This window comes from Miscanthus floridulus, chromosome 1, assembly GCF_019320115.1.
Source record: "Miscanthus floridulus cultivar M001 chromosome 1, ASM1932011v1, whole genome shotgun sequence".
Taxonomy (NCBI): domain Eukaryota; kingdom Viridiplantae; phylum Streptophyta; class Magnoliopsida; order Poales; family Poaceae; genus Miscanthus; species Miscanthus floridulus.
Genome location: NC_089580.1, coordinates 11,782,275 through 11,854,363, shown reverse-complemented (window position 1 = coordinate 11,854,363; position 72,089 = coordinate 11,782,275). Strand labels below are relative to the sequence as shown.

Below are 72,089 nucleotides of genomic sequence, written 5' to 3'. Positions count from 1 at the left end.
CATGTGACACTTAAATAAAGTTTGAAATATGAACTTTGTAGATGACAGTGAAATACTTGTTGTCAAAAAATAATATTACTGGCTAATATTTCCAATAGCTTAGAAATCGCAAATTGAAATCAAATTCAGCTCAAAACTTAGAAAATTTCTAAGCTTGTCAACAGCTAGACATTGCTAAGTTTAGCAATTTATTTAGAGAGATTGGGTTAGAGGGTGATGCGGTGTTTTAGCTCAGCTGAGCAGCCTCATGTATCAGTTTTATCGTGGTGAACTCGGTTTCAGTTTAGAGGCAATGGTTTAGTGGTAGTCATTGCTTTAAAATCCGTGCACAACACGTTCTCGGGCTAGCCCTCTAGGCTGGGCGCGGTCACCAGGCCGCGGGGGCGCGCTCTGCGTGCGCATGCGCGCCGCTGCACTTGGCTGGCCTGGTCGCCCTGACCCGACCGCGATGAGCCGCCGTTGATGTGGCTTGTCTGGCTGAGCGGCGTTGCGCCTACCCCGCGCGCTGCCGCGTCGTCGACCCACCTCGCGCCGCGACGTAGCCGTTGCCGCTGCTGTCGTATCACATCGCACTGCGTCGCCTGTCGCTGCACCGCGCTACGCCGCTGGCCCGCTTTGATGCCACGGGCACGAGTCCGGACCGCCATCGCCATGCAATTTATGGCAGTGCGGCGCGCGGGCCACGCTGGTCACAAGCATGCACGCCTATCGGTTAGCGTTTGGCCGCGGGCCACGCTGGTCGCATCAACCGCGTCCCGCCAAGGCTCGCCTCAGCGAGTCACCGGCAGCAACCCGTCCCTCTCTCTCTTTCCTTCTCTCTGTCGTCGAGCCACGCCAACGCGCCTGCCTGCGAGGGGTCATCTCCCATCAATTCCATTCACCCACAGTTCCGTGCTCACAGCCTCTCATCAACCGCCCCACCCGCCTTGATTACGGCTAGGCCAAGCTCCAATTTTAGAGCTTTGCTCCCGCCACCACGTCATTAAGGCCTAGCCCGTCTCACCGTGGCCACCTCCAACCTCGCCATCTCGCGTCAAATTGACCGCACCACTAGCCCCACCTAGAACCCCTCTTCATCGTGTGCATCCAAGTCATAGCCCTATAGCCGCCTCCACGCCACGAACACGACCATGCCGCTGCGGTTCGCTGTCGAGCTCGCCGTGCATGAAAGGTCCTAATGGCTAGAGGGGGGGGGGGGTGAATAGCCTAATAAAAATTTCTACAACAACACTTAACCAAATGGTTAGACAATTATGAGGCGAAGCGAGTGTTGCACTAGCCTACTTAAAATGCAAGCCACCTACCTCAATTCTAGTTTAGATAGTGTCTATTCACACAATAGCAAAGACACTATCCTATGTTAGTGTGCTCTCAAAGACTAACTAAAGAGCCACACCAACCAAGCAAGCAAGCTCTCACAACTAGCTACACTAAAGAGCTTGTCAACTAGTTTGCGGTAAAGTAAAGAGAGTGGTTAGGATAGTTATACCGCCGTGTAGATGAAGAACCAATCAGTCACAAAGATGAATAACAATGAAGACCAATCACCTCGGAATCAATAATGAAGACAATGATTTTTTACCGAGGTTCACTTGCTTGCTGGCAAGCTAGTCCTCGTTGTGGCGATTCACTCACTTGGAGGTTCACGCGCTAATTGGCTTCACACGCCAAACCCTCAATAGGGTGCCGCACAACCAACACAAGATGAGGATCACATAAGCCACGAGCAATCCACTAGAGTACCTTTTGGCGCTCCGCCGGGAAAAGGTCAAGAACCCCTCACAATCATCTCGATCGGAGCCGGAGACAATCACCACCTCCGCTCGACGATCCTCGCTGCTCCAAGCCATCTAGGTGGCGGCAACCACCAAGAGTAACAAGCGAAATCCGCAGCGAAACACGATCACTAAGTGCCTCTAGATGCAATCACTCAAGCGATGCACTTGGATCACTCCCAATCTCACTATGATGATGAATCAATGAAGTAGATGAGTGGGAGGGCTTTGGCTTAGCTCACAAGGTTGCTATGTCAATGAAAATGGCCAAAGATATGAGCCACAGCCAGCCATGGGGCTATAAATAGAGCCTCAATCAAATAGAGCCGTTATACTCCTTCACTAAGCAAAACGCGCTCTGACCGGACGCTCCGGTCAAACTGACCGGACGCTGGCCCTCAGCGTCCGGTCGCCCAATGGACGCCACGTGTCATCTCCTTCAAACGCTGTTCGTCAGATTCCAACGGCTACGAAGCTGACCGGACGCTCCGGTCAAAACTGACCGGACGCTGAAGCCCCAGCGTCCGGTCGTTTCCAGTAAGCTCCCCGAGACATGTTTTTTCGACCGGACGCGTCCGGTCCACCTTGACCGGAGCAGACCAGCGTCCGGTGCTCAACCCTACCTACTGTGCCGTCTGACAGCTCGACCGGACGCAGCCTTTCAGCGTCCGGTCGCTGAGTGACCCAGTGTCCGGTCAGTAGACCGACGCCAGCATCATTTCGACCAACTCCATTTCAACTCTAACTTCTTCACCCTTGCTCCAATGTGCCAACCACCAAGAATTTTGCATCCGGCGCAATAGAAAATAGACATTTCATTTTTTGGAAGTACAGGACATATTTTTTGGAAGTAAGATATAAATGATACAGTAGTACAACAAAAGGAACAATTCATGCCCTAGAACATATTGTCTTAAAAAATCAGATCCCATAAATAATTAAATACGGAGAGAGAGAGAAAATGCAAGTTGTGTCAATACGGCACAGCACAAGCAATCGGCTAATAAAATTTTAGTTCAATTATTATTAGCATTAACAATGCCTGAGTAGATAAGTCTTGAACGCAAGATCAGCTGTTGGATTTGATCGACCAGAGATATTGATGAATTCGAAACATTGGCTTGAAGGACGCGGCGGCGACGTTGCGGATGCCAGCCTCAGCGCCGCGTGGAGTCTGTGCCACAAGCCTTGCATGATAGTAGTTGGTTTGGCGTGGGACATCATCAACAACGCTGGTGCAAGCGGTGATGATGGCTTTTTGATTTGTTGTCTTTTGTTATCCGATGATCGCGACATAGTGTGGCAACCGACTGGTTGTGGTTTGGGGCTTGTAGAGTGGGACATCATCAACAATGCCATGGAAGGATTAGCCGGTTAGCTGCTAACAAAATTTAAGTTACTCTACTAATTTTTAGCTTTTTATGACTGTCCTTACTCTCCTTTTCTTTTGAAGATAAAGCACTTGGTACCACTATATTCTAATATTAAATTGAATGTATATGACTACACTCGATTGCAAATCTAATTTGTTTGTGGTGCAAGTATTAAGGAGGAAGATATAATAAACTCGGTGTTTTCATTTATTGCAAAACTTTAGTAAATTTTCTAATAAATATGCTTGTTATAAGAGAGATTGGGACAAGGTTACAAAATCAGAGAGATGACAGTGGAGAGTAATTGAGAGAGAGCAAATGAATCAATGGCTAGGTCTCCCTCCACCTTCCCCTTTGTAGGGGAGGTGGGAGGGAAAATTTTCACAATTTCTCCTAATGTGGATTCTATTTACAAAAGAGCATCTAGGGGCTACAAATGGGTCCTAATCATTATCTCATAAGTCTCTTGGCTATGTAATTGGGCCCTGAACACACTAATGGATTCCTAACTATCATACCCGATTTTAAGGACAAAATCGAATCTGCAACCTGTGTTACTGCAACCATTACTTGTTTTAGAGCAACCTTGGAAAGTGGTTTGTATGGATTTTGTTGAAGGCCTTCCCAGGTCAACTAGATATGATACTATCATGGTGGTCATTGATACGTTCACTAAAGTATGGGCATTTTATTGCTTTGGCCCATCCCTTCACAGCCTTGCAAGTAGCTCAAGCTTACATGGAAAATATGCATAAGTTGCATGGCCTTCTTGATAGTATCATTTCTGATAGAGATAAGATATTTACAAGTGTTGTGTGGGGGATTTGTTCAATCTCACTAATACTCTGCTGATTATGAGCTCTTCTTACCACCCTCAGACAGATGCCAGATTGAGCGGTTTGACTCAGTGTTTGGAAGGTTTCCTATGTTGTGTTCACTCCTGTCCTAAGAAGTGGGTGAAATGGTCGACCCTAGCTGAGTTTTGGTACATACAAGTTATCATTCAGCTTTGGGAAGAACTCCTTTTGAAGTTTTATATGGCCACTCTCCAAGACACTTTGGCATTACCAATGACGTGCAATCTCATGCTTCAGACTTGTGAAAGGTCCTAATGGCTAGAGGGGGGGGGGGTGAATAGCCTAATAAAAATTTCTACAACAACACTTAACCAAATGGTTAGACAATTATGAGGCGAAGCGAGTGTTGCACTAGCCTACTTAAAATGCAAGCCACCTACCACAATTCTATTTTAGATAGTGTCTATTCACACAATAGCAAAGACACTATCCTATGTTAGTGTGCTCTCAAAGACTAACTAAAGAGCCACACCAACCAACCAAGCAAGCTCTCACAACTAGCTACACTAAAGAGCTTGTCAACTAGTTTGCGGTAAAGTAAAGAGAGTGGTTAGGATAGTTATACCGCCATGTAGATGAAGAACCAATCAATCACAAAGATGAATAACAATGAAGACCAATCACCTCGGAATCAATGATGAAGACAACGATTTTTTACCGAGGTTCACTTGCTTGCCGGCAAGCTAGTCCTCGTTGTGGCGATTCACTCACTTAGAGGTTCACGCGCTAATTGGCTTCACACGCCAAACCCTCAATAGGGTGCCACACAACCAACACAAGATGAGGATCACACAAGCCACGAGCAATTCACTAAAGTACCTTTTGGCTCTCCGCCGGGGACAAGGTCAAGAACCCCTCACAATCACCACGATCGGAGCCGGAGACAATCACCTCCTCCGCTCGACGATCCTCGCTGCTCCAAGCCGTCTAGGTGGCGGCAACCACCAAGAGTAACAAGCGAAATCCACAGCGAAACACGATCACTAAGTGCCTCTAGATGCAATCACTCAAGCAATGCACTTGGATCACTCCCAATCTCACTATGATGATGAATCAATGATGTAGATGAGTGGGAGGGCTTTGGCTTAGCTCACAAGGTTGCTATGTCAATGAAAAATGGCCAAAGAAATAAGCCACAGCCGGCCATGGGGCTATAAATAGAGCCCCCATCAAATAGAGCCGTTATACCCCTTCACTGGGCAAAACGCGCTCTGACCGGACGCTCCGGTCAAACTGACCGGACGCTGGCCCTCAGCGTCCGGTCGTCCGATGGACGCCACATGTCATCCCCTTCAAACGCTGTTCGTCAGATTCCAATGGCTACGAAGCTGACCGGACGCTCCGGTATAACTGACCGGACGCTGAAGCCCCAGCGTCCGGTCGTTTCCAGTAAGCTCCCCAAGGCATGTTTTTCTGACCGGACGCAGCCAGCGTCCGGTGCTCAACCCTAGCCTACTATGCCGTCTGACAGCTCGACCGGACGCAGCCTTTCAGTGTCCGGTCGCTGAGTGACCCAGCGTCCGGTCAGTAGACCGACGCCAGCATCATTTCGACCAACTCCATTTCAACTCTAACTTCTTCACCCTTGCTCCAATGTGCCAACCACCAAGAATTTTGCATCCGGCGCAATAGAAAATAGACATTTCATTTTTCCCAAACCCATCTCAACCCTACAAACACCTTGTGCACATGTGTTAGCATATTTTCACAAATATTTTCAAGGGTGTTAGCACTCCACTAGATCCTAAATGCATATGCAATGAGTTAGAGCATCTAGTGGCACTTTGATAACCGCATTCCGATATGAGTTTCACCCCTCTTAATAGTACGGCTATCAAACCTAAATGTGATCATACTCTCTAAGTGTCTTGATCACCAAAACAAAATAGCTCCTATGGTTTATACCTTTGCCTTGAGCTTTTTGTTTTTCTCTTTCTTCTCTTCAAGTTTAAGCCCTTGATCATCTCCATGCTATCACCATTGTCATGTTATGATCTTCATTTGCTTCTCTACTTGAAGTGTGCTACCTATCTCATGATCACTTGATGAACTAGGTTAGCACTTAGGGTTTCATCAATTCACCAAAACTAAACTAGAGCTTTCAATCTCCCCCTTTTTGGTAATTGATGACAACCCTTATACAAAGATATGAATTGAAATTCAATTGAATTCATGTTGCTTGCCCAAGCATATTTACCATGTGTAAAAGGATATGGACAAGTTTCATGAACCCTAAGTGGTAGCAATTGCTCCCCCTACATATGTGCTAAGAGTTTGGATTGAAGCGTGCACATATGCTTAGATAGGAAATGTAGGAGTCAATGTCTACCATATGATGCTAAGGTATAAAAGATGGACCTTTGAAGCGTGATACCAATCGGAGTGCACCAATATACCATCCTTAACATCATGGTTAGCTCAATACCACTTAGAAATATTTGGAAGTGAAATCACTAGATATCCTATACATGCTAGTTTGCATTTCATCATTCAAATAGCATGGATATTATAAATATGGAACTTATGCCATTCAAGCAAACATATGAAATGCACATTCAAATGCACCATACAAGTTCATGAGCTTGCTCCCCCTACTTGTGTGCTCAAAATTTTAGTTGATCCCTTTCCTTTGTTTCTCTCCCCCTTTTCCCCTTTATCTTTGTTTCTCTCCCCCTTTGTCATCAATGACCACAAAGGTTCTAAATAGACTTACTTGTAGGGTCAAGATTATCAATGTCAATCAATGGGGTGAGGGTCATTTTCCCAAATTTGGTTCAATTCTAGATTATTTCCCAAAGATATTTAACTCGGTTTGATCCAAGGACAAGCTTCTTCACACCTCCAAATAAGGGTTATCTTGTACCATGTTGAGTTAAACACTTATAGTTCATTTTCTAGATTAAACACTAGGTTTACAAGCCCATAAACATGTCATATGCCATCACTAGATCAAATCAAGCATAGAAGCAATAGTGATACCATATAGACATCAAAATTCATTTGATTTTCATGAATGAGCCTAATAAGATAGAACCACTTGCAAGGTCCTAATGAGATTGAAAATATGACTAAATGCACTAAACATGTCCTTAGCAAGGATGTATGTCATACCAATCAACTTTTACCTTAGATTGCTCAAAGGAGAGGCATGTCATATGAGTGGGGGTGCATCAACACATATTTGAGAAATCCAATATGTTCAACTCATTCCTTAGCTTGCAAAACATTTTCTCATCCAATGGCTTGGTGAATATATCGGCAAGTTGATCTTCGGTGCCTATACTCTCAATGCAAATGTCCCCTTTTTGTTGGTGATCTCTTATGAAATGATGGCGGACATCAATATGCTTTGTTCTTGCATGTTGCACCGGATTGTTTGTCAACTTGATTGCACTCTCATTGTCACATAGCAATGGCACCTTTTTGAACTTGATTCCAAAATCACTCAAAGTGGCCTTCATCCAAAGTATTTGTGCACAACAACTACCGGCGGATATGTATTCGGCTTCGGCGGTTGATAATGCAACACTATTTTGCTTCTTTGATGACCATGAAACAAGTGATCTTCCCAATAATTGACATGTGCCTGATGTGCTCTTCCTTTCAACCTTGCATCCCGCATAATCCGAGTCGGAGTAACCAACTAGCTCAAACTTTGCTCCTTTGGGATACCACAAACCAACATTTTGTGTATGCTTCAAGTACCTCAATATCCTCTTTGTAGCCTTCAAATGACTTTCTCTTGGTGAGACTTGAAATCTTGCACACATGCATACACTAAACATGACATCCGGCCTTGATGCGGTCACATAGAGTAGGCTTCCAATCATAGACCGATACAACTTTTGATCCACCATGTTTCCACTTGCATCACTATCCAAGTTACCATTGGTTCCCATTGGTGTGCTAATGACTTTGCTATCAATCATTCTAAACTTCTTGATCATGTCCTTGATGTACTTGCCTTGACTCACAAATGTACCATTCTTCAATTGCTTGATTTGAAGACCAAGGAAGTAACTCAACTCTCCAATCATGGACATCTCAAACTCATTAGCCATCATCTTTCCAAACTCATCACAAAATTCTTGATTGGTTGATCCAAATATGATATCATCAACATATATTTGCAACACAAATAGATCTTTTCCAATCTTCTTGATAAAAAGAGTGGTGTCAACCTTGCCCATGGTGAACCCTTTAGAGAGTAGGAAATCTCTTAATATCTCATACCATGCTCTAGGTGCTTGCTTCAAACCATACAATGCTTTCTTCAACTTGTACACATGGTTGGGCTTCTTATCATCTTCAAAACCGGGAGGTTGCTCAACATATACTTCTTCATTGATGTAGCCATTGAGAAATGCACTCTTAACATCTATTTGATAGAGCTTTATGTTGTGAGCACAAGCATAGGCTAGCAAGATTCTAATTGCTTCCAATCTAGCAACCGGGGCATAAGTTTCTCCAAAGTCAAGACCTTCAACTTGTGTATAGCCTTGTGCTACCAATCTTGCTTTGTTCCTTACAACTATCCCATCTTGATCTTGCTTGTTTCTAAAGACCCATTTGGTTCTAATCACATTGTGTCCCTTTGGTCTTTCTACCAATTCCCATACTTGATTTCTTGTGAAGTTATTCAATTCTTCATGCATAGCATTCACCCAATCAACATCCTTCAAAGCTTCATCTATCTTCTTTGGTTCAATGGATGACACAAAAGAGAAGTGTTCACAAAATGATGCTAATCTTGATCTTGTTTGTACACCTCTTGAAATATCATCAATGATTGTATCCAAAGGATGATCTCTTGCAATACTTGTTGGTTGAAGTAATGGAACTTGATTACTTGCACTTGCTAGATCATTGGGTTGAGATGATGTACTAGCCATTTGATCTTGATCAATATCATGAGAGTCACTTGCACTAGCTTGATTTGTATCATCTTGCACATTAGAGTAGGAGAGCACTTGCACTTGATCATCTTCATCATCATTCACTTGCCTAGGCCTCAATTCACCAATATCCATGTTCTTCATGGCATTTGAAAGTTGAATGCCTCTAACATCTTCTAAGTTCTTATTCTCTTCTTGTGAACCCTTGGTTTCATCAAATTCAACATCATGAACTTCCTCAAGAGTACCACTATCCAAATTCTAAACTCTATATGCTTTGCTTGTGGTGGAATAACCAAGTAGGAATCCTTCATCACATTTCTTATCAAACTTGCCCAATCTTGTGCCTTTCTTCAAGATATAGCATTTGCAACCAAAGACCCGAAAATATGCAATGTTGGGTTTTCTACCATTTAAGAGCTCATATGGTGTCTTTTCTTTCAATCGGTGACAATAGAGGCGGTTGCTACAATAGCATGCCGTGTTGATAGCTTTGGCCCAAAAGGATTGACTCACATTGTACTCACTAAGCATAGACCTTGCCATATCAATGAGTGTTCTATTCTTTCTCTCAACAAGGCCATTTGATTGAGGTGTGTACTTGGCCGAGAATTGATGTCTAATTCCAAATTCATCACATAACTCATCAATTCTAGTGTTCTTAAACTCACTACCATTGTCACTTCTAACTCTCTTGATGGTTGTTTCAAACTCATTGTGAATGCCCTTGACAAATGATTTGAATGTTGCAAACACATCACTTTTGTCCACTAGAAAGAATACCCATGTGTATCTAGTGTAGTCATCCACTATCACAAATCCATATTTGTTACCACCAATGCTAGTGTATTGTGTTGGCCCAAACAAATCCATGTGCAATAACTCAAATGCTTTACTAGTGCTCATCATGCTTTTCTTAGGATGGGTGTTTTCAACTTGTTTGCCGGCTTGACAAGAACTACAAAGCTTATCCTTTTCAAACACAACATCTTTCAAGCCTTTAACTAAGTCATGCTTAATCAATCTATTCAATTGTTTCATTCAGCTTCACTAGCATTGAAATCAACCAAGTATAGATTCTCATATCTAAAGCCTTTGAAGATCAAGTTAGAGCCATCTACACTTATGATCTCTACATCATCTATTCCAAATATGCATTTGAATCCAAGATCATACAATTGAGCCACGGATAGCAAATTGAAGTTCAAGCTCTCTACTAGCAACACATTGGATATGCTCAAGTCATTGGATATAGCAATCTTACCAAGCCCTTTGACCTTTCCTTTGCCATTATCACCAAATGTGATACTATCATAACCATCATTGCCATTGGTGTTGATTGAGTTGAACATTCTTGCATCACCGGTCATGTGTTGAGTGCACCCACTATCAAGAACCCAATGCCTTCCTCCAGCTTTGTAATTGACCTACAAAAGAAGATCAATTCCTTTTAGGTACCCAAACTTGCTTAGGTCCTTGAAGGTTAGTAACCAAGCTCTTTGGCACCCAAATGGCTTTCTTCTTTGAGCCCATCCATGGTTTGCCAATGAACTTAGCCTTCATACTATTTGTACCCTTAACAAGCATATAGGAAGAATTAAGCTTAATGGAGGATACATTAGCATTTTTACTTTTGTTGGTGCATTCATGCTCTCTATGACCAACTTGCTTGCAACTAGTGCAAAACCGACCATTGTTCTTCACAAAACTTGTCTTGTGAGGAGCAAAGGCCGCCTTGCCTTTCTTGGGGGTATAGCCCAATCCCTCTTTGTAGAGAGAAGCTCTTTGGCTACCCAAGGCCATAAGCAAGCGGTCCTCACCACCATAAGCCTTAGCCAAGGTGTGAGTGAGCTTAGTTACCTCCTTCTTGAGGTTCTCATTCTCAACCACTAGTGAGGTATCACAAGTGTGACCATCACTACTAGATGAGGTAGAAGTGGAAGTGCTACAAGAAGGGTTAGTTGGAGGAACAATGATAGGCATAGATAGTGATGTATCAATTAAATCACAAGTTACACCTACATCACAAGTTTCAACATGCTTCTTTTTATCTTGTTCATTAAGCAAAGTGGAATGAGCTTTTTCAAGCTTTTTGTGAGCCTTGCCAAGCTTCTCATGGGCATCCTCTTGCCTCTCATGAGATGCACTAAGCTCATCAAATGCTTGCTTAAGGGCTTTTAGTTCCTTACGCAAGCTTTTGCATTCCTTTCTTGAGATGTCAAAGTGTTCTCTAGCATCTTCTAGCATGTCAATTAATTCATCTTTTGTAGGTTCATCATCATCATTATCACTATCACTATCATGTTCACTATCACTTCCATCATCACAAGTTTGTACCTTGGTGGTCTTAGCCATGAAGCATGATGGAGAGTCGAAGAGAGAAGGCTTCTCATTGATTGCTATACTTGCAAGAACCTTCTTCTTGGTGGTCTTGTGATCATCACTATCATCATCATCATCACTTGAGGAAGCATCACTATCCCAAGTGACCACATATGATCCACCCCTCTTCTTCTTGAAGAGTGTCTTGTCCTTCTTCTCCTTCTTTTCTTTCTTGTCCTTCTTCTTGTTCTTCTTGTCATCATCATTGTCGCTATTATATGGGCATTGAGCAACAAGATGATCTTTGCTTCCACACTTGAAGCATCTTCTTGACTCATCTTTGTTCTTAGATGAAGACTTCTTTCTTCTTGCACGGTAGCCTTTCTTTACCATGAACTTGCCAAACCTCTTGACAAAGAGAGCCATCTTCTCATCATCACTATCATCCCATGAATCATCATCCTCACTTGATGTTTCTTGCTTTGCTTTTCCCTTGGATGATGTGGCCTTGAATGCCACGCTCTTCTTCTTGTCATCCTTCTTCTCATCTTTCTTCTCCCTCTTTTCTTCCTTCTCATCATCATCTCTATAAGCATCATCGGTCATGATATCTCCCAAGATTTGATTTGGTGTCATTGTGTTCAAACCACTCCTCACTAGCAAGGTGACCAACATTTTAAATCTCCCGGGCAAACATCTCAAGAACTTGTTTGAGAAGTCCTTGTCCTCTATGTTCTCACCAAGTGCTTTGAGATCATTTACAATCACCTCCATTCGGTGGAACATGTCCGGCACACTCTCATCCTCCTTCATCTTGAAGCTTGCAAACTTTTCTTTGAGGATGTATGCCTTTGCACCCTTCACGGCTTGAGTACCTTCAAATGATTCTTCCAACTTCTTCCAAGCCTCATGTGCCATCTCAATATTTTTGATTTGCTCAAATGTTCTTGCATCAATTGCATCATGAATGGCACTTAGAGCAATATCATTGTTTTGGAGAAGCACTTCTTCGGCGGTGGTGGAATTTTTTGGATCACCAATCTCAATTTTGGTTTCTACCACCTTCCACACCTTTCTATTGATTGATTTGATATGTGTGGCCATCTTTGACTTCCAATAAGAATAATTTGAGCCATCAAATTGGGGTGGCTTCTTGGTGTTGTTGATTTGAGCCATTTTAACACCGAAGGTTGTTAAGCCTCAAATAACGGTGACCTCGGCTCTGATACCACTTGAAAGGTCCTAATGGCTAGAGGGGGGGGGGTGAATAGCCTAATAAAAATTTCTACAACAACACTTAACCAAATGGTTAGACAATTATGAGGCGAAGCGAGTGTTGCACTAGCCTACTTAAAATGCAAGCCACCTACCTCAATTCTAGTTTAGATAGTGTCTATTCACACAATAGCAAAGACACTATCCTATGTTAGTGTGCTCTCAAAGACTAACTAAAGAGCCACACCAACCAAGCAAGCAAGCTCTCACAACTAGCTACACTAAAGAGCTTGTCAACTAGTTTGCGGTAAAGTAAAGAGAGTGGTTAGGATAGTTATACCGCCATGTAGATGAAGAACCAATCAATCACAAAGATGAATAACAATGAAGACCAATCACCTCGGAATCAATGATGAAGACAATGATTTTTTACCGAGGTTCACTTGCTTGCCGGCAAGCTAGTCCTCGTTGTGGCGATTCACTCACTTGGAGGTTCACGCGCTAATTGGCTTCACACGCCAAACCCTCAATAGGGTGCCGCACAACCAACACAAGATGAGGATCACACAAGCCACGAGCAATCCACTAGAGTACCTTTTGGCGCTCCGCCGGGGAAAGGTCAAGAACCCCTCACAATCACCACGATCGGAGCCGGAGACAATCACCACCTCCGCTCGACGATCCTCGCTGCTCCAAGCCATCTAGGTGGCGGCAACCACCAAGAGTAACAAACGAAATCCGCAGCGAAACACGATCACTAAGTGCCTCTAGATGCAATCACTCAAGCGATGCACTTGGATCACTCCCAATCTCACTATGATGATGAATCAATGAAGTAGATGAGTGGGAGGGCTTTGGCTTAGCTCACAAGGTTGCTATGTCAATGAAAATGGCCAAAGATATGAGCCACAGCCGGCCATGGGGCTATAAATAGAGCCCCAATCAAATAGAGCCGTTATACCCCTTCACTGGGCAAAACGCGCTCTGACCGGACGCTCCGGTCAAACTGACCGGACGCTGGCCCTCAGCGTCCGGTCGCCCGATGGACGCCACGTGTCATCTCCTTCAAACGCTGTTCGTCAGATTCCAACGGCTACGAAGCTGACCGGACGCTCCGGTCAAAACTGACCGGACGCTGAAGCCCCAGCGTCCGGTCGTTTCCAGTAAGCTCCCCGAGGCATGTTTTTTCGACCGGACGCGTCCGGTCCACCTTGACCGGACGCAGACCAGCGTCCGGTGCTCAACCCTACCTACTGTGCCGTCTGACAGCTCGATCGGACGCAGCCTTTCAGCGTCCAGTCGCTGAGTGACCCAGCGTTCGGTCAGTAGACCGACGCCAGCATCATTTCGACCAACTCTATTTCAACTCTAACTTCTTCACCCTTGCTCCAATGTGCCAACCACCAAGAATTTTGCATCCGGCGCAATAGAAAATAGACATTTCATTTTTCCAAAACCCATCTCAACCCTACAAACACCTTGTGCACATGTGTTAGCATATTTTCACAAATATTTTCAAGGGTGTTAGCACTCCACTAGATCCTAAATGCATATGCAATGAGTTAGAGCATCTAGTGGCACTTTGATAACCGCATTTCGATATGAGTTTCACCCCTCTTAATAGTACGGCTATCAAACCTAAATGTGATCACACTCTCTAAGTGTCTTGATCACCAAAATAAAATAGCTCATATGGTTTATACCTTTGCCTTGAGCTTTTTGTTTTTCTCTTTCTTCTCTTCAAGTTTAAGCCCTTGATCATCTCCATGCTATCACCATTGTCATGTTATGATCTTCATTTGCTTCTCTACTTGAAGTGTGCTACCTATCTCATGATCACTTGATGAACTAGGTTAGCACTTAGGGTTTCATCAATTCACCAAAACCAAACTAGAGCTTTCAGCACACACACGGCTAGACTTGCTCGGAGAGTCTCCAGCTAGACCACCGCCACGGGTAGGATCATGGTGCATCACTGATGCTTACCCATCACTTCTATTATCTGTTGCACGCTGTGGCTCACCGAAACACGGTTGCCGCCGCCGCATGTCACCCGCCATCGGGGAGAGCCCGCTCTGCTTCACCTCTGTTCGTGCAACCACCGCCCATCGTTGTGCGTTGGTCTATAGGTGAGCATCGGTCCCATATCTTGGTCTGCAAGGGTCCTGGTTGGTCGGCGTAACAGGGCGTACTGGTCCACGCCGCGCCGGTGAATGTGAGGGTCGTGGGGACCTCCTTGATGCGAAGACCGCTTCTCTCGGGGTCTTTCGTGCATAAGTGTTGACTGAGTAAATAGGACAAATAGTGGCTGTGAGAATAGTAGGAAGCTCGGGGGCGTTTTTGCTAAAACGCCAGCGCGCGTAGGCTCCCCACCATAGGTCGTCTCCGCACATGGGCCGCACCACGTGTGGACCACGTTGGGCCAGTTTGGTTCATCTTTTTAGTAAAGAATTAAAAATGATTTTGTATTTTTATTTAAGAACCAGTTTTGTGTAATTAATCTAAAATCATGTAGGTGTCCAAAAATTATGAAACAAATTTTGTTAGATTCCTAAAATTATGGTCTATCTACTAGTATATTTTGTTCACATAGTTTTGTAATATTTCCAGGGATTTTCTAATTAATTTAAGATGCTTAATATTGTAAGATATAAACTTATAGGAATTTTGTGAGGAATTGGTGATAGTGTTGGCTCTGAAATTTTTATAGAAAATCCCTAACATTATTAGGTGCTCACTATAATTTTTATAGCTCCATAATAATTAGTTTGCTAAGGTAGCTAAATGAGCGCTAGTTCAAAAATATATATTTAATCAATAAAATGCCAAAGCACCTTAGGATTTTAAAACTAGAACATTTTTCTGGAGACAAAGCCTTACTGGACGACGTGGATACGTAGACCAGTATGTTACTCATTAAATCTAGCTTGTTAGCTTGCAGAGCGTAATCATATATTTAAGACTTGCGGTTACCGTTGATTAATTATGCCTCTGCGTTGTATCTATGTATATCACAATAGAAACAACGATAGATCATGGAGTCGACTGAGGTAGCAGAAAATATGATACCTTGATGATCATATCACTATGATGGAATACGAACTTTTAGTTATATCTTACCCAAACAAGCCCCGGTGCATAACCCCTATTATTCTACACTTTAACTTATATTTGTGCATTAAGTTTTAAGGAGTTGAATAAAAATCACTTGCATATATATATATCCTTATCCTATGAGTCCAACTAGTATGTCAGGATCGTGTACACTAGTGGAGAAACGGGTTGTACTTCTGGTTCTCAACCGTCTTCAGTCCCGGTTTTGGAACCGGGAGTACGAAATCAGGACTAAAGATACCCTCCTTTAGTCCTGGTTTTGTGTGCAGGACTAAAGGTGCACCTTTAGTCCTGGTTGGTAAGACCAACCAGGACTAAAGGGCCTCCCGGCCTAGCCATGTGGGGCGACCCTTTAGTCCCGATTGGTATTACCAACCGGGACTAAAGGTTTCCTTTTTTTTTTATTTCTATTTTCAATTGATGATTCGTTTTGGTTTTCGAATAGGTTTTCGAATACGCATTCTACGCTGCTAATAATATACGTATTCTATACGTTTATAATGTTCGAACATTTTGTACAAACTAAAGTATGAAACTAACGTATATATTACATCCATATACATATATTGTATGTTATTTTATGTACATATAATATGTATGTATGTGTGTGTATATATATAATTATATATATATATATATAATTATATATATATGTATAATTATATATATAATTATGCATATATATAATTATATATATATATATATATTACAAATAAAGGTTGCATTGTATATTCTATCATATCCTTGGGATAATAAAATCACTTCATCTAGTTTGGCTTACATGTTTTGTTGACGTCATTGTAGAACTCGCCGGCGGGGTTGAGGACCTGGTCATTAAGAAATCCTGATATGGTCTCTTGAATTGCTTTTAGTTGGTCACGTCGTATGACTTTTTCCTTCAATCATAGAGTCTTCAATAAAAGTTAAAGAAAAAGTATTAATATATATATATATATATATATATATATATATATATATATATATATATATATATATATGTGTGTGTGTGTGTGTGTGTGTGTGTGTGTGTGTGTGTTGGTCACTTGATTACTTATATATATGAGCAACAAAAGAAATTGTGAATATATGAATATATTTATATAACATACTTTGAGGATCTCTTCAGGAGTTCTTTTTGTGTACGCCCCGATAAACCCGCAAACATAGTATCCGCAGTAGTTGTTCCCCTGTTCTTGCCTCAGAACCCACTTTTACGAGAAAAAAGATCCGGTGAATTGAAAGCATGCATGGTGTTAATTGAATTATATATATATAAATGTATATAGTACTTACTTTGTGTGCGATTACATGGCGCTCTGCAATGTTCCATGTGATGATTCTCAATGAAACTTTTCCAAACACTGTGCCTAATAAAATAAAACATTAATTTGGTCTTTAATAATTGTTGCAGTTAAGAGATCAGGGTATATATAGTTGCTAGAGAGACCATATTACCCTTGGATAATATCTATCATGTCTTGGTACTCTGTTTGCTCTTTTCTTAACGAGTCTAAGATTCTCAACCGACTATTGGTCATATCGATGACCATCAATATCCAGTGATTGCTGCATATGTTTTTATACACAAATATGATCGACATTAACTACAGTCAACATATATGTATATATATATGGGAGATAGCTTAGCTAGTAAGCAAATAATTGAATAAATGTCCATATGATTGACATTAATTATTTAACACTCACTTGAAGTTGTAAGGGAAGAGTATGTCCTTGTTTTGTTGGTTCACTAAGAACCTCATGAGATTTTTCTCGAGTTCAGCTTTCCGTTGAGGTGGGGGATTAGGGGGTTTGAATACGACATTTGGATCAACGAAACCAACATCATTATCCTTTCTCTTTCTGAGTTCTGTCATCTCATATCTGCATATATAAAAATATAGTGTGAGGATATATAATGTATATATATACATGTAGCTTTATATATACACACTTTAATAGTAAAAAATAATCACACTTACAGACAATAGCAGCTAATGAGACTTTTGTCGAGAGAGTCCAGGTGGCATAGTTGGTGTAATTCTTCAAACTCGACATATATAACGTCATCGCCATGGAAGTAATGTTGGTTTCTAACTCTAACAGTAACAAAGGCCTCTCTCTGTTCACACGCCGCCATGTACCACTTATTTAGCAGGTACATTTGCGTACCTAGTTCACCTAAGGCCTCAGGGTTGTATAGACTCTTTCCATGTTCAAATTTCTTCCAAGGATCCACTTTCGGAGCAGATGGTCCTTCAGCGAGCACTTGGGCAAGGTCCAAACCAGTTTCCTCGTAAAACCAAGCCAGCTCCTCAAAATCGACGTCTAAATCTAAGTTTGAACCATATTCATTACGAACAACAAGAGGGGGACTGATTGTTGTGATTGTTGTCCGAGTTGTGCAACACCTTTCCCTGGTCTAGTCTTTTTCTGCGCCGCCTCAAATGACTTGGTGAGAGAGCGGTCGTAGTCTGATTTTGGCTGGGTCTTTTGAGATTCCCGCTTTTTTTGGTCCACCTTCTTTCTTAGAAGATCTGGAGGTAGGTAGAAGTATGATTTCTCTGGGTTCTCCCTCTCTTCTCGTTGCTTTTTTACTTTTTTGAAGAAATTGTCCACATCTTTTTTACTGCAGCTTTTAATTCCTTTTCACTTTTCTCAAAAGACAGTTTTTGGGAATAACTGGATTAGATGAGGCTTTCTTCTTTGCCGACTAGTGGGACAACGACTTTGTTTGCGGGGCGGACCTCTTAGGAGTTGGCTTCCTCTTAGTCATCAAGGGAGGTGGGGCAGCCGTTGGAGGCGTTGGAGACCTCCTTGGAGGTGGCGGCGTTGCCACCTGATTGCCTGGAGCACTATGATTGTGGTGTCTTGGTAGGATCTGGAGGAGAAAAAACACCAAGAGCCACCATGATTGTGGCATTCTCTTTTGGAATATGTAGCTCACATGATGTAAATGGTGCAGTGATGTCATCCACGGGGAAACGTAGCATTGTGTCATCTTGATTTGGCAACTCCGTGGAAGCGCAGCTGCTTTTCAACTGATCAGGGGGGCTAATATTAATATTCATTGCTGGATCTGATGCCTGCCTCTAGGCACTCATTGCTATTTGCACTTGCTTTATGATTTCGTCCTGCATTCTAGCTTGCATGTATTTTTCGCGCTCCTATGCTTGAAGCAACGCCTCTCGTGACTCACGAACCAATTCCTCCAACCTGCAGATCCGCGCTGCATCCTCATCCTTCCTTCTCTACCATCTTTTGTAGGTATCTCTGTCGTCAGGGAAACCATGCTCCCAAGAAATATTTCATCCTAAACCTCTTATTCAGCCACTATGTTCAGCGGTCCCGAGGGCATACGTCAGTTCATCCTTCTAAACGCACCAATAGTTTTAGCTTGTAGAGCATAAGATAATCTTTGTGTTGCTCTTTCAAGTTTTAAGCCATGAATCAGGTTCCCAGTCTCTAGGTCCAGTCTTCCCCCATAAGCAAAAAACCAATTCTTCACGCGTTTGGACCAATTGAGTGATTCTAGTGTGAAACCCTTGGCAAGAATGTCCACTTCCATTTTTTCCCACTTAGGAATGGCAGTCGCGTAGCCACCAGATCCCATGCCATGGTGGTATACCTTCTGTCGGGCATTCTCTTGGTTCCTTCTCACCCGTTCCTCACCCTCTTCTGATGTCTTGTACTGTACAAAATCATTCCAATAGGGCCTCAACTTCGCGAGCAGGCCACTAGTATTGAAATTAGGCGTTACGTTCTTCTTGACGTATTTTGTGTATAGGGATTTCTTCCAAGTCTGAAATTGTGTGGCCATCTTCTTCATAGCCCACTTTCAAACTAGTTCCTTCAATTCATCATCGTTGATAGCATCATAATCATTCGCTTGCAACGTGAAATGTTGAAGAATATCATCTCAAATTAAATTCTTATCAAGATCAAAGACAAAACTAACATGAGGCTCGTTGATCTTTTGCTTCCATTCATAGGCACTGATCGGAAGTCTGTCCCTTACAAGGCACCCACAGTGTTGCACGAATTTCCTTGCGTGTGGACCAAGTGGTTCGCCTGTCTCGATATTGAATTCCGATATTATGTAGCGCCCTCCAATGGCTTTTTCGGGCCTCAAATTTTTTTGCTTTTCGCCGTTGTTGTCGTCGATCTAGAGGGCTACATATAATAGATGATAGATATTCAAATATATATATATATATATATATATAATATTCAAATATATATATAAATATATATACCTCGCCTGTATTTTCTTGCACAATATTTTCTTGGTTATCTTCAAGAGCCAGGTATTGACTCCCGTCATCTACATCCTGCTGGTCACCATCGGTAAATTGAGTGTCGGTGTTGATAATATTCATTATTTCTTCATCCATGTTGTGTCTCGGGGCAGCCATCTAGCTTTTAGACCACCAGATATATCTATAAAAAATAAAAATATATCTATAAAATGAACTCCTGCAAGACGTGCCACCTCAAGGATAGTAACATTTGTAAAAATCATTTATGTATCTGTACTAGTGATAGAATCTAGCATAAGCCTTATTTAAGTGCCTAGCTTGTTTGAAGGGGAAATCTTAACTGATAAAGTTTAAAGGTTTCTAGAGCGTTTAACACTACTCTGCTTGCCGAAAAAATTGCTAGTGTTGTGTCGTTGGCATTTTTCATGGCTGTGGCCATGGTCATTGTGTTCTCGTCTTTTACTATGGCAGGTAAGTAATTCACATGATATTTCTGCAAATTAACAGAAGAATGAGAGTGTACACACATAACAATCGATTATCGTTTATATTTATATATACTACGTTTAGGTACGGTGATTGACAGACTACTGCGATGATATCGGGACGTGTGAATAAATAACCATCCATACTAGTTGACCTTGCTTACGTGATCATCTCGGCGAGCATTTCTCCACCGGACGGCACCGTACTTGGCCACGGAAGAGCTCTGATTCTACGAGGAAGGGAACATGGTCTTCCACGACCGTTGCCGCTCTCCCTCGTAGAATCAAAGCTCCTCCTTGATGTCCGTTACCGCTCAGCAGAGAACATGCTCACCGAGATGAACACGGTCCACAAGTTCAACTAGTACGGATTTCCTATAATTTTCTAACTAGTCATCATAAGCTACCGCGCAAAAAGAAGGAAACGACGAGACACCGGGCGCGCCTGTGCTCCACTAAGCTCGATGGCTCAGCGCAAAATCGCATTACAAGATTAGCGGCACGAGGGCTCGACACACGCATCCATCCGATTATAAAAGGTTGGAGCAATTAATCCATCATAAATGGATTATATATGGTGGCGGCAGTGGCTCACATCCAAGGTGTCAAACGCGAGGTCCAGCTCCTGCAGCCAAAAAAAACATGTTAGAGACTTAGACTTTACTAAAAAAAACTTGTTACAGAAGTATGCACTAAATTGATGAGCCAAATTGATACTAATGGCAATCAGCAGACTATTGTTTATAACAGCAAAATGTACAAAACAATTGCAAAAGCAAGCATCTCACTATATCTTCAAAAATGTTTCCATTGTCAATGCTGCTCTCATCAGCATAGAGATTTTGTCGCAAAAAGTTTCTACCACTCAGGTTCCAATCCAAACTTCAAAGATCATGCATAGATTCTAGATTCATACAGAAGCATCTTTTTTATGACTTGTAGAAATTGCAAAAGCTCATGATATCAGCCATAACTCCTACCAGATCAAAGTTAGCTCCTGCCCAGATTCTAGATTCACACAAAAGCTCATTTGCAACAAGTATGTACAAATGTATAAAATCATAATTCTAATAAACATGATCATCTAGTAGAGCTTTTAATTAAAGGATTTGTCATGCCGGAGCTCCATGGCCACAGCGGCGGCCTCCTTCTTCCCCTCCCGCTCCAGCCGCCGCCAAGGCCATGGGCGCCCTGCCCCAACCTAGCCCGGTGATCTCCATTGTCGTCGGAACTCTAACGACGGCATCATCAAGGGAAGTGCAGAGGAAGAGGGAGACCGAGCCAAACCTGGAGAAGACGTGCCGTAGCTGTGGCCTGCTGCGGATCTTGGAGAAGACTGCTTGGGGGCGAGGTGGGCTAGGGACGAGGACGACGCGAGGCGTGTGCTGGCCGGCCGGTGACAGCATGCGCGTGTGAGGCGAGGCTAGGGTGGCCTAGGGGCGGCGGCGCTGCTGGATCGATCTGGTGGAGAAGATGAGGCTTGGCAGAGATAGAGAGGTTTTATAAAGGGAGACCTTTAGTCCCGGTTGCCGCTACGAACCGGGACTAAAGACCCTTTTGTCCCGGGTGATGATTAGAACCGGGACTAAAGGTCTGATCTTTAGTCCTGGGTGTAGCCATGATCCGAGAGTAAAGGTCATTTTGGCGGCCTACGAAAACGCAGCTCACCTTTAGTCTCGGTTGTAGCCACGGCCTGAGAGTAAAGGGCATTTTAGGCCTGGGAGTAAAGGTGGTCTGCAGTTGTCTTTCTCCGGTTTCCATAAGTTTTTTCCTTTTTTATATATTTCTTTTATATAAAAATGCATAGAGTTATTAATTGCCTAATAAATAAAATATTACCAAAAAAATTATAAAAAAAACCTGGACTTGGTTTTGCATTATTATACACAACAAAAAATTGTAACCTAAACTCTTTTGTTTTACTGTATGAATATTTGACATAGTGTAAATAATAATTACAATTTGCACCATGTAAAAATATACTACTTAATTAAAATCATTAAAACTATTGCTTTTTGACAGGAAATTAGTTTTCACATCGTATTAACGTTGATCATTTGGTTTTTCATCACACATTCTCCATGGGAAATCCACCGTCTAGCAGAAAATTCATTTAAACCATAGAAAATATGAAAACACCATAAAAAATCTGAAGTCACAATTATTACATAATAGGTCTAATACATCACTAAATATATCAAGCAGGCACAGTAGTGAACTTCTTCTTAGCGTATATCCCTTGGTTATGATCGCGTCGTAACCATGGAGTGTCCTCATCATTTAGCTAGATGCTTGGGTCTTTGTTCACTGCGAAGGGTGGAATTCGGTCATCCTTTTTATAATCTTCTGATATGTCTGACTTGTCTTCAATTCTGACGATGTTTCTTTTCCCTGAAAGAACTATGTGGCGCTTTGGCTCATAGATTGGGTCATTGTTGTTTTTCCCTCTCTTTGGTTTTGTAGACATATCCTTGACATAAAACACCTGATTCACATCCTTGGCAAGGACGAACGGTTCGTCTTTGTACCCAATATTGTTGAGGTCCACGGTTGTTATTCCATACTAGTTGTCGACTGCTACCCCGCCTCTAGTCGTCTTTACCCATTGGCACTTGAACAAAGGTACCTTAAAAGTAGGTGCATAGTTTAGTTCCTATATCTCTTCTATGCGGCCATAATATGTTTGCTTATTTCCATTAGGGTCGGTGGCATCTATGCGGACACCACTGTTTTAGTTGGTGCTCCTTTTATCTTGGGCTACTGTGTAAAATATATTCCCATTTATCTCGTACCCTTTGTATGTGAGCATATGCCACGATGGCTGCCTAGCCAACAAATACAGTTGCTCATCAATATTCTCATCACCCTGACATTCTTTTCGCAACCAGTCGCTGAAAGTTTCTATGTGCTGACGCATAATCCAAGCTTCAGACTTTCCTAGAAACTCAGATCGGAGCAACTCTTTATATGTCTCGATATATGGATCCACCAAGGAGGAGTTTTATAGAACTGTGTAGTGTGCTTTATTAAAATAATTGTCCTGCGTACCAACATATGTTTTCTTCCCTAGTGTCCCCTTTCCACTTAGTCTCCCCTTGTGTCACGATTCAGGAACACCAACCGGGTCAAGGTCGGGAATAAAGTCAACACAAAACTCAATGACCTTCTCTGTTCCATAGCCCTTGGCGATGCTTTCTTCTAGCCAAGCATGGTTGTGAACATATTTCTTTAGGACTCCCATGAACCTCTCAAAGGGGAACATATTGTGCAGGAACACAGGACCAAGAATGCTAATCTCCTTGACCACTTGAATTAGGAGGTGTGTCATGATATTAAAGAAGGAAGGAGGGAACACCGACTCAAAGTTGACAAGACATTGAACCACATCATTCTGTAGTTTAGCTAGATCTATTGGATCGATTGCCTTCTGAGAAATTGCATTGAGGAATGCACATAGCTTAACGGTGGCTAGACATACATTTGGAGGTAGAATTCCTCTTAATGCAATTGGAAGCAATTGCGTCATGAGCACGTGGCAGTCATGGGACTTTAAGTTTAGGAATTTCTTCTCTGGCATATTTATTATACCCTTTATATTCGAGGAGAATCTAGATGGTACCTTGATGCTTGCTAGACATTCAAACATGCTTTCCTTCTCTTCTTTGCTAAGAGTGTAGCTAGCAGGACTTAAGTAATGGCATCCATCATCTGTCTTCTCTGGATGTAGGTTGTCTCATTCTTTCAAACATCGCAGGTCCTATCGTGCTTCAAGTGTGTCCTTAGGCTTCCCATACACACCCATGAAGCCTAGCAGATTCATACAAAGATTCTTCATCAGGTGTATCACGTCGATCGTGCTACGGACCTCTAGGACTTGCCAATAGGATAGCTCCCAAAATATGGACTTCTTCTTCTACATGGGTGCGTGACCGTCGGCATCGTTTGGAATAGGTTCGTTGCCATGTGCCTTTCCAAATACTACTTTCACATCCTTGACCATATTGAGTACATCCTCACCAGTTCAGTTGCCCGGCTTGGACTAGTGGTCTGCCTTATCTTTAAAATGCTTGCATTTCTTTCTTAGGGGGTGATTCATAGGAAGAAATCAACGATGGCCAGGGTACATGACCTTTCGACATTTTTTCAAGAATATACCTTTAATGTCATTGAAACAGTGCGTGCATGCATTATATCCCTTGTTTGATTGTCTTGAAAGATTACTTAGAGCAGGCCAATCATTGATTGTTATGAACAACAATACTCGCAGGTCAATGTGCTCCTGTTTATGCTCATCCCATACACGTACACCTGGTCTATTCCACAAAAGTAGAAGTTCTTCAACTAGTGGCCTTAGGTACACATCGATGTTGTTGCTAGGTTGCCTTGGACCTTGGATGAGCACTGGCATCATAATAAACTTATGCTTCATGCATAACCAGGGAGGTAGGTTGTAGATACATAGAGTAACAGGCCAAGTGCTATGACTACTGCTCTACTCCCTGAAAGGATTCATACCATCTGTACTTAAAGCAAACCTTAAATTTCTTGCGTCATTTGCAAACTCCGGGAATTCTCTATCGATTGCTCTCCACTGGGACCCATCAGCAGGGTGTCTCAACATATTATCTACCTTACGGTCTTCTTTGTGCCATCGCAATAACTTTGCATGGTCTTTGTTTCTGAACAGACGTTTCAAGCGTGGTATTATAGGAGCATACCACATAATCTTGGTAGGGATTTTCTTTGTGGGACATTTGCCCTCAACTTCACCAGGGTCATCTCGCCTAATCTTATACCGCGATGCATGACATACCGGGCATGCATCTAACTTCTCGTACTCCTTGCCATGGTAGAGGATGCAGTCATTAGGACATGCATATATCTTCTAGATTTCTAATCCCAAAGGGTAGACTGCCTATTTTACTTCGTACGTAGTGACGGGCAATTCATTATCTTTTGGAAGCATCTTCTTTTAAATTTTTAGTAACTCCCCAAATCCCTTGTCAGATACACCATTCTTTGCCTTCCATTACAGCAATTCTAGTGTGGTACCCAACTTTTTCTATCCCGCATCACAAGTTGGGTATAGCAATTTCTTGTGATCCTCTAGCATGCGCTCGAACTTGATCTTCTCCTTTTCACTTTCACATTCTCTTTGTGCATCATGAATGGCCTGACCAAGATCATCAGTGGGCTCATCTTCTACCACTACCTCTTCTTCTACTTGCCCCATTGCAGTATCATTGAAGGCACCATATTCAGCAATAATGTCATCATCGTCCCATTGTTCTTCTTCACCTTCTTCTATTACAACTCTGGTTTCTCCGTGCTTCATCCAACAAATATAGTTTGGCATGAAACCCGACTTCAACAAGTGTGAATGAAGACTCCTTGAGCTAGCATATTCCTTCAAATTCTTACATATGACACATGGGCAGCACATGAAACCATCGTGTTTGTTTGCCTCGGCCACATGTAAGAAAGAATGCACGCCCTCAATGAACTCTTGGGAGCGGCGATCAGCATTGTACATCCAATGCTGTCTCATCTGCATTACATGACATACATACCATATTAAAACCTAGAACATAATTAGTTAATTATACGACATGCATGCCACCACATAAGGTATTAATTTATGAAAGTCTCGCTACAATGTAGACAATCCCAACTACCACTAAAAAACTAAAGCTAAAATGCACTTCAGCAGCATAAGGATTTCGTGACCAATCCCAACTAAAATAGATAGATCATGTGTTTGTTCAACATCTATGGGCTTCTTCCGCAGGATCACTGCCTCATCAGCCATCGTAGCTACCTGTGCAAGAGAGTTTTGCACGTGTTCAACATACTCTTCCTCCCAGTACCAGCCTGAACATCCAGTGCCATCCCACTGAAATTAAAATAAAAAATTAGAAATTTAATTACAATCATCATGAAAATAAGTATAAATTAACCATAATCATCAAATGCGATAAAATAACTCACATTGCGATCCGGACACTTGTAGAAGATATGGCCCTTGTTGGGACACTCCTTCCTCACCCGGTACTCCATCACAATCTTCTCCTCACACTTGCTGCATGCAATGAGAGGAAGGTCCGGCCTCAGTCGCTTTGTAACCCGATGAGAGGCCGAGGACCCGGAAGCAGTTACCATCTACTCTCTATACTCATTTTTAATATAATATAAATTTCTCATTTTATAAACAAATAAAATTAAAAAACTCTAAAATTCTCTATATCACTAAAGCATAAAGTGTGATATGCATGCTAGAAATGAAAGCTCAATACTAGTTTTGAATAACTACTTTAACCTTCCTTCATCCAAATACGCAAACTTTAAAGTGATTTTGAGCTTAAATGGCTTACAAATAAAAAAAATATACCATAAAAAACCACATATATCTAGTCCATAAAATGAAATAAGCTACAGATGAAACACGAGAGTATAAAGTTGGTAACCTTTAGAACCGATGGAGGAATGGAAGAAATCTTGTGATACATCGGTGATGAGGAAGAAGAGAGGTCGGCGATAGCAAGAGAACACTAAGCTCGAAGTGGCTCAGACTTGGGGAGGAACAAGGGCTATATAGGAGGGTACCTTTAGTCCCGGTTGGAGACAGAAACCAGGACTAAAGGTCCCTTTCTAGTCCCAGACGGAGCCTCCAGCCAGGAGTAGACTTTTACTCTCGGTTGGAGGCACCAACCGGAAGTAAAAGTTAACCTTTAGTCCCGGTTGGTAGCTCCAACCAGAACAAAAGGTCCCCTCCAGCAAAAGTCTGGCACAGTAGCCGTTGGGTAGGGACCTTTAGTCATGGTTGGATCTACAAACCGGGACTAAAGGTCTCTCTAGTCTCGAACGCGAAAAATACTGGGACTAAAGCCAAATTTCGAGCTGGATCAAAGGTCGTTTCTCTACTAGAGGTAGATTGCTATGCTATAGGATCTGGTAGAACTCGAGTGATTACCTGTCACTCGTGAGAGATAGGAAAGATATTATTGTTGTTATTATATTACCGTCAAATAGAATATATATGAATGATAATTGGAGACCAGACAGAATGGTACTTTGGATCTGGACTTAGTTAGGCATTCGAGCGAGGCTCAGATTGCACTTGTTCTGTCTGTGTCGATTGAGGACCGTCCATTGTTGTGGATGGTAGTCAGGTCATAGACTTATTATCCTGAGCATATACTTGCTTATGAGAGCGGGAAGGCTCGTTACGCTCTTGTCGTGGGTTACGGCTCTTTCTAGACTGACTGATTGGAGGCGAGAAAAGGTGGAGGTCTAAGCACCATACCGAGACTGGGTCTCAAGTGTGGGGGCTTAGAGTCTAAATTTGGACCGGGACCTGGACCCTATGACAGGAGTAGAATGGGTTGGTCTTGTTTGTGCATGGGGTACAAATGGAGCGTGTGTTTTGGGGTACTCAGCTGGGATATATTGGTTCGCGAATGACCGTTTCTGTGAGACGGTACCGACTTGGCTATGGTCTAGCACCGTAGTAAGAACTGGAACTTGAAAAGTGATAAAATGGTTCTGATTGCTTACCATATGCTTGAAAGTAGCATAGGTGCTTAAATAGAATGGTTAGTTAAAGAACTAATGATGACTGCTAATAAAATTGAATATAAAGACGCACGTTTAGTAATGCTTTCACAGATGCAATAACCCATAAGTCAAATAAGCCTTGCATATACTTGGAGTCTTTTATTTTCCTCCTGTCGGGTAAGTCTTGTTGAGTACAATCAAGTACTCAGGGTTTTATTTCCCCTGTTGCAAGTAACCAGAGGATACGTAGAGTTGACTCTTGTTTGTGGAAACCTCCTGGTTGGCTCAGAGAGAATTTCTTTCCCGCTACGACCGTAGTATTTATTTATAACCCTCACTAAAGGTTTTTATAAGAAAAGATATAAAATCTACTAGCATCTCTTGTATAAAAATGTCCACTATGTTAATGCTCCACTATATCCTTAAATTAATCATGCTTCCTCTATAACTCTGATAACATTGTTATATTCTGTTGTTATAATAAATTAAGGTAATATTCTGGTACTGTAATAAAGTGGCGTAAGAAATGACGTAAGAATGTTCTAAGCTTTATTCTTTTATTTATGATCCTGATGGAAAAATATGAATTTTCGAGTTTTTTCTTGGGGTGTGCTCGACGGAACTACGTAGTTTAGTGTCCTCTCTTGAGAACTTAGTGTCTAATGGAAGACAAGTACTCTTGGGATGCATTAGATTAGGCGGTTCTGCCACAATAGGTAGCCTAGATTAGTCTATTATCTTAGTATTTAGCCAAAAAAAGCATCCACACATTCATTCGTAAGGCCTAGAAATTGCACATTAATCAAAGAAAATAAAATCAAAGTGTCCTTCTACATGTTGATAAATTATCCACCAGTGCCATTTAAAAAAACAAAAATATCCTTATACGTATTTTTATTACCAAAAAATGTTGTCATAGAAAATAGTTGTTTTATTGTTGGCTAAGTGAATCAATCTTCATATTGCATAAATGGAGACAATTGAAATTGTTTTTTATATCAAATATAAGAGAAAAGTAAATGCAGTTCAATATGGAAGACACTACCACATGATCAATTTGTTGAGCCACCAAGTTTTTAGGGTAGTGATAGCTCAATCAGAAATCGCCTCTATAATGCAGACCTCTGGGGTCCTAACCCAACCACCTCTACAAATTCATTTTTAGAGGCGGCTGGTACTACCAGCCGCTTCTACAAAAAGGTGGCATTATCAGGGACGGCTAGAAATTTCTACCATCTCTAAATATGCATTTACAAAGACAGCTCTATATAGAGCCGCCTCTAAAAATTGAGATTAAAAAGTAACATAGAAAATTTTCAAAAGATAATTTTTTATAATGTCAACTATGCTTTTGACATCTAGTAACAACGAAAAGGAACATTGATGGAGCCATTGTACCAAGCTTGGGCCCGCCCGGTCTCGTCAGCAAAGTAGAAAGGAAAATTTTCTATGTATCATAGAGAAATAATATATTTTCTAGGTAAATATTTTGGGCTTTGTTGTTGTACCCTCAAATGACCGTGAGCCGTTCACTTGATTAGATCGGAGGGTTAGAATCATGTATTATTTTCTAGGAGGTAATAGTTGAAATAAGTAAAGTTTTATATATAAAGACCTTTTTAGATCTAATTGATGCATGCATGATCTATTAGACATGATGAATCTTTTTATTTTATCAACTTTGGATATAACATAATTTAGTTAGAATAAACTAATTATTTTTTGATGCACTTGTTACTTAGGAAAGTAACATAAAGTGCATATATATATATAACTATTGTTCTGCAGCTGGCCATAGAATAACTTATTACGTGGCCACTTTGAGTTACGATAATTACTATGTTAATTTACGAGACTACAGTAACTCCTTACTAAGTGATTTACTATAACATTATGGTAAATATCACCGTGAGTTGTAGTAACACGAGTATCGTAAATGCATATTTATGTTATCGTAAATTGGCACAAACAATATCGTAAATCAAGGTAGCTATAGAATAAGTTATTCTATGGCCATCTGCAGAATAGCCGGCTATAAAATAAGTTATTCCGTAGCCACCTCCATTTACGATAATTTTATATACTAATTTACGATAATGTCAATACATATTTTTGATAGTTGGGTTGCTGTAACACATGGAGATATTTACTATAACGTTATAGTAAACCACTTAGTACGAAGTTACTGTAATCACGTAAATTAACATAGTAATTATCGTAACTCAAAGTGGCTACAGAATAAGTTATTTTGTAGCTAGGGTAGTGTCTATATATATATATATATATATATATATATATATATATATATATATATATATATATATATATATATATATATATATATGCCCAACTTACATGAACGTATATGAAACACTATGTAGGTATATGAAACTTTAAGATAGCTAAAATATGACTGGTTTTGAATTTTAATCAAGCTTTATACATGATGAAGCCGCTAAAAATTTATTTCTGATACCTTGTTGTTATTGGTGAACAATGTTAACCTTATAATGTGATAGATTTATACGCATCATGGCATTAGAGTGATAGTTGTCATTTTAGTCTAGCCATGGGGAAAAAAAGGGCGTGACAACAATCGCACAAAAGAAAGGGTGCAGCCATGCTCAAGAACAAGGAAGGGGCTGCATGTCCACCCATGTCTGGCATGATTAGAGGGATTTGAGAATAGTTTTCCTTTTTTTAATTAATTTAAAAACTAAAAAAAATCAATGGCTCTGATTTATTTCAAATATTATCTCCTAGGAAGTAAGAAGGGTACCGTAGCTATTGCCTAAATATTTTTGCATAATAAGACTCGTCTGGGACTCCTAAAAGTGTCTGGCTCTGCCACTGCATCACTCACTCACGGTGAACATAATTACTTGTGGTGACAACAAACGCTAATGAAGCATTGAGTATAGAGTAGGACATGTGAGTAAAAGACGAGTGAGAAGAGTGCAAGAAAAACAATAAAATGCATAAAATCAAACGATATACCGGCTGCTGTGTACTATGTATATACACGGGTGGCCTTGCTAGTTCAGAGAAAACGGAAAGTTGATCAGATTGTTCCGGGTTTGGCCTTGCTAGTTCAGAGAAAAAATAAATAAAATTGACAAGATTGTTCCGGGGACGGTACGATCGTACAACTATTTCTTATCTTCAGCAACAACTCGACCAACAGGCAACAGCGAGCCGTTCCATTATTTGGGCCCTTCAATTTGTGTCCCATGAGCTATGACTATCCAGCTACTGTAACTCTCTCTCTCTCTCTCTCTCTCTCATCCAGAACCAGAATCGAATCGAAGGCAAATTAAACCAATAAGACAGCCTTTCCTTGCCCTAATGCCTCCTCCATTCCTCAAACAATAAAATATCTCCAGATAGCTAGGCGGCCAGCACGCATGGACGAGCAGCTGCCTGCTCTTGCCGGTGGCTCAAAGGCGGACACCACGACGCCCTTCTACCTCGCCTTAGATCACAGAGCTTCCGCCACGTCATCTTCACCGACGGCGGAGGCGCCAACACCGGCGCCGCCTTCGGCCGTCTCAGATCCTTCTAGGCAGTCCAACAGCGAGAGGGGATCCGAAATAATCAAAGCCAAGATCATGTCTCACCCTCTCTATCCGTCTCTCTTGAGAGCCTTCATAGATTGCCGGAAGGTATGCGCAGATTTCCACGAGATATACAATTCTATAGCTAATTTCGTGTGTATGTGAGAGAGAGAGAAAGCATGGTTTCTTGATTTTTTTTGTGCTCTCCGTCCTTATATACTCTCCAATTTCCATGAGGAAAATCTCTTTGTATTTTTGTTACTTGAGGTTGGAGCGCCGCCGGAGATTGTTGGTCGGCTTTCCGCCCTCGCCGATGAGGTCGAAATGAATTCAGACGACAGACAAGACCGACGACCAGCAGACCCAGAGCTCGATCAGTTCATGGTAACAGCATATATATATATTAACTTCTGGAATTGCTGATTGTGTATATCTGGCTGAAACAATGGATCTACATGTTGTGTGTGTGTGTGTGCGCGCGCGCGCAGGAGATCTATTGTCACATGTTGGTAAGGTACAGACAGGAGCTCACAAGACCAATCCAGGAAGCCGACGAATTCTTCAGAAGCATGGAGGCCCAGATCGACTCATTTTCGTTAGGTGATTATGCTTAACTAAACTGAATTACTCTTGAGTTATTTTTCTGGCTGTCAGATTTTGAAGTAGCCGTAGTACTACTGACTGTTGCAGTGCAGGTATCCTAGTACTAGACTACTAGTACATGATTATTTGCCAATTACAGAAAACATGTATCTGGCGCCGTAGCATTCCTTGTGATGTGTTGTTATCTATGCACACACATAACTTAGCGGTAACATGGACATTTTTTCCAGCCGTGCGACAAAGATAAAGAGTATTGGTGTCAATGCAAAATATTTGGTGAACACTCACACTGTAGGGGGTTTTATAAGTGTGTACACAAGAAAAGAGTGCCTATATTTTTCCCACAAAAAAAGGGGGTCTAACTGAAAGTTTTTGTGTGAATTATGAGAACATCTAATAATAAGCCTTAAGAATGAATTGGTGGAGCATGCAGCCAGGAGCCCAAGGAGAGCTCTTAAATTCATGAAGAAGCCTTTTTCCTTGTGCCTCCAACAATCGGTGGTGTAGAGTAGCAGCCTAGTAGTTTTGTACTGTTTCAGTGATGCTCCAATCTCCATGCAACGGTGGAGGATGGGTAAAAAATGAGGTGCGGCGGCGCTTATCAGAGCTCCGTCCTTTGCCTCCGATCCATTGGTGGAGCAAGAGCTTGGAAAAAAGACAGGATGATGCCAGGATGGGGAAGGGCCTGGTCTAGGCTAGCGCTAGCCATACCGGGCGCTCCATGTATGTCTTCACAGCATTTTTGACACATTCGCTTTCTTGATCTAACCACCCGCTTAAATTTTTGCTGAATTTGTTGTTGTGCAGAACTTAATACTACACACCAAGCACCGCCATGTACTAACTAGTTAGCTAGCCCTGTTAGCTGTTGCTAGCATGCATGCATATGGAACTAACATAATGCCTGCTTTATTGATTGCTTAGCTAGTTTGCATCATCCAGATTAGTTAGTAACCACCATCTACCGATGGTAGGGTTCTATGTATCCCACTGTTCACCCTGTCGGAACCCTGTGGCCTCGTCGTCTGGGACGGCTCTGGGTGGCATGTGGAGACTAGGCGCCCCAGGAGAATGGGTCCTCGATGCCACCTCGCGGCTGCAGGCCGCATGCATGCTGGATCGCTTGGGGCTGCTGCTGCCTGCACCCTGCTGTAGGCAGTAACATTCAGCATCAGCACCATGCGTGCCCGCCTACCCCTCTCTGCAACTGATGATCCAGCTGTTGTCTCTAACTGTACACCCTTACTTTGCCGCCGCTGCTGCTGTTCGTCACGGCCGCCCGGGGTTGGAACCCACGTCGCCAAAGTAACTGACAGAGGCACAGTAGATGCCCAGGGCTTCACTACCTCTTGTCGATCGGTCTCTAGCTAGGTGGATCCACTCCCTGTCCTCCCGGCCACCCTCGATCTGGTCCTGAATTGAAGCGCGAGCCGTCCGATCGATCGGCGTGGTCGTCCAGATCGCGACGTACACGCAGATCAAGAGCCACTCTTCGATCGATCTGCTGATGATGACAACCCGCCGCCGTGGCCGTGCTTTCGATCATCAGCTTGCATTGCATGTCTGCATGGCGGCACGTACATCACAGCATAAGCTAGCCTCACTGGGCACGTGAGTCGTCAGGTCCTGGACATGCATGCATGGCGTCCGCCATGCCATGGCATGCATGCCACCAGCGGCCAGCCTGCTAATCTCTGAGCTCGCACTGCATGGGCATGTGAGGGCCTCTGATTGTAGTGGCTAATTATTGGCTAGCTTTCCGTGAGTGACAGGGCCGGGAGTACGTAGGGCTAGCTTAAGTCGGAAGTGATGATGAACGGTGCTGGTGGTGGGGTGTACATGTTTCATGATCGAGTAGATTAATTAACTTGGGGTGACTACATCACTGCGACAACATTGTATGAATCATCGTACGTGCAGCCCAGCTACATACATGTGCTACTAGGGCTAGTCAGTTTACATGGGCCTTTCAACAGCTTGGCTAGCTTGCTTTTTACCAGTACTACGTAAAGTAATCTGCTGCTCTCCCACCATGTGAACGCGCAGCAGGGGCAGGCATCGAAATCGCTCCCTGCTGCTGCACTGTAGCCGCGGCAGGGGCAGGCGTCGAAACCTGCCGCACTGTAGCCACAGCAAGGGCAGGCGTCAAAGTCAGCCCTGCTGTCACATCTATTCACTATAGCAGCATGGCAGCCTGATATGTCTGTGTACTAGGATTAAATGGGTAGAGTTGTATATATTGTTTCCCACTGCAACTCAGTAAAAAGAGCGAGTTCAGTTTTGCCATCTCCTCTGCAGAGCTCCGGCCAACGCTGGTGCTTGTGCTGTGTGTGTGCACTCTGTTCTCCCTCCCTTCTTCTACCTCTAGCCATAGTGTGTGGTCGGCAACGTCGGTGAGCGGTCGGCTCACCCGTGTGGAAGATCTAGGGCCAACAAGTGGTATCAGAGCTGTACAAGCGTAGTCGTTGGACTAACCGCTGGCGATGACGGACGGTTTGGAGATGGACGACAGCAGCGGCGCTGCTATGGCTGCCCAGCCATGATAGGAGGTCATCGTGAGCACGGTGCGGAAGGTCAGCGGCACCGGTTGGCCAACACTGACTCGCACCAACTATGGCAAGTGGGCGGTGACCATGAAGGTCAAGCTCAGAGCCCGACGGCTCTGGAATGCCATTAACACGGGCACCGACAACGAAGAAGACGACATGTCAGCGTTGGAGGTTATCCTCGTTGCTATGCCAACGGAGTACAGGGAGCCGTTGGGGGTGAAGAACTCTGCTAAGGAGGCGTGGGAGGCCATTGCAGCGATGTGCGTCGGCTCCGACCGTGCAAAGAAGGCGACGGCCCAGTTGCTGAAGCAGGAGTACACCACCTTCAAGTTCAAGGATGGTGAGTCGGTGGAGGACTTCTCCCTCCGCTTGCAGTCGCTCATCAGCAAGTTGAGGAGCCACGATGTCACAATCGACGAAGAAGAGGCGGTCTCCAAGTATCTCCACTCCATGCCGGTGAAGTACATCCAGATCTCTCTCTCCATAGAGACGATGCTATACTTGTCCACCCTCACCATTGAGGATGTGATAGACACGGGCGGTGGACGAGTGCATGGAGCAGGCCACAATAATGATGGATAGCAGCAAGCTACTGCTGTCGAAGGAGTGGGCTACCCGGATGAAGAAGTTTGGAGAAGCCTCCTCCAGCCGTGGTGGCGATGGCAAGCGCCGCGACAAGGCTTCTTCGGAGAAGAAGAAGAAGGTCGACCCCAACGCCTGTCGACGCTGTGGGAAGACGGGTCATTGGACAAAGGAGTTCCCAAATCGCAAGTAGAAAAAGAAGGCTCAGGCTCATTTAGCGTAGGCTGATGAGGATGATGAGTCCACTCTCCTAATAGCGACGTTCTGTGCACTGCACGACGTTGAGGCCAAGGAGAAGGGAGAGGTGATGGCGGTGAAAGGGCACGACAAGGCTCTAAAGGCTGTCAACCTCGACGAACCACGCGCCCAAGTCCACCTTGGACGTGTGGGTGGTGGATAGGAGCAGTGGTGGTACCTGGACTCCGACGCCAGCAACCACATGACAGGCTTTAATGAAGCCTTCTCCGAGCTTGACGGCAACGTGACCGGCATGGTGAAGTTCGGTGACGGCTCTTGGGTGGCGATCCGAGGGCGCGACACCATTATCTTCAGGTGCTAGAACGGTGAGCACCACGCGCTGATGGATGTGTACTACATCCCGCAGCTGCATTCAAGCATTATCAGCATCGGGTAGCTAGACGAGCGTGAATGCGAGGTACTGATCAAGAGCGAGATCCTAAAGATTCAGGATCAGGAGCGGCATCTTCTCACGAAGGTAAAACGCTCACGAAATTGATTGTACTTGCTCAATTTGAAGGTGGAGTACCTGGTGTGCCTGGCAGCACGGCACACCAAGGAGCCGTGGCTGTGGCATGCCCTGTTCGGCCATCTCAGCTTCGACGCGCTCGGTCGGCTAGAGAAGATGGTTCGAGGGCTACCCCAAATCAAGCACGCAGGTGAGCTATGTGACAGCTACCTGGTCGGGAAGCAGAGGAGGCTGCCGTTCCCAAAGACATCCAAGTATCGCACGGCGGACGCTCTCAAACTCGTCCACAGTGATCTCTGTGGGCCAATCACGCCAGTCACAAACAGTGGTCGGTGGTACTTCCTCCTGCTCATGGATGATTGCATTTGCTATATGTGGCTGCAACTCCTGACGAGCAAGGACGAGGCAACGGAGGCAATCAAGAAGTTCAAGGCGCACGCGGAGGTGGAGAGCGGCAAGAAGCAGCGCGTGCTACGGACTGATCGCGGTGGCAAATTCACTTCGGTGGAGTTTGCTGCGTACTATGCGGATCAGGGTGTGGTGCCACACCACACCGCGCCATACTCACCATAGCAGAATGGCATGGTGGAGCGGCAGAACCAAATAATGGTCAGCATGGCTCGATCCATGATGAAGGCCAAGAGCATGCCAGCAAGGTTCTAGGGTGTGGCAGCGACCACGACTATGTTCATCCTCAACTGTGAGCCCACCAAGGCCCTGAAGGGCATGATGCCGTTCGAAGCTTGGTATGAGCTCAAGCCGAGCGTGTCCTTCCTCCGGAAATTCGGCTGCATCGGCCACGTCAGGAAGACGAAGCCGGTCCTCACCAAGCTGGAGGATAGGAGCACACCGATGGTGCTCCTAGGCTACGAGGAAGGTACCAAGGCGTACCGGCTCTATGACCCACATGGAGGCAAGGTGGTTGTCTCGTGCGATGTCGTGTTTGATGAGAAGGTGGCCTAGGACTAGGATAGTCCGGGCATGGGGGAAGCTAGCAGCTTCACCAGCACCTTCGTCGTCGAGCACTAGGTCATCCATGGTGGTGGAGATGCTGGAGAGGAGGTGTCGACCACTCCAGCAACAGAGCCGAGCACTCCTGTGACAGTGTCGAGCACTCCAGGAAGGGTGCCGAGCACTCTAGGAGTGGCGCCGAGCGGTCCTGCAGTGGTGTCGACCACTCCAGGATGGGTGACGAACGCTCTCGTAGTGGAGCTGAGAGGTCTTGTAGTGGTGCCGATCACTCCAAGACTAGTGCCGAGCACTCCTGTAGTGGTGCCAACCACTCCTAGAGTGGTGATGAGCGGTCCAGGAGTAGTGTCGAGCACTGTAGCCAGGGTGCCGAGCACTCTGGGTGTTGTGTCGACCACTCCAGCGAAATAGGGGACTTCATCGACGCTGATCGAGTTTGCCTCACCTCCAAGTGATATCGCAGAGTTCATGGATGCTTTCCACGATGGTGAGGAGGTACGGTTTCGTAGGCTGGATTGCATCATCGGCGACACAGGGTCCTCAGGCCTGGCGAGTTGGCTGCTCAATGACCTAGAGCTGCTTCTCGTTAGTGTAGCGGAACCACCCACGTTCGCACTGGCCAAGCGCGATGCAAATTGGCGACGGGCGATGTTGGAGGAGATGAGGGCGATCGAGGAAAACGAGACTTGGGAGCTCATCGATCCACCTCTAGGATATCATCCGATTGGCCTAAAGTGGGTGTACAAGGTCAAGCGGGACGAGCACGGCACCATTGTCAAGCACAAGGCATGCCACATCGCCCGAGGCTTTGTCCAGTGTGAGGGCATCGACTTCGAGGAAGTCTTTGCGCCGGTAGCGTGCATAGAGTCTATCCGACTATTGCTGGCTTTGGCAGCAGCAAAGGACTGGCGTGTCCATCACTTGGACATAAAATCGGCCTTCCTCAATGGCGAGCTAGTGGAGATGGTCTTCGTCAGGCAACCTCTGGGTTTCACCATCAAGGGAGCGGAGCATAGGGTGCTCCGACTGCGTAAGGCGCTCTACGGGCTGTGGCAGGCCCCGTGAGCGTGGAATGCCAAGCTTGACGCCACGCTGGGCGAGCTTGGGTTCAAGCGGTGTGCGACCGAGCACGCGCTCTACACACGGCGACCGGGGAAGGAGGAGCTCATCGTCGGCGTGTATGTGGACGACTTGATCGTCACCAGCGCGCATGCGGAGGACATCGACAGTTTTAAGCGTGAGATGGCGGCTCGTTTTCGAATGAGTAATCTCGGTGCGCTCTCCTACTATCTCGGCATCGAGGTGAGATAGAGGAAGGAGGCACTCATGCTCGGTCAGAGCGCGTACGCCTCGAAGCTATTGGAGCGGAGTGGCATGGCTAAGTGCAAGCCGTGCGTGACTCTGATGGGGGAGCAGCTGATGCTGACGAAGGCCAGTACCATAGCGAAGGTAGATACAACACTCTACCGAAGCATCGTCGGTGGTCTACGCTACCTAGTCTACATGAGGTCAGATATTGTGTTCGTCGTGGGCTACATCATCCACTTCATGGTGGATCCCCGAGAGGATCACTAGGCTACGGTGAAGCGGTTGCTGCGCTACGTCAAGGGGATGGTGGATCAGGGGATCGTCTTTCCTAAGACCGGTGGAAGTGGGCTGCAGCTCACTGTGTTCAGCGATGTAGACATGGCGGGGGACATCAACGAACGACAGAGCACCTTTGGCGTGCTCGTCTTCCTTGGGTCGGCTCCAATCTCATGGCTATCGCTAAAATAAAGTGTGGTGGTGCTGTCCATGTGCGAGACAGAGTACGTGGCGGCGGCCACAGCGGCATGCCAAGCTATGTGGCTGCGCCAGCTACTGGGCGAGCTGATCGGTGTGGAAGCTCACCCTCCAGCACTGATGGTGGACAACCAGCCCACCATCGCCCTCGCGAAGAATCTGGTTCTCCACGACCGGAGCAAGCACATCGACATCAAGTTCCACTTCCTCAAGGACTGTGTCGATGAAGGGCAGATCATCATCGAGTTCGTCGAAACTGGTCAGCAACTCGTAGACATCCTCACCTAGCCACTCGGCCTTCTTCTGTTCATGGAGCTGAAGAAGATGATCGACATGGTGTAGGTTCTAGGGTTAGCAGCAGGATTAGGGGAAGAATTGTAAAGTAATCTGCTGCTCTCCCACCGTGTGAATGCACGACAGGTGTAGGCGCCGAAAGGGTTCCCTGTTGCTGCACTGTAGCCGAGGCAGGGGCAGGCGTCGAAAAGCTCTCCTGCCGCACTGTACCAACAGCAGGGGCAGGCGCCAAAGTCAGCCCTGCTGTCACATCTAGTCACTATAGCAGCATGGCAGCCTGACATGTCTGTGTACTAGGATTAGATGGGTAGAGTTGTATATATACTTTCCCACTGCAACTCAGTAAAGAGAGCGAATTCAGTTTTGACATCTCCTCTATAGAGCTCCGGCCAACGCTGGTGCTTGTGTTGTGTGTGTGCGCGCGTTCTATTCTTCCTCCCTTCTTGTACCTCTAGCCATAGTGTGTGGTCAGCAACGCCGATGAGCAGTTGGCTCACCCGTGTGGAAGATACAGGGGCCAACATACTATATATATATATATATATATATATATGGTACTATATATGGTACAACTCTACAAATCTGATAACAACACAATGCTAATAACACTTAATGGCGCCGTAATATATATATATATATATATATATATATATATATATATATATATATATATATATATATGGTACTATATATGGTACAACTCTACAAATCTGATAACAACACAATGCTAATAACACTTAATGGCGCCGTATGCAAGTCCAAAAATCTGAACCCTTTTTCCTATGTTGAAAGGAACGGTACGGTGCCTGGCCAGGAATCCTAAGAGTGGAAAGGAATAATGAATTTTAGGTCACTTGAAAACTATCCTATGTACTGTTCACACTAAAACTTTGCTCAAAGACAAACCTAAACCATGTGTTATAAGGTTTATCTATAGTGTTTTACCCCCATCACAAAGAGCTCTGCAACCTAGAGCACAGTCCTATTAATAACTACACTATCAAAGTACTCTAGGAATGTAAGTGAATATACAATAGAACTCAAGCAAGTGTGAAAACAAAAAAAGTGGCAAGTAATGAGATGAGAAAAAAAGGGTGCGAGCACATCACGAAGGTTTATCCGATGGTATTGGTGAGCAAAACCCCACCCATAGTCAAGGAATCTCCACCAAGGACATTATTCTTCCAGTTACCAAGGCTCTCTCCCGGTCAAGACCTTAGACTATATGCCACAAAGTGTCTGCCAAGATGGATAAACCACTCACTACAAAAGCAAACCTCACAAGTAGCCTTACATTCAATCACTTGACACTTCTTCACTATGGAGTTTGATCTAGCAAGGAACAAAGGGGACTCCTCGTCCTCACACAAGATCTTGTCACTGTTCCATATATACTAAGGCAAAGGGCCAACAAGGATGTCGTACCTTGGGTACAACCATACAAGTATGGTTCACCGTAGAACCAATAACAACTTGAGACCACTCTATCATACTAGGCTTATACCACTACTCTCTCTCTCTCTCTCTCTCTCTCTCTCTATATATATATATATATATATATATATATATATATATATATATATATATATATATATATATATATATATATATATATATATATATATATATATATATCATGCTTGTACTAATACCCTTGGATGATCACTTTACCACTTTGATAGTTTGGAGCTCTTCTCAAGTGCCTATGCTTGCCTCTAGTCTTCAACAACTCGAGCAACCCCAAGTAAATTCATGGATAGGGGTATAAATTGACCAGTCAACCAAAAGTACGTAGCCATTGCCCAATGGTCAAATGTACTCACAAAATGATCCTATAGGCACTCTTGTGTATACACCAGATCATCCGAGCTGTACTACTTGTCATCAACTAGTCGTTGGACACAGGCTCAAGTTACTACGTGAAACTCATGTGGTATTGTATGATGTTCACATTCTAATCATTTGGTGTGTGTAAACACCAAGATCTTAAACTCCTACTTTCTGTGGGATAATACATTGGTGCTTCGTCCGATGCTACCACAAAATCATCCACATGTGCATTCTGCACACTTCTCCTTAAGCACTATGCAAAAGTCTACTCTTTGTATTTTCTACTCACTAGATTATCTAGTATCTTGAACACTTTTACTTTGAAGTGTATAGCAAACTCTAGTTCTTGCAGTTTTGTTCACATCAAACATCTGATGTACACAATTTCTAAGTCTTTTCCTGTTTTGCTACTTCTTCATCCTAGCTTCATGGATTTCTCTTGCATTGCATCCATATGACCTATTAAGCACATTCTTGACAAATATGTTAGTTTTAATGGCTAATGTTGTTACTTAACCACAAAAATCACGAAGCATGGTTTCAGGCCCTTAACTTTGCACAAGTGATAGTTTCCAGTGCTTAATTTCGAATTTTGGGGTGGTTTCTTGTCCCTTTGGCTTGGAGTGATACCTACGTTGTGTGTTGAAAAAGTAGTGGGCAATAGTTTGATGTTGCAGTAGGCGATAATCACAACAGCAGCCCCCGAGCAGCAAGAGGGCAACACATAGTGTGCTAGGTGAGGGAGAAAAGGCACTGGCCCTAAAATGTTGAACTAGCGAGGAGGTGAGTGGGTGGGTGGCAAATCCAATATAATCGGACTTAGTCTGTTGCTCTTTCATTTTAATAAAATTCCAGTACTAGGGGGTTAAGCCCCTCCTGTTTCAACAAAAAAAAAAAAAATCGGACTTTGCGGAAGACAAGAGGAGAAAGACAGTGCAGGGGTAAGGCATGCATGGAAGGAATGGAAAACGTGAGAATGAAAATGACTGTTGATCATTAGATGCCAATCTAACGTTCGTATGGATTGAGTGTAAGTTACAATATTTTAGTCGATCGGTAAAATGAAGTATAACATCTTGTATCTAAAGCTATTGATAGATAATCATGTCTCATCCAAGCTTCCCCTACTCATTCAGAAAATTGGCGCCAGTGATGGGTGCTTCAGCCTTGGGTGTCCTTCTGATATGAAACAACGGGTAGTCTGGTACACATAAAAGGAATGTTTAATTTGATAAGTATTGTACAAAATGTGCTTATAAGGTTTTCATAATATATGTTTATATGGTTATAAACTTGTCAGCATCTATATCGTGGTTTTGAAATATCATATTCTAGATTGATTCTTATATAGAACATTCTAAGTAAAATCCAACAAATTAAGACTCTAATAAAGAAACAGTATTTGAGATTTGAGAAATAGTTTAGCTCCCGGTCCCAAGGACGGATGGCCTAAACAATTAGGTCAGAGCTTTGCAGGGGTCAAAGAAGTCATAACAGAGCGGTTCGATGGTTACAGTTCTTAAGAATATGCACTGCAGTTCGAAGAATCCATCTTTGCATGCATGATTTTGTAACATGCATGGACTCACAATATTGCAAATCATGGAGTAGATGACAATGGCTATGAAGAAGGATGCGGTTCCTCCGACGAAGACGAGCAAGAAACCGCCGACTTGGGCAGCTTGCCGGTCCCTGAGACCGGCAGCCCGTCCGGGGAGGACAAGGAGCTGAAGAACCGCCTACTGAACAAGTACAGCGGCTACCTGAGCAGCCTCTGGAGGGAGCTCTCGAGGAAGAAGAAGAAAGGCAAGCTGCCGAGGGACGCGCGCCAGAAGCTCCTCCACTGGTGGCAGCTGCACTACAGATGGCCCTATCCCTCGGTACGTAACATGACAACATATGCATGCATGCATGTAAGACGATCATGCAATGCGACACTTGATGACGCACGCCGCCGGCACATGCATGCAGGAGCTGGAGAAGGCGGCGCTGGCGGAGTCGACGGGGCTCGACGCGAAGCAGATCAACAACTGGTTCATCAACCAGCGGAAGCGCCACTGGAAGCCGGCGCCGCCGACGATGGCGCTGGCCACAGCAGATTACAGGCTGGGCCCGCACGGCGGCAGCGGCGGCGGCGGCGGTTCTAGCAGCTCGGCCTCCGCCGGTCTCCGCGTGGAGGGGCGCCAGTACTTCACCGGCGGAAGCTCGTATCCCCGTGGCCCGTGACGACGATGCATGCATGTCGCCTGGCTGAGCGCGTGAGGTGTCGACATATGGATTGTTGTCGTGCATGCATATCGATCAGCATACATACACATACATACGTGATCATTTGGGTATAGATGGTGTGGACGTGTGGTGTTTCCTATATATACAGAAATTTGATGGTCTCCTTACTTGCATTGCTCATATATACATACATATCCATATATATATGCAGCTAATGCCAAAGTTATAAAGTTGTAACCTTATTATTATTTGTCTCACTAACATGAGAGCAGTTGTACACACATATATCAGCATGCATGGATGTTCCTTCTGATTTATGGTCCATGTCTAGCTAGCTATTGTTGGGACTCAATTGGAACAATATGGCCACGATTATTGGATCAGGTTGCTAATGATTATGTTCTTCTTGAAGCAGTGCTGCTTGACAATTGTCAATTTGTCTGCCTGTGCTTGTGTGTGCAGGAATGAGTTGCATTTTCATGCAACCATTGCGGCAGTGCGCAGCCTTCAAAGTGCAGTGGTGTAGCGTGCGAGCTGACTGTCAATGCAAGAGGGTCACTTGCTGTGATCAGAATCAGATCTTTGCAGAAGTTGCTGGTGTTCGGACAATGCCACAAGGTTTGAAGCGACTACTGAACACACACAAAAAGGTACAAAATTAAAGTAAAGATCGAACACTAGTCAAATGATTTTCAAAATTCAAGCATTATTATTTCTAAATTTCTTAGACATGCATATTCTTTGTTTTATGGAAGTCCTAAAACTTTATGGGATAAGTATATATCCGTTCCATTTTTTAGCAAAACAAAAAGGTTCATACAGAAGGAAAGCATGTTTAAGTCCGGTGGTAGAGTCATGGAGAAGTAGTCAAGTTAAAGCCCTTTTTAGATAAATATATTCACGTTATTTTAAGTGTAAACAAAATATTCATGAAGAAAGGAACAAATTTAAACACATCTTGGTATGGTGGTAGAGTCATGGGGTATGATAAGTATATGCACCCACCAGGTTTTAAATCATTGTGCTTATTACATTTTATGCACCTTTTAGTGTTTTCATGTTAAAAGGATGTAGGAGCTTCTTCTTTTTTCATGTTAAAAAAATGTAGGCTCTTCTTCCTTATAATCATAAAAAAAGAAATGTCATCCAAAGATAAGTGAATTAGATTATTGTATATAAGGACGCCTTTTTCCTTTTTGTTATTAAGAAACCCATGCTTAGAAATTTAGAATGTTATAAATTTTCCATATCTATAATTTTCACTATAATTAGAATGTACAATAGTATTATTGACAAAAGACAAGGAAACACTGAATGAACTAAATTGCTCTTAACTAATTTGATTTAGGGGTTCCTAATTGCATGTCACTAGCTTATTGTATATTGTTAGCAACTACAAAAACTATCATGCGCGATATGAAAGTTCTTTCAACAATAAATTATTTTTTTGTATGCTTTCCTCCTTTACAAATAAATCTTGATAATATAAGGACATTAACAAAGTTGACAAAAAACAATTTGTGGCCAACCACATTTTGTTAATATATTTACATATTATAGCAAAAGAATACTATTATGAAACTACATTTATTTCCAGATAAATCTACTCCTAAAATTTTCAATATCTCAACCCAACCAACCTTAGTGTTACTACAAATTTCTTTGGGAGCCTTTATAAAAAATAAAAAACTTTCAAACTTTGGTAAACTCTAATCATGATTAATGATTATTTTATTGATTCTTCTAAAAACTTCCCCACATCAGCCATGCATGGAAAAACTAGCGTAAATAACCCTATAATGTTTATCTAATTTACTTAACTATACTGTTATGAAAAAATAGCCTAATGCCTAAGCTTCATCTAAGTTACCATATATGCTATCACAAAAAATAAGCAACCTCATAAATTTGCATCTGAATTAGTAAATTCCTACCTCCGCTATTGTTAAAAATAACCCAAAGTATCATCTAGATTATTTGTATATACATTGCCTACACATGTCATTATAAAATCCTAAAGTACTCGTATATATGCCTCTAAAGTATTATTGCTAGCATTGTTAATATAGGGAAAAAAATAGCACAAGGTATCCATGCATAATGTGTGTCATCATATATAGACCACGTATAAATGTATGCAACAAACCCTAAGCATGTCTAACACATAGTTGAAGCTAAGGTTTCAACTAAACACATGTGAAACACATATGGAAGCAACAAGAGAAGGGGAAAATATGAATAGGGATGGAAAATATATAAGCAAATTGGTGGCTCAAATCTATCACAACCAGATAAAAGAGATAAGAAAGTGTCTGGGCCTGTTCGCTTGGACGAATTTGGAGGAATCTGGAGGAATTTGTGAGAGCGTGAACAATGTTTTTCATCCAGGAACAATGAAATCCGGCTGGTTTTCATACCAGCCGAACGCGGCCTATATATATATATATATATATATATATATATATATATATATATATATATATATATATATATATGGAGAGGCTATTCAGTAGCCGGCTACAAAATAAATTATTCTGTAGCCACCTCTATTTACTATAATTTTATATACTAATTTACCATAATGTCAATACATATTTACGATAGTTGGTTTACTATAACACATGGGGATATTTACCATAACATTATATTAAACCACTTAGTAAGGAGTTACTATAATCTCGTAAATTAACATAGTAATTATCATAACTCAAAGTGGCTACAGAATAAGTTATTCTGTAGCCAGCTACAGGATAGTAGTTCTATATATATATATATATATATATATATATATATATATATATTGTTTGAATATGAAAATATGAGAGCATCTCCAAGAGTCTTTCTAAATCTCTCTGTAATTCATCATTTTAAGAGCCATTTGCATAAAAGTCATTTTCTATATCTTTCAGTTTTTCTATATCTTGTGTGCACTCTAGAGAGCTATTCTCATTTTCTATCTTTAGCCAGCGGAAAATCCTGAATAGAAGATGGCTAAATTTGGATAACAAAATAAAAAAATTGTTGGAGGGTATTTCTTCATCAAAATCTCTATTCCTAGTCATTATGAATGATATGGAGAGTCTCTTGGACAGAGTGTTAACTAAGCACATGTCAATACACACATGTAGGTGCCATGCAAATGTGAAAACTAGAAATGAGGACAGAAAAGTATATAGATAAATTGATGACTAAGGTCTAACAAAACTAGATAAACATAAGAATTAAATAACTATACAAGTTTTAACTTTGAAAATAAGTTATACACATATATTAACCTGCTGGGAGTGTTACGTACTATTGAAGCCATTGATTTTTTTTAGAACCTTATAAAGCGTTCAACCAGTTTTGAAGTCAATAAATACATGTGCATGCATTTCAAAGGGAAACATTGTATTCCCTCCATCCTCAAATATAAGGGATCTAGTGTTCAATTTGTACTAAAATACAAGGTATTCTGAATAAGATGCATGATTGAGTATCTCATTCAAAAGAATTAAAAGAACCATAGAAGATTCAGAAACAAGCTAAGTACACAGAAGAAAACAATATGTAGCCATTCATTCCCGTTTTTGTATTTGTTGTGAACTTGTGATACATAAAGTGTGTGTGTGTGTCTATATATATATATATATATATATATATATATATAGAGAGAGAGAGAGAGAGAGAGAGAGAGAGAGAGAGAGAGAGAGAGAGAGAGATATGAATTTGATCAGGCCCTTATTCCTCTCACGAGAGTAGTTACCGGGCTGGCTAGCTGATAGGCGTAAAATAAATAGTGCAAATGTGTACTATAGCTAGGATGCCATCATAGACACCGTATTTCCCGCCATATATGATTTGAACGTGCACGCAGTAGTGCTCACACTTTAATGTTGAGCACCAGGGGCGCGTCGTCCTTGTCGACGGTGAATGTCTGGGAGACCTTGCTGGTGGGGGTGGTCACGTCGACGTGGTACTCGCCGTGGTGGCCGCGGAACTTGTACTCGCCGTTCTCGTCGGCGTGGCCGTGCGAGTGCGTGAGCCACTCGCGCTTGAGCTGCAGCAGCCGGCGCCCTGCCTCGTTGACCTGCCCCTCGGCGTCGACGAGGTGCGCGTCGTCACGGCTCATGAAGAGCTCCCAGAAGCCCCAGAGCATGACGCCCTCCACGGCCGGGTGCGCGTACGCCTCCCGCAGCATTACCTCCAGGTCGTCGGCGCGCACGTGGTCGTTTGCCGACGACACGTCCACCTCCGTGAACCAGATCGGCAGGCCGAGCACGGCGAGCCGGTCGAGCACGGAACGGATCACCGGGCCCACCGGGTTGCTGACGTGGCCCTGCAGGCCGACGCCGCCCACGGGCGCGCCCTGCTCCTGCAGCCCGATGATCTGATGGATGTAGGCCTCGGGCGTGGCGCGGATGTCGCACATGCTCTCGACGTTGTAGTCGTTGACGAAGAGCAGCGCGTCCGGGTCGAGCTGGCTGGCCATCTTGAACATGGTGGCGCAGATGTCCTTGCCCAGCTTGTCCTGGTAGAAGGACCCGTGCAGCATCTCGTTGTTGACGTCGTAGTGCTTGAACTTGCCCTTGTACCGGGTGAGCAGCCCGTTGATGCGGCTGCTCACGGCGGCGGACAGGTCGTCGGTGGACAGCATCTTCACCCACTGCTGCACGGCGTTGTCCACCTCCCAGAAGATGCAGTGCCCGCGCACGCACATGCCGTGGTCGGAGCAGAGGCGGAGGAGATCGTCGGCGTCGGCGTAGTTGACCTGCCCGCGCTGCGGCTCCGTCCAGTACCACTTGAGCTCGTTGCCGAACACCGCCCAGTTGAAGTTCTTGGTGAAGAAGTCGACGAAGTCCTCGTTGTCCATGTTGGTGCGCATGATGCAGGCGCCCAGCGGGAAGCTGTTGGACACCTGGCGCACGTGCACCTCCACGCCGTCGGCCTCCTTGACGGCGGCCCCGTCGGCGCCCGTCACCTTGAGCACCACGTCCCGCTTGCGCACCATGTCGGTGAGCCGCTTCAGGTGCTTGACGCGGGCCTTCCGGTCCACGGGGAACACCTGGAGCCCCGCGACCATGAGGTCGACGCCGGCGTCGGGGCCCTGCACGTACACCATGACGCGCGACGCCGGCTTCGCCTCCACGCGGAGCGCGCCGCCGACCTCGTACCAGCGCTCGTCGCGCGCCAGGACCTGGCCGCCGTTGATCCACTGGCTGTCGACGGCGAAGGCGATGTTGATGGTCTGCGGCGCGCCGCCGCCGCTGGCCTGCTGGGAGCCGACGCGGACCCAGGCGGAGACCTGGTACGTGGCGTAGAGCGTGAGCTTGTCGGTGATGATCTGCGCGGGGCCCATCCACGTCTGCGTGCGGTTGGTGACGTGGATGTGCTTGCCGTTGAGCGGCTCGTCGTCCAGCGCCAGCGACTCCTGCGCCATGGGCGGGAGAACCCGCGGTCCGCCGTCGTGGACGGACAGCGTGCAAGGGCCCAGCGGAAACCAGCCGTTGAGGCCGTCGTCCAGGTTGCAGTTCTGGATGATGTTGACGCCGTACACAAGATTCTGCACCACAGCAGCAACCAAAGTAGATTGCGTTGCGTCATCCAATCCAACGGAACAGTGAAATGGAAGGTTTAGTATCTGACACACACTGGTACTACATTTTTCTGCTCTGTACGTTTACCGGACTCAACAGGTTAAGGTGCTATGTCATATTCAGAGAAACGTGAAGAAACATGCACGTATTGCAGCAGATTTGCCGCAAGAGGCACTGTAGTGAACTGTCCGGGCTACTCGTGTCCGTGTTCGTGTCCGTCAGATAATGCAGTACTGTAAAATGCATGGTGTGGTGGTGAATGTAAATCCGAGGAAACTGTGTTCAATCACCTCGAAGTCCGGTGCCGGCGCCGGCGGTGCCTTCTGCGCGTGCTTCACCACCAAGCTGTCGAGCAGCACGTCGACGCCGGCAGTCGGCCCTTCGATGTAGATGGACGCCTTGGCCACCGTGCTGTTGAGCAGGATCTTCCCCTGCAGCTGCACCCACTCCTTGTCCGACACCTGCGACCTGCACACCCCATTCCTCCGTCAGAGCCAGCGAAACGCAGCGCACCCTTCACGACCCCCCGCGGCGGCGAGAAGGAAACCAAGCAAGCTTACTTGCCGACGCCGAGGTACTGCTGCCTGCCGTCGGCCGTCTGCACGCTGAGCGTGGCGCGCACCTCGCACGGCGCCACGGCGGCCGCGCCGCCGCCTCCTTCCGCCGCCGATGAGTGGAGGCGCACGGTGGCCGTGGCCTCGTAGAGCAGCTTCCGCTGCAGGCGCGCCGTGACGTCCTGCTGCACGCCGTTCCACGTGTCGGTCCGCCCCGTGGCGGCCACGAAGTACTTGCCGTTGGCCGGGAGCACCTTGCCGTCGTCCAGCGAGTCGTGCAGCTCGATCTTGCACCCGTTCCCGGCCCAGTTGTCCAGCCCGTCGTCGAACTCCGGGTTCAGGATGATGTTGTCGTCGCCGGCGGCGCCCTCGCCGACCACGAGCCCCGCGTCGCCGCCGATCGCCATTATCGCAGTGACCGATCGAGATTACCGTGCTACCGGTAGGTTACTCGACCTGGTTAATAATCTGCTGATGAGGCGAATGCCACGCGGTGGTCACGTATATATACGGATCGATCCTGCGAAATGCGTGGCTGGCTGGGATTGCAAGCTACGTAGAGGAGAAATTTGCATCGCTCGCTCGATCGATCGGTTTCGTTTCGCCTTGACGAACACTTGATCTGCCTCTGGCTCATGGTTAACGACGCCATATCCACAAACGATCTGCCTTGGACCGGATGGTTGCTTCAGCTTAGGGGTTGAATTACCAGGCGCGCGACATAATCCAATCTATCTGCATGATCGATCCCGGCCAAGCCAAGTCTTGCACCGCAATATACGGCTCTCGTTTTCCATGGAACTGGAAGGCTGGAAGGAAGTGCTCCTTGTATGGACGTATGCATCATGGCGGTGGATGAGCGCTGCAGGACGGGGCACGCGTTGGAGTGAAGGCAGGAGTGGCCTGAAGGCTGACGAAACACACTGGCGCCAGTGGCTCCTCCACCGGCTCCTGTAAGCAAAGAACCGAAGGGTCGGGCGATTAGCTAGATTGCGTTTGAGCAAATGGGGATTAAGAGCGGGAAGATCACGGCAAGGCTTCGCATGTGTGGAGAACGGCGGCCGTATGCTAAAACTGGATATGCGGGGGCGGTTGGGACGTTGCCGTCGCGGGGAAAGGCGCAGCATCGCCGGGCTGCCATTGGCTTGCTGCAGCAGCGAGCAGGGGGGGGGGGGGGGAGCCGCTTTGGCACGGCTCATTCAAAACGGCTTCACCGATGAAGCCAAAGCCGGTGAAGTCAGAAAAACTGGTTTTTTTCGGCTTCCAATTTATTTTAACTCCGACTTACAAAACGGCTTCACGCTACAATACCTCGATTTACGCAAAATGGATGAAGCATAGGTTCTTCCAAAGAGGCCCTCGGCTCGCTGACACAGTTTTCAGTTTTGTGTTGCGAGCAGAACAGTGGATGTGAGAGGAAAAGATAGTGCGGGTTCAATTCTCGATGAAGAATGGAGCTTTCCTTTGCAGATCCGGCCCATGCAGTAGCAGACGTGTTGGCCTGCATGAGCGCGGGCTGCGAGCCTCTGGGCTGCTACCTATTGGGGCCGGAAGATGCACGTGTTCGAGCAACATCGAGTTTTGTGGACTGTGTGGACTCTTCAGCCCTCTTTTGTTTTGCTCCCAAGAGCCCAGCCCGTCTAGGAAAAGGTAGTGGTGGAAGGGCAGGGATAAAAAAAATAGCCCATGCCGGATAGTGAAGGAAAATGGGAGTAGATCCACACCAAACTGCCGATGAGCCTTGTTCCTCGCTCCTCTTCCCATTCGTCTCTAATAATGTTGAAGTTTAAAGTGCAACAAATTAGTAGATCTAGACCACCGATCGATCATCTAGTAACAATGTGCCATATATACTTAGTGTTAGCCAGCGTTACTCACCGAATGATATGGTGAAGGGTCCTGAGTGGACCAGCAGATGATCTGGTGTCTATGTGCATAGTTGAAGTTCAGCTTGGGCATGCTTGCTTGAGTTCACGGTATGATTTGGTGGCATGACCTTGTGGGGTCAACGGATCATCTGGTGGTACTACGCAACATCTAGTTCAAGTTGGACATGCTTACTGCTGTGCACCATATGTATCTTACTGGTTATAGTGTATCGTCTAGTGAGAAATATTTGGAGAATCTTCGATAGTTACCGTTAGCAAACAGTGGAAATAGAAAGCACCGTATAATCTAGTGCCCACAATGAGGCCCTACGAATCATCAGGTGGTGCTTTCTTCAGCAATTCTTTTTTGAGCGTTTGGATGCTCTCTCATGCCTATATATATGTGTGTTATGTAGATCATTTGGATCCCTCTTGAATCCCTGGAAGGTTAACACTAATGGAGAGGCATTGAGCAAGGGTTGAGGGCACTTCAAGTCAATGAGAGTGCTTACGAGTGGTATTAGTGTGCATCCTTATGTTGTTGGCTTGGAGTTTGATCAAGCGAAGACCAAATACTTGTTACTCTTGGAGTTTGGCAGCTCCTAGACGGCCTAATGGAGGAATAGGTGACTTTTTTCATGAGAAGGTGATTGTTGGAAGGCTCCTGACTTTGTGTTTAGTTTGTAAAAAAAGACTCGATTACCCATATAGTGGAGAATGGGTACTCGTAGTGGATCTTAAACTTTGGTGATTCAAGAGAGCTGAACCCTCCTTAATGGGTGATCCAATGTTGATTAGGGGGATAGTGGCAACTACTTTGACACCATGGAAAAATCCGGTTGTCTCTTGTCCACTCTTTTCTTTCATAATAAGCATTATTTCGTTGTTATCTTGTTGTGTGTTGAGGAATTGTGTGAGGCTTATGCTCGATTTGATTTTGTGTTAGTGTGTTTCAGTAGCGAGGTTTTATTCTTGCAGTCTTCTGAGGACTATTTGCTTGTGTGATTCAACTAAGGGCATGATATATTGTGATGGTCCTAAGAACTCATTTTAGTATGCTTTTGAAGAAGTTTTAGGGTTGGTTCTTGCCTACAAGTGATAATAGATGCACATGCACATAGGTATTTTTGGTTACTACTTCCATAGTGATAATCATGGATAATTTATACCAGTATTTTGGGTCATGTTCTTTTTTTTTAGAATTGGGTCATGTTCTTTATAATGATTGTGTTGAGTATAATTTATAAAGAGGTAGGTGTTTTCCTCAAAATAATAGCTTTATTTTTCTTCAAATAATATGGTAATTTTAAAGCCATGAAGAAAGACTTTTTTCTAAGATATGGCCCTGTTTGGTACAGCTTATCTGGGAAGCGCTTCCTAGATAAGTTACACAAATTGTAACACCTCTGGTGTTTTGACCTAGCACTAAAAACTTGACATGTCATCATATGCATTGCAAAGCATTCATAAAGTAGAAAATTTTGAATGCATTCACTAAATAAGCTTTATTTCATAATGTTGTTATTTTATGTGATGTGATTCAAAACCCTAAATAAAGATCATGACCACAAGGGTCAAATTTCATGTGATCATGTGAGGCCATGTGTCATTTGACTCAAATAACCCTAATGGGCCATGTTACTAGTCAAAAATCAAAGTTAAAGTAAAAAGGTAAACAAATCAAATTTGAATTCAAATTCAAATCATAAAAGTCCTTTTTGCCCCTTTTGTCTAATTCAAAATCCATTTGGAATTTGGGGTTGTGATAAAAAGCAAAGTTGAAGATTATTTTATAAGGATCAACTTTGGTATTCGAAGTTTTTCAAGTTTACATATAAAATTTGGAGTAATTTTGAAATGATTCAAATACTCAAATGCACCCCAAATTCAAATTTCAAAATGGAGGAAGAATTTGAAAATGTTCCTTGAAGAAAAGTTGTAGAGTTTGAAAAGTTGAGCAACTTTTATTTTTGGAGATTTTCAACTTCTTTAGAAAATTTATGAGTAATTTGCAAAATTAACACAGTGGCAATTCTGTAAATACTTCAAAATTGAAAATCGGCTGAACGCCACCTCTCTGCTTGCCGCCGGTGCCACGCTGTTGTCACCGCCGATCAAATTGCGCTGCTTCCTCGTGCGTTGACACGCAACCGGTGCCGTGGCGAGTTCGTTCGTGCGCTGTCGACGCCAGACGTCCCCTTCCCGGCTATAAATAGCAGCAACCGTCGCCATCGTCCCCGTTTTTCCCCTCTGCTCTGCTCTACCGCCAGTCAGCTCCGCCGCTCGCCGTAGCCACCGTCGAGCCGCGTCCGTCATACCCAGCTACGCCAACGCGATCGCCTCGGTCTTGCGCTCCTCTTCGGCTTGCTCGCGTTGCTTGGGTTGACCGGAATCGCCCAGCGCAACATCTTCTTCCCCGAGACCGGCCGGAGCTCCGCCACCATCGATTCGACGTGGCCAGGCTGTTCCAGACCGTCTCTGTCTTCACCAAACGCACCGACGTGATCGTGGTGAGCTACTGAACGCGATACTCGCTTCATTTTAGACTCTACTGCACCGTTGCCGGGGTTACACCGTGAGCCGTCGTGCTCGAGCCGCCATGGCCGGCGTGGGGCTCTCTCCGGTGTGCTTGCTGCCATTTTGAGGGCTGGGATGGATTCATAGGATGGTGTAGATCATTTAGGTGCGGTCTGCCTCGTCGGAGCGTCGCCGTCGGCGCGTTTTGGGCCGGTTAGTGATGGCAGCACCGCCGTGTCCTGTTATGTGACACTGACAAGTGGGGTCGGGTTGTCAGTGAGAGAGAAAGAGAAGAACAATAAGGTTTTGGTATTTTCTGATTTTGAATAGTGCTGAATCTTTAGAAATTTGTAAAAAAATAATCATAGCTCCAAAAATTCTGAAAATTTGTGTGTAGCTTCTGTATATGCTCTAGTATGATTCAAAAATTTGAAACTTAAAATTTGAATATATTTTTAATGTTCAAATATTCAGTCCATTAATTGATAAATGCAATTTCTATGATTTATGTAGGCCACTGTATAATTCCAAAAATTATGAAATTTGGTTTAGTACACTAATTTGTCATGAGGAAGCTTACATAAAATTTTAAGGTCATTTGGAACAAGTTCATTTTTGGGCTTATTTCTAAATTAATTCAAAAATAAATAAAAGCAAACCCTAAGTGTTTGATTAGTGTTGAATCTTGTTTTGGTCATGTTTTGTGACTAGTAGGGTTTCAAGATTCATTTGATCAAGTCACATATGTGGTTCTTGATGGTAGAATTGCAAGTTGGTTTTGTTGGCTTGCAACTGTACCGTAAAGAAAAGTCGTATTCGAGGTGTTTTTACATTTCATGTACTGTGAAAGCATCATGTTTACATTATCATCATGTTAAATCATATGTTGTCATTTTGTGTAGAACCCGAGAGTGAAACGATTCTAGTTGAGCAAGTTCTGGAAGAATCCCCGATTGTCACGGGATTCGATAATTGTGGTACTGATCCGGAACCTGAGATCGTCAACGAAGGCAAGGCCCGGTTTATGCATAAAACCCTTACCTTGTTACTTTGAAAAGTTTATCACCTATGTTACCTATTGCATTAAGTTGATTAATTCAAATGTTACCTACTTGATGCATTACCTACCTTGTTAATTGTTTACCATCCTTAAAGATGATTTCTTTTACAAAGGCGTAGAATGCTTAGTATGCTTATGGTAGGTTTTCAAAGTAAAAGTTTTGATACAAGCAAAGATGGCATACTGGCCAAAGAAAGAAAGAAAATGGAATGAACTAGAGACTAGTCGGATGACTTATCTTGAATGTTGGGTAATGTTGCCGACTATGTCGCTTAAAGGCCACTCATTGTGGATCTTCTGAACGAGACACTTTGTAGTACTGGTCACATACTCCGGTAAGCCTACTTCGGCTAATCCGATACTAAGACGAATGTCCACGCACTAGGAGTGGAGAGATGGCGGGAGTAGCGTGTACCCTCGTGGCTGGAATGTGGCCGGATTTGAGGTGTGTTGTGCTCTCGGGTGACGTGGAGACGGCTTAGTATAGGAGGATCCGGTAGCGAGGTTGATATATGCAAGATTAAGTTCTACATATGTCGTGTGATAAGGAATCCCCAGCTGGGACTTGAATCAATTCGAATTACCGGTGCTCCACGAATATGGAGACTCGATTCATTACAGAAGCAATGCAGGACTGGTGAATTACTAAAATATGAGAAAAGAATGGAATGAGAAGGAATGGAATATGGAAAATGTACATTTAGTTGAGATAATGAACTAAAAGGACTTAGGGGTAAAACTCGAAAATAGGATAAGAATAGTAAGCTTTTGGCAAAGAACTTTGAATCTTGCTACATCCTTACCTTGCCCCAAACCCTGCATCTCTAAAAGTCTTACACCCCTTTACGTCAGGTTAGTCTTGTTGAGTACTTTTGTACTCAGGGTTTGTTAACCCTTGTTGCAGGTGAGTCGCCTGCGCAGGCTTGTTTTGGTCCCTGTTGCATGTCTATGTTTGAAGTCAATGACGATGAGGAGTGATGAATGGCCTTTGGACAAGGCACTAGTTTGTATGATAAATAAAGTTAATGTAATATTATCCCGCTACTATGGTTGTATGACACTTATGGTATTGTAAGTTTGAAAACAACTGGTTTGTAAACTATGTTATCTTAAGACTTCCGCTATCTTTACTCTGATGTATATATTTGAATAAACTGTTGTAATCTGCAATGTCTGTGATTGGGATCCTGTTCGAAAAAGAAACGTGGATGATTCGGGTTTCCCGAGGACACCCGACAGACCTGTTGAGTTGTTGGGAACTCGTGAACGATATCCGAGGTCTGTTAAGACAACGATAGGTGCATGTGGGCCCGATTTCTTAGAAGGTTCTGCCACACAAATAGAGTAAAAACAGCGGTCAAAATAAGCTGGTCTGATCCAACTTATGTTTTTTAGTACAAATAGGAGCTGTGGGAATAAGCGTGGCCAGAATAAGCTGCTGAAAAGCATGACGTTTAGCTGTTGATTTCAGCTTATTTTAGCCATAAGTAGCTTATAAGCTATACCAACCAAGCCAAAAGATAGAGCCTGGTTGGTTGATGGCTAAAATTTAGTTATTAAAATATGGACAAGCCAAAATTTTTACAGCCATTTGATTCGTTACCATCTTAAAAACTTGCTAATATCTTAGATTTGGTTTGCTAAATTTATGACAACTATTTTGGTTCAACTTTTACTTGCTATATAAATAAATATTTGGCATGATAAATTTTGATAGCAAATTAATCATCATAATTGGCGTGTTTGCTGGTTGGTTTCTGGGTTGGTTTGGACTGGCTAGTGATTGTTTGTTGTGAGATGAAAATACTATTGGCTAGTTAAATAAGTCTGACCGAAACCAATAAACAAACAGGCTGAATAATTGATGTCTCTAGGAGCACGCGCAAGCTACTACTACTAACGTAGCAGGTGACTAGGTGAGGACACAAGGTACGGCGCACTACATGTACACGGAAAGCGAGCTGAGCTGACAAAGGGGAAAGCTCAAAGCAGAGCCTGATGAGTCAGCCGTTTCTTGCCAGTTACCACCTGTCCTCTTCCTGAGAGAATCCGACCAAGCCTCGCACATCGGCACACAAGGACACGGCCGCGCGCATAAAACGTCCGCACGAGCATCGCAATTTCTATCTGAAAACTCTGAAAGTCTGAAGACGACCCAGCTGGTGGCCAACTTTCGCCTTTCTCCTCCATCATCGCCTCCCCCATTCTATCCCTCCCCACTAGCTCGCCTTTTCCGATCTGCATCATCTTCAAATGGGCCATCTTTTCCTCCTCCTGGTAGCCCTCCTGCTCACTTCCACGCGAGCCACCGCCGTCCATGCCAGAGCTTCCGTCATTGAGGTCAGTGGCAACCAAATGGTTACAGTGTAATGCTCTCAACATCAGCTCCCCTCAACTGAAGCTTCCTTTTGTGGTGTGCTCTTGCAGGAGGCGAGCTTTGCAGGCATCAGGGGCGTGATCGGATCCAGGCCGCCGAGCTGCGAGGGGAGGTGCAGGTCCTGTGGCCACTGCGAGGCAGTGCAGGTGCCCATATCTCCGCAGCAGCTGCAGCAGAGGAAGAAGGAGGGTCTCGGCCATGGCAGCAGAGCTGCTGCTGCTACCACCGGTGGAAGAGCAATGCCGGCCTCCTACGACGACCACTCCAACTACAAGCCGCTGAGCTGGAGATGCAAGTGTGGGCGGCACATCCTGGACCCTTGAAACGCCAGCACCAATCGACCGCAACGGAAGCAATCTGCTTGTGGACATAGTGTAATAGTATAGGATCTCTTTTGGATTTGGTGATTTGTTTTCTACTTCCTCTTATAATCGAGGTGTTGTCCCTTTTGGTACGGTGACCACTCCACTGGAGAAACGTATGCTCCAGCTTCCGCTTTGTAGTGACAAGCGTATGATCCTCCTGCGTTACAAGGATGTTTTGCTGTCAGTTAACTCGACGCTGCTGCAGTAATTTTGTCAGAAGCTAGGTAATTTTGTTCAATCTTGGTTCGCCTATCGTGGCATCCAAGCTAGGTAATTTTGTTCAATGTTGGTTCGCCTATCTAAGCCATCTGTTTTACCACCGTACTTCTGTTTGTCAGAAGCACATCCAACTATGTTTTCCTCCCATTGGATCAGCATCTTCAGCATTTTTATTCAGGCTTTTTTTTTTTCCGAGAAAGCGCTTTGCGTGTATGTCATGAAGAGCATTTTTATTCAGGCTCTTTTTTTTTAGAACGCGCTTTGCGTGTATTTCATTAAGAGCATTTTTATTCAGGCTCTTTTCAGTCTTACACGCCTCCATACTAGGGATACATTGTACGTATGGAATGAGTGAAATATGCTCCGAACAACAGACTGCAGGAAAGGATGTTCATCGTTCGTGTTAAAGGACGCTAGAAGCTAGAGAAGCTAGGAGCTATCTCGGTACTCCCCCCATCTAAAAAAGATGGAAATTTTGCTTAGGCCTTGTTTAGATTGCAACTTTTTTCAACCTGATGAATAGTACCACTTTCGTCTTATTTGGTAAATATTGTCCAATCGTGGACCAACTAGGCTCAAAAGATTCATCTCGTGATTTCCAACTAAACTGTGTAATTAGTTATTTTTTTTATCTACATTTAATACTCTATGCAAACGGCTAAAAATTGATGTGATGGAGAAAGAGTGAAAAAACTTGAAACTTTGATGGGATCTAAACAAGGCCTTACAAGGAGTCAAACCATCTGAAGTTGGACGGTTGGACCAAATATATATAAAAAGCTATGTGTGTAAAAAATATTACTAGAGTCATATAGTATAATTTTATAATAACTATTTGAAAACATACACGTTGATACTATTTTCTATAAATTTTGTTAACCTTATAATTATGAGCTTGATTGGTTGATGGAGATTTGGTTGCTGAAACTAAGGTGCAGCCATTTGGTGTGTGTCGACGTCCTGTGCCGAGGACACACGTAGCAAGTCGGAAGGATCCGTTCGATGGAGTTGTAGATCCGCCTAGCTTCAGCGCAAGGGTGGTCGATCCTGCGCACTCCTCCCGAGACGTATCAGTCAATTTGACCCTGCAATTGACAAGGAGAGAAAGCTTATAAGTAATTAAGGACGGAACATGCCGATGTTACTAGACAGTCCCGAATGTGCGACTTTGAGAGCCGATATGAAAGGAGATCGACTAAATAGCCGATTCCAGCATATTCATAAGAATAAATCGGTTAAAACTCATGAGGTTGTATAAGAAGAATCGGTTATCATTATGAATGTCATTTTTAAACAAATACTGGTCACTGGTAAAAAGATATCAACAGTAATTAGTTCATGCTAAGCCGATGACTACAAGTAATCGAACTTCTTTATAAAAGAAACAGTTCATCATCATTCGATTATTTAATAGAAATAAATCTAATGAACATATTAGATCTTATCTATCGCTATGACTAGTGGGGCATAAGGCAGAATCATGCAGGCCGTAGAAACAACAATAGACTCGACGACCCTAACTTATTACTAATATCAGTGGGGCATGAGGCAGAATCATGCATGCCATAATACAATAATAAGATTATGGGGCTAACACATCTTTCAACCTATCACTACTTCAACGATCTCATGATGCGAACTGTTCGTGAAAGCGCTCGATATCGGCTAAAACAACTGATTCAGGCATAGCGACAGTTAAGATCATGCCCTCTCAAGAACAGATCTACCAAATAACAATCACTACTCCACGGTGTTAACAGTGGGGTGTGAGGCAAAATCACATAGGCCGTGATAATGGGCCATGGAACAGTTTTCGCTAACCAATAGATCTACTCAAGATCAAACACGTCTTAACCGCACGCTATGTACGATCAAGATTGATGTAAAACAGCTGATAAAACATAACTCATCGTTTAAAGTACAGATTAGATAAGTTTTAGATTAGCAAACAATTGGCTAAAAAGGATATAAGGCCCATCTAGATCAATCCCAATCGGGCAAAGTGATATTGTTGTAATTAAATAAATAATAGAAGCAATAAGCAATATCGGTAACTTAATGAATCTATCCGAAGGAACGCCGCCCTTAGATAGAGCCGATAACTTGACCTTGATCTAGTTCATGCAGTGGGGGTCGACCAGATCGATGCAGCCATACTTGAACTAGGCAAGAATCGATAACTAACTTATACCAGAGTCACAGTGGATGTCGACCGAATCGATGCAGCTATACGAACAGAGGTATAAGCCATAACGATACTTACAACAAGCAGTGGAGGTTGACCGGATTGATGCAGCCATACTTACTGAAGAACTTGCCGAGATCTACTCTACTCCTACTCCTAAGGGATGGCCGGAGCCGAAAAAGTAAATGACTTGTATATTGGATTGATTGTGAGTTTTATAATAGCCAAGGTTTGGTATTTATACCCGGAATCTACGCATGACTCCTATCTAAGCACGACTCATCACAATCTTTGGCCCTACGAGAAAACATTCCTAATTTAAGATAACTTAGACTCTAATCTTTCTCTTTTTGCAGAGTCCAACATGTTTTCTCCTGGCGTCGATCGTAGTCCTCGCCGTCATCTACTGGCGTTACCTGAAGAATGCCGATTCTATTGCTGCATTTGAATTAGCTAATTTCGATCTGCACACAACTGCTTCTTTGATGACATGATCTTGGGAGCTTTCAAATCCCTGTGAGACTTCTTCTAAATTTTGGTATAAACACATGCCCCCTAATTTTGGGATAAAAATAATTTTATTCCAAAATTATCATGTCTAATTATCCTTAATTGGTTCGCAGTCACGGGTAGAGAATCTTGATCTAGGGTTTACTGTTTGTCGCCGCCTACGTCAGCCCATGAGTTTATGCTTCAAAACTTTTACAAGAGCATCACTGCTTCACGGGTCACTTGGATTCATCTTCTCGGGCCGGCTATAAAATGTCTATCCGACTCTAGTTAGAGCAACTCAACAATCCAGCCATGTTTTTCTTCCATCTACTCCCTCAAGTGCTTCTAGCTCCGCCGGACCCTTCATGGTCCATTCTTTTGTTATGAAGATCTTGAGTGGTTAGAAAAATTCTTGTGCATATGGTGATTGTGTCGCTCATTCTAGCGTCTTGTTGAGCAAGAGGATCAGCTACTGCGGCTAGGAGAAGTCTTGTGATATCACCTGTGTCTTCTCACCATGCTCGCAGAGCTATTCTAGTGTTTGCAAGGGCTAAAATATGTGGACACTTTCCCCTTGTTCGTTCCACCAAATGCCCACCGAGAAAACCACAGGCTTCTTTCCAACAGTTTCCCAGCCACCGAGGAATTAGCTGGGCATCTATTGGGCGGCCTTTCCCTTTTCCTTGCACAATTCTATCAACGGGCCAATATGACTCGGTTCATGATGACCTTTGGCCTTGTGGGGATTCGGACTCCCTTCAATCCAAAGAAGTTTTGGTGGGTCGATTTCTGGTCAATGTAAATTCTTCATATCCACCCCATGATATTTTGTAACTCGGTGAAGTAATAAGTCCAAATTTATTATCTTTTTGTTATTTGTCTCCTGAATGTCTAGAGTGTCGATCCGTTTCCATTCCTGATTTCAATTTTACACCCTCGGCGAAGTCTATCTTCTTGCCTTCCCGGGCTATACATACGGGCCATGGCTCTGGATCGAAAAACCATTCGCTTCGTCTCAAATCTCCTACATCCTTAGTATAGTTTCTGCTTTTTTATAGGCCTGAGATCATGGAGAACAACATTAGATCTGCTGAGGAGACTCTTGATGGATCTGCATCATCATGCCAGCGCATCCATCGTCAAGAGGGCACACCTCACGATGCTCCTATCATTTCAGAGTAGAGGGCTAACTTTGCTTAGCCTTTAGGGTCATCCTCAGCGCTAATTTGTCGCCAGCTTCCCCCACTGTTTGAGGAAGTCGAGAGATAACAATGACTTGATTGCTTCCATTGACCGGACTGGCGAGAAACTCGCCGACTGCCTCGCTATTGCGGAGTCGGCTCTGGCCATAGTTTAGGGCCAATCACCCCTTGAGGCCAACTCGATGCAGAAGAGGCTGGCCAAGGCTGAAGCCAGAATTGCTGGTGAGACATTTACCATAATTTTTTGTTTCTTCTTAACTTTTGCCTCCAAGATCCTGATCACCTCTTCCTTAAATCCTTTAGATCTATCGGCTCAGCTGGAAAGCCTTCGTTTAGCTATGGACCATGCGGCTAGATTCGTCAATGCTAGGGGCGCCATTCTAGTGGTTCATTTGCACGACACCCCAAATCGTGTCAGAGAAGTTGCTCTTCATGGCGTTCGTCATGGCGCTACCATAGCGTTGGTTGTTGCACAAGTTCACTCTGGGCACGACCTTTGGCTTCTTTCCCATGGAGCTCCATCCACCGGATACCCTAGAGATTATGAGCGCCTGGCCAATGATTTCCCCAACATCGCCAACTTTGTAGCCCTGACCTCCTAGGCTGATGATATAGTGCACAAAGTATTTTCTAGTCTATAGCTTGTAATAAGTGACATCAAGCAAACAATTCCCTCGTCTCCAATGATTTTTCTTTTACTTCATGCACCACTTTGTCCATGTTTATCTCACTCCTGCGGGCAACACATATCGTATCGGCTTTCACCCTTCTGGGTTTATCTTCGCACTAGAAGCGATACCCTTCTAGCATTGGTCACTAGAACTGACAGCTGAGCAAGTTGGTTGTCGAGTATTACTCCAAACGTTAGAGTAATATTCCTTTGAATATTCCCCATTCGATTACTCTGCCAAATTCCTCTTCTCCTCTCAGTGTTTCAAAATGTACATATTACTAGGCGCACAACGTTTGATCCGATAAGGTTTCTCCTGATTAGGCGACCATATTGGTTATCTCACTTTTGACCATCATAAGTACATCTTCGAGAGCATCCCTTGTGTAGAATTCGATCATACTCTCCGTTATTTAATTACGCTTCTTTTTTCGGCTAAAGAGCTGATTTGGTACAACCGATCCCAGACTTCTAATCCATTCGAGTCTAAAAACACGGCTTTTATTAAGAGAACCCCTCAATTTCCTGACTTCAGTTGCTCAACACCGTATTCCCATTGGCATTAGTGAAGTGGCGCCTTGCCTTCTATTAATTGCGGTTGCCTTTTGCGCGCCCCGATGCACCCACCTCTTCGCTTCATGTCTTCAAATACCAGTCGATGGCTTCGGCCTTGAACATATCTCCACTTGCAATTATTCCTTTGCTCTTCTCCGCCTACTGAAGCCCTATAGCGGTTTTCTTTCTCTCTTCCGTAGATCCACTTATTTTCCAAGGTCGACGAGGATAACCGAGGCAAGTGTGCTATGGAGGAGATCCAGGAGGAGAACATGCCGATGAACCAGCGTCTTCGACGTTTGAGGTGAGATTGACATTGCCTGTTTATGACGATTAACTGTTTTGACTCACCTATAGGTTTGTTGTGAATGACAGTCTTTGCCCTCTCCCTAGGGCCGGTGGGCCTTCTGACGCTGCATCTTCTATGCCGGTCTCATTATTGGATTCTTCTGACTCCTACAATGGCGACGACGCCCCGTGCTACCTTCATGAGTGGAGGATGGCTTAGAATCATTATTCTGAGGTGACTTGGGAGAATGGCCAGCTAGAGATTCACCTCGGGGTCTCTCAGACCGCCCTTCACGCGGCTGAGGAGGAGGCCAGCGCCGTTCGAGCGTGGCTGGCCAAGTATGACGCCATGGTGGCAGGTGAGACAAATTCCAGGAACGCCTCCTTTCGATTTACATTATCTTTATCTTGATAGTCTTTTGTTCCTGTGACTGTCAGCCTTGACAGTGTAGTTAGAGTCTCTCCAACTGGCGGCGAATGCGACCGCGGATGCCGTTAATGCCCAGGGTTCCCCCATCGCCACTTGTCTCCAAGACATCCCAGCTTGCATTCAGGAGATTGCCATCCACGGCGTTCATCATGGTGCGGCGGTGGCGCTAACTATAGCATAAGTTCGAACTAGGTACGAGCTCCACGCCATGGAAACTAGTTTTTCAATGGGCGATAGCCCTAAGGAACATAAGGACTTGCTCAAGGAATTTGTTATGGTAGCGGAGGCCATAGTAGACATCACATCCGCCTAGTATGTGGTAAACAAGGTCCTTGATTAGATTGTATCTAGGGTAATTCGATGAACAAAGACTCTTGTTCTTTTCATGAATGTGCCTTAGTGCAATACCATTGTGTATGATTGTTTTTGCTTTTTGTTTTTGCTCTATAGGTGATACATATCTTATCGGCTTTTATTGTCTTTGAAGATTTTATTTTTTGAACTAGAGGCGATACCCTTCCTGGTACCGGCTATTAGAGCCGAGAACGAATCGACTATCAAATGTTGACCAGATGTTAGGATAACGTCCCGTAAACTTTTTATATCAAAGGTTAAATGGTGAATCAACCCAGGTCAAGCATTCTATTAAGCGAAATATCATTTTTTTAAGAAATCCATTAGCTCTGAATCACACTTACAATTTGACTCAGTATCCACGTATGTCGGCCTAAACTCATCTCTAGGACTCAATGCTTATTTTTTCCTTTAATCCAATGGCTGACGTGAAGCCATGATTTTTCTACTAAAATAAACTCTCAGAGCTGATCGCTTGTATCGGCTGTTGGCTTTCATTGCTGATCTTAATGAAGCCTCCTTTCCATGACTTGCCAGAAAAATATTCAAAGTCTCCTAGTTCCCAAAAGACTGGATCGGCTGTTGCGATGCTCATGGACTCATCAGCGCGAACCAGTTTGACATCATCTCCATGACATTAAATCAAACACTGATACATGGTTGACGGTATACAACAGTTCATATGAATCCAATCATGACCGAGGAGTAAATTGTATGACCCTTTTCCATTGATGATGAAGAACGTGGTGAGCAGAGTCTTGCTTCCAATTGTTAGTTCGACGTTTATTGCCCCCGGGTCTTAGACGTATTACCTCTAAAATCCTTAAGAATCATGTCAGTGTCTATTAGATCTTCTGGTCCTTTACTAAGTTTATGAAAAGTGGTGCAAGGCATAAGATTAACGGAAGCGCCTCCGTCCACCAACATCTTATTCATCAGCTTTCCATCAACAAGACATTTCATATATAAAGCTTTTAAGTGCCGATGTTTGACTGGTTTGTCAAATATTGCTTGTTGTACAACCGTTAACTTGGCAACTATTTCTTCATACTCCGATTCAACGAAATCTGAATAAACTTCTTGATCTGCCGGAGCTCTAAATTCTGATGGTAACAGAAAAGCCATTTGGATATTAGTCGATGGTTGCTTTCTATCAGCTGTTTGCTTGGTATGCCATACTTGAGGTTTACCGGATGCCTCAGTCTATTCCATCTCTTTATTCCTTAGGCATTGCACCATTCTCTTCTGGCTTCTTGTTAAACCTTCTGGACACCATTGGCCCTCCTGCCAAACATATTTTCTTTCATTGCTTTTCCCTTCATAACCAGCCCAGTCCTGGTCAACAACTCTTTTTTCCAGCCGATTATGAACACTTCCATTTTTAAGCACCGATCTTTGTTATCATGATGATATGCATCTTGAGTACGGATAGACCGGCGGTTGGTTTGAGATTGCCTAAACTCCCAATACTGATTGCTGCATTCTGGATAGTCATGTCTAGTAGGCAACTTCAAACCTTCATTCTAGCAATGTCTAAAGAAAGGACAATTCCAATATAATTTGGCTCGTTTCCTTTCATACCTCTCTTCTTTCAGTTGATGCTGGTATGCTTGATCCTTTAACCAATGCTGATAATCATTTTCCTTCTGCCACTGCCACTTATTCAATAGAATTCAAGATATAACATGTGGTTTTGTCGTCTCCGCTTTTGATGTCTCCCCCTGCTCATATCGACTCTTTTGCTCGACACGACGTCTTCTAATCTCTCTATATTCGTCAGCCGATATTTGCATCTTGGGATCGACCGTTCTAGCTTCTTTTGATTTGGTTGATGTTAGGACCTTAGTTTTTCCTTTGAATAGCCCAGCATCAACCATGTGTTTGGTCTCCTGGGAAAGGATTATCATCAACTTTTATTTTTTGAGGCATATCAAATTTGAGCCTCCCTTGCTGAATAGCCCTCTGTATATGCTACCGGAAAATTCTGTATTCGTTAGTGGAATGAGAAGTAGCATTATGGAATTTACAAACTTCTTATTCTTTAATTGATCAGGGGGCAACATGACATAACAATCGGGCAACTTGATCTGCCCTTTTTCAAGCAAGAAATCGAAGAGCTTATCTGATTTGGTGACACCAAAGTCATAGCTCTCCTTGACTCCTCTTCCCCAAGGATTTGACACCATTACTGTCCTCTTGCCCTAATTCCATTCAGCCGCATCAACCTCTTCTTCTTCTTCTTCATAGCCATCATCGACTGAGTATGGATCATAGGCTTCGGCTACTGTGGTTCTCTTTTAGAACCGGATATCTCTGCGCATACTCTGGAATTGACTATTGAACGCTGCCACTCATTGAGCCAATTGTCCTAAGTTGTCAAATTCTTGTCCCGATAACTTTTCTTTCCATATTGGTAGCATTCCTTGAATATCTAAAGCAGTCTGTTGATCATCAGCCAAATTTAAGGAGAAGCACAAGTTCCTGGTTTCTCGGAACCTCTGAAGAAATTCAGTGCCTAATTCATTAGTCTTCTGTCTTATAGTTGTCAGATCGGTAATCTTTTTTTTAGTCCTAGTGTAAAAATATGTATGAGACTTTTTCTCTAGGTCAGCCGAATTGGTAATAGAATTGACTGGTAGTGATGAAAACTAAGTGAAGGCTAGCCCTGATAAGGACAAGGAGAAGAAATAAGCTCGATGGGCATCCTCAACTAATGCTTCGCCCAACTGTGTAAGATACCGACTGATATGTTCTATCGTGCTTGTACTGTCTTGGCCAGTAAACTTAGCAAACTCCAGGAGCTTGTAATTTATGGGAAGGGCGATCAAATCATACCATTCTGGATATGGGTGTTTGTACGAAAAGGTCAGCCCTTTTGGCTTCAGACCGAACTGATTCTTTATCATCTCGGTCACCCTCAACAATAATTCCTCAGCTTGCGGATTTGGATTCCTCTGCACCTGTTGACACATCTGTAAATTAAAATCCCGTGTGTCTTGATATTCTAGATTTGGCATCATGTGAAGGGTGTTATAATATATGCCAAAGTGATACCCTTGTAGAATCTCGATCTGCTGGGTCCTTTGCTAACTCGCTGCTTGAAGTCTCTGATTGTAAACATAAGGATCCATATCTCTACGGGTCCTTTGAATTAATGGTGCTATTTTTTGAGCCGACGATGGTATGTGGCCTGATGTGCCAAAATTGATCGTCTGGTTTTGACTTTGCCCCGCCGGCTGTTGCACATGCTGTATTGATGGTCCAGGATTATATTGTGTCTTGAGTTTATTCAGATGAACCCTAAACTGTCTAGACATCACCACTACCAGCTGGTGCTGCCTCTTGATGGCTGGTACCGACTTGATAAGTCCCTTAGGTCGACGGATCTGGAATGTTGTAATAAGCCAGCCCACCTTGACTAACTAAAAACCCATGAATCATCTCTCTCATGGCGTTGTGGAATATGTCCACGAAAGCTTTGTTATGGCTTGATATGGCATCACGAATAGATTTGTGGTCAACCGGATCGATGCAGCCGTACTTGCTGAAGAACTCGCCGAGATCTACTCTACTCCTACTCCTAAGGAGTGATCGGAGCTGAAAAAGTAAATAACTTGTATATTGGATTGATTGTGTGTTTTACAATAGCTGGGTGTCGGGTACCTTAGAATGGGGTACCCCAAGCAAAACATCAAATGGGTTGCCCAAGTCCCATCTAAAAAATAATAATAAAAGCAAAAAGGTAAGTCGTGGGCCCCTCCCCGTCGCGATTAGGCCCACTGGCTCCTCCTCCTCCTCGCCTAGAGCCCCGAGAAGGAGGTCTCGGCATCCTGGCAAGGCTCCCTAGGGAAGGCCTCGGCAGGGAATGCCGTCTCCGCCTCGCCCAAGGCTCTCCACAGAAGGCCTCGGCAGGAGGCGCGTTCTCCATATCGCGCGAGGCCTTCCGCGCGAGGCCTCGGCAAGGAGCCTAAATCTCCGTCTCGCGTGAGGCCACGTTCTCCGTATCGCGCGAGGCCTCTCATGTGAGGCCTCGGCAAGGAGCATTCTCCGTATCGCTCGAGGCCGGCTCGTCCGCGGTCCCTCGCCCCCCGCCTCGGCCGACCCTCCCGACAGCGCGTCACGTCTCATTAATACTTTCAACCACTCCCGCAATCTCAGCCGGACAATAGCTCAACGTCACAGAATGGCCGACGCGACCCAAAGTCGCATCAGCGCCATACCGACCAGGACAGGGCACGGCGGGGATTACCGGCCACTGTGTCCCAACACTATGCCCACGATCAGCGCCTGGGACAGGGTATGATGGGGGTTACCAGCCACTGTGTCCTACCACTGTGCTCATGACCCGCCGCCTACTCGAGGCCTCAGCACTGTACACCAGGGCCTCGGCAGTCTCGGGGTTCGTGCCTACTGAGACCCCCCACCGTAGTACAAGCCTTGGCACTGACCAGGCCTCAACCTCGCGCACAATCTGTCCACCGTGGCTTGCATGTTCGCCGCCACGTCTGCTCCGAGACACTCCCTAGGCTCCCACGACGCACAGGACCTGATGTGACGACCACGCCGCCCCTTTACTCCCAGGACGGACTACTCCGACAGCCACGCCGCCACAGGAACAGGCCACAGGGTTCGGACATGCTGCCCCTGTTGGCACGATGCCGCACAGTAAAACATGTACTGTCCCTGCCCTCCCTTCAACTATAAAAGGAGAGGATTAGGGCCACTTAGAAGAGGACCAAAAAACACACACGCACACATTCCAGCCGCTTGAGAGCAACGTCTCAGACGGTCTACACGACACCCTGCCGAGTCCTGGGACTAGTTCCCTCTCTCCCTTAGCTTGTAACCCCCTACTACGAGCACTTCGGTGCAAGGAATACAAGTTCGATCTCTCAGACTGGACGTAGGGCACCGATTGCCTGAACCAGTATAAACCTTGTGTCTCTTTGCATCACCATCCAGAATCGGGAGCACGCAGAACAAATTCACTAGTCGGTTGAGGACCCCCCGGTCCAAAACACCGACAGTTGGCGCGCCAGGTAGGGGCTCTCTACATGCCGGTTTCATCATCCTAGCAGGTTCCGGATGGTAGACCCTGTACGACCATTGCGTCTCGGCACCGTAGTTTGGTTCGGGAGCCTAGAGTTCATGTCTCTAGGGCATGAGTACGACATGGTACTCCTCACTCCCTGAGCCCCACCGTCCGATGATGAAGTTACGCATCGGCAGCCCAGGCGCAGGCGGCGCCCGAGCGGCCGCTCTTGCCGCACTCACCAGGCACGACGCGAGCAAGGCCACCCCGACGCTACGCGAACCCGGGGCGGCACGCCACTCCCCACCGATACCCTACGACCAGCTGTTGGTACGGGGTCCCTGGCTGGGGACCTATCTGGCCTGAGCCTGGACAAAGGGAAAACGCCGGTGGCTTGCGATGGTGCCTAGTCGTCAAGCTCCACTCCACCACTCCCTGGAGAACTGACCCTGGCAGAGTAGAATCCGGTGACGGCACTATCCCCATACCCCTTTGGGTTGAGAAATGCTGACATTTCTTACGCCTACACCTACGCTGCCGCTCGTGAGGATCCCTCAGAGCGCTGCCAGCGCTTCGGTCTTGACCTAAGCACCCACGCCGACTCCTCGGATGAGGACAAGGCATGGCCCGGAGTGGATTTCTCTGGGCTCCACGACCCTGGGACTTTGCGCCAGTTCTTGGCCGCAAGCGATTACTGCTTTGGTCACTCCAACTCCGACGATGAAGGCATTTACGACCCTACTCACGAGGCCTAGAAGACAAGTTCGACGGTCTCAAACTAAATCACGTCACGCGAAAGTACAACGAGGCCGCCGACGAGCTGGCAAAGATGGCCTCGGCACGGGCCCTGGTCCCCCCAAACGTCTTCGCCAGAGACCTCCACAAACCTTCCATCGACTGCACCTCGACAGCAGAGGAGGGCCCACCTAGGGAACCCATGGCAAAGCCCGACGCCCCCTCTGCTGCCGAGACACCCTCGATCGAGCCCGAGGTCATGGAAGTCAGCACCAAGCCTCCGCAGACTGATCAGGATGCGGATTGGCGAGTCCTGTTCCTCGATTGGCTTGATCGGGGGGAGCTTCCCGATGACTGAACTGAAGCACGACTGCTTGTGCGCCGAGCCAAGACCTACGCCCTCTACAATGGCGAATTATACAGGCGAAGTCCCTCAGGTGTCCTTCAACGATGCATCAGTTCCGAGGCGGGCCAAGCCCTGCTTTGGGACTTACACGCAGACGCCTGTGGGCACCATGCGGCGCCTCGGACGCTCGTAGGGAACGCTTTCCGCCAAGGGTTCTACTGGCCGACGGCGGTCGCTGACGCTACCAAGCTAGTATGCTCCTACGAAGGATGCCAGTACTACGCTCGGCAGACACATCTCTCGGCCCTGGCCTTGCAAACCATCCCCATCACATGGCCGTTCGCCGTGTGGGGGCTCGACATGGTCGGGCCTCTGCAAAAGGCCCCTGGGGGCTACACCCACCTACTGGTATCAATCGACAAGTTCTCCAAATGGATCGAGGCCCGTCCGATCAATCGAATCAAATCCGAGCAGACAGTGCTGTTCTTCACTGACATTATCCACCGGTTTGGGATCCCCAGCACCATCATCACCGACAATGGGACGCAGTTCACCGGCAAAAAGTTCCTAACGTTTTGCGACGACCACCACATCCATGTGGCCTGGTCGGCCGTAGGACACCCAAGGACCAATGGCCAAGTAGAGCGTGCCAACGGCATGATCCTACAAGGCCTCAAGCCAAGAATTCACAACCGGTTGAAAAAGTTTGGCAAGAAATGGCTCGCCGAGCTCCCATCGGTCATCTGGAGCCTGAGGAACACTCCGAGCCAAGCCACGGGGTTCACGCCTTTCTTCCTAGTCTATGGGGCCGAGGCCATCCTCCCCACCGACCTGGAATATGGTTCCCCGAGGCTGCAAGCCTATAACGAACAAAGCAACCGCACAACCCGAGAGGACGCCCTTGATCAGCTGGAGGAAGCCCAAGACATCGCGCTACTACACTCGGCCAAGTATCAGTAGAGCCTGCGGCGCTATCAGGCCTGACGCGTACGAGGCTGAGACCTGAAGGTAGGCGACCTGGTGCTGAGGCTAGCACAGAGCAACAAGGGTCGCCACAAGCTGACCCCGCCATGGGAAGGACCGTACATCATCGCCCAAGTCCTGAAGCCCGGGACCTACAAGCTGGCCAACGAGAAGGGCAAAATCTTCACCAACGCTTGGAACATAGAACAGCTATGTCACTTTTATCCCTAAATTTCCAAGCATTGTATATGTCGTTTCTCGAAATGCAATTAAAAAGCGTTCTTTAGTTGGTCTTTATTTTTCGAGAAACCCCTCGAGCCCACCGTAGGTCTTGGCAGTACAATAAACACAATAAGGGAGACTCGGCTCTACCTCGGCAGAACCAAGCCTCCCTCAGGGGCTAGATGGGGGACTTCCCCTAGGTCCCACGCACTATTTTTTAGTTGATTTTTGAAAAAAATTCCTACGCCAAGTCTCTAGCAGGCTTTGACGAATCATTTGTAGAGACTCCTTGGACCAAGGTCTGTTTCCTAAGCAAGAGGCCGGTTGAGTCACGAGACGGCCTACGCCCCCGGGCTATGGCACTCCCTCAATACCTCTCGCTCAAGGGACGGCTTAGGCCCCAAAGGGGTGTTTTGCAAACGAAATCTGATCAGGAGCAGCAGAGGGCAAAGGCTTGGAAACATGAGAAAAACAACTAAGAAACACAAATACGTCAGAAATAAAGGCCTCGACGGCCACAAACATTATGGTACAAAAATAACCCCTATTCTATCTTTACATAGCCCCCGGGACCCAGATCAAGGCTCAGGGCCTCCAGCGCCAGCAGATGGTAGGGGAGGAACCACCTCCTCTTCAAAGAGCATCGCCAGCGCCGTGCTAGGGCCTTCCACCGCCTCCAGCAGCTTCGCGACCACCGCGTGGGCCTCCTCGTCATCATCAGGCAGAACATAGCCATCACTGATGGCCGGGAGGTCGATGCCAAGGTAGTGAGAGGAGAAGACGGCCATCGCCCCGCTTGACACCCGTGTGCAGCGCCCCTCGAGCCGCTCGCGCATCTGGCTGCTCAGCGCAATCAAGCGGCTCCCAAGGGAGCTGTCCGACTGAACCCCCTCGACTTCTAGGGCCTCACAGGTAGAAAGGGCAGCACACTTTAGCGCCTCATGCTCCCCGATCTCGGTCTCGAGCACCGTCTGCACCGCGCTGGAAGCCTCGGCAGCCCGAATGATCTCCGCCTCTGACTCTGCACCACAGAAAATGGAATGAGGTCAAGCCAGAGAAAAAACAACCTAAGTTAGGGACGGAAGCCCACGGAGCTCACCCTTGGCCTTCAGCTCCCAGCGTCGGGTCTCGG

At 44.9% G+C, this 72,089-nt stretch overlaps 3 protein-coding genes across 3 annotated transcripts; 2 read left to right on the top strand and 1 right to left on the bottom strand.

The window, feature by feature from the left end:
* The first annotated feature begins 31,099 nt into the window (after window positions 1-31,099).
* On the top strand, window positions 31,100-43,312 carry LOC136544133 (homeobox protein knotted-1-like 4). The gene is made up of 5 exons (XM_066536417.1): window positions 31,100-31,511; window positions 31,671-31,787; window positions 31,892-32,003; window positions 42,330-42,598; window positions 42,690-43,312. The coding sequence occupies exons 1-5, from the start codon at window positions 31,254-31,256 to the stop codon at window positions 42,942-42,944; spliced, it is 1,011 nt and encodes a 336-aa protein (XP_066392514.1). The 5' UTR covers window positions 31,100-31,253; the 3' UTR covers window positions 42,945-43,312.
* Window positions 43,313-46,505: 3,193 nt separating this feature from the next.
* LOC136544046 (endo-1,4-beta-xylanase 1-like) lies at window positions 46,506-49,527 on the bottom strand. The gene is made up of 3 exons (XM_066536351.1): window positions 49,084-49,527; window positions 48,814-48,991; window positions 46,506-48,489 (listed from the first exon to the last, which is right to left on the bottom strand). The coding sequence occupies exons 1-3, from the start codon at window positions 49,482-49,484 to the stop codon at window positions 46,810-46,812; spliced, it is 2,259 nt and encodes a 752-aa protein (XP_066392448.1). The 5' UTR covers window positions 49,485-49,527; the 3' UTR covers window positions 46,506-46,809.
* Window positions 49,528-56,692: 7,165 nt separating this feature from the next.
* Window positions 56,693-57,477, top strand: LOC136472938 (EPIDERMAL PATTERNING FACTOR-like protein 2). Its single transcript, XM_066470641.1, has 2 exons — window positions 56,693-56,862; window positions 56,950-57,477. Exons 1-2 carry the CDS (start codon window positions 56,776-56,778, stop codon window positions 57,220-57,222), a joined length of 360 nt encoding a protein of 119 aa, XP_066326738.1. The 5' UTR covers window positions 56,693-56,775; the 3' UTR covers window positions 57,223-57,477.
* The last annotated feature ends 14,612 nt before the right edge of the window (window positions 57,478-72,089 follow it).

Bases quoted from the DNA above. Each gene is read 5' to 3' on its own strand.
- LOC136544133 (XM_066536417.1), top strand. From the start codon at position 31,254: ATGGACGAGCAGCTGCCTGCTCTTGCCGGTGGCTCAAAGGCGGACACC. The intron at 31,788-31,891 runs GTAACAGCATAT...GCGCGCGCGCAG, and splicing joins CAGAGCTCGATCAGTTCATG to GAGATCTATTGTCACATGTT. The intron at 42,599-42,689 runs GTACGTAACATG...ACATGCATGCAG, and splicing joins ACAGATGGCCCTATCCCTCG to GAGCTGGAGAAGGCGGCGCT.
- LOC136544046 (XM_066536351.1), bottom strand. From the start codon at position 49,484: ATGGCGATCGGCGGCGACGCGGGGCTCGTGGTCGGCGAGGGCGCCGCC. The intron at 48,992-49,083 runs GTAAGCTTGCTT...TGGGGTGTGCAG, and splicing joins CAGTACCTCGGCGTCGGCAA to GTCGCAGGTGTCGGACAAGG. The intron at 48,490-48,813 runs GTGATTGAACAC...GCTGTGGTGCAG, and splicing joins CGCCGGCACCGGACTTCGAG to AATCTTGTGTACGGCGTCAA.
- LOC136472938 (XM_066470641.1), top strand. From the start codon at position 56,776: ATGGGCCATCTTTTCCTCCTCCTGGTAGCCCTCCTGCTCACTTCCACG. The intron at 56,863-56,949 runs GTCAGTGGCAAC...GTGCTCTTGCAG, and splicing joins CCAGAGCTTCCGTCATTGAG to GAGGCGAGCTTTGCAGGCAT.